General features: G+C 45.2%; 1 protein-coding gene across 4 annotated transcripts; it reads left to right on the forward strand.

Moving 5' to 3' along the window:
* Positions 1-19,450: 19,450 nt before the first annotated feature.
* SLC22A2 (solute carrier family 22 member 2) lies at positions 19,451-52,218 on the forward strand. Of its 4 annotated transcripts, none has more exons than XR_006542252.2 (11): positions 19,451-20,282; positions 22,303-22,406; positions 27,547-27,701; positions 29,967-30,135; positions 32,314-32,428; positions 33,968-34,074; positions 36,089-36,303; positions 37,118-37,226; positions 37,452-37,868; positions 38,159-38,271; positions 42,092-42,110. XR_006542252.2 is itself a non-coding variant. In XM_006051241.4 (11 exons), exons 1-11 carry the CDS (start codon positions 19,887-19,889, stop codon positions 50,634-50,636), a joined length of 1,650 nt encoding a protein of 549 aa, XP_006051303.2. In that variant the 5' UTR covers positions 19,455-19,886; the 3' UTR covers positions 50,637-52,218. The 4 variants fall into 4 exon arrangements, 3 of the variants coding, with proteins under 3 accessions (XP_006051306.2, XP_006051308.2, XP_006051303.2); XM_006051241.4 differs by lacking the exon at positions 37,452-37,868 and adding an exon at positions 50,570-52,218 and having other exon boundaries at positions 19,455-20,282; positions 42,092-42,191; XM_006051244.4 differs by lacking the exons at positions 37,452-37,868; positions 38,159-38,271 and adding an exon at positions 50,570-52,218 and having other exon boundaries at positions 19,452-20,282; positions 42,092-42,191.
* Positions 52,219-70,245: the final 18,027 nt, after the last annotated feature.

A 70,245-nucleotide genomic window follows, 5' to 3' on the forward strand; every position in this document is an offset into this window, starting at 1 on the left:
ATGCACTGTAGCCCCCCAGGCTCCTCTGTCCATGGGATTTTCCAGGCAAGAATACTGCAGTGGGTTGCTATTCCCTTCTCCAGGGGATCTTCCCAACCCAGGGATCAAACCCTGGTCTCCTGCATTGCAGGCGGATTCTTTACTGTCTGAGCCACCAGGGAAGCCCCTTAACTTGCAAACTTGCTTCAAAATTCCTTTCAAAAAGTTGAAACTCTGAACCTGTTTTAAAAAGGCAGTTAATGGAGATATTTTGAGTTTAAAAATAAAACGACTTCATTTGCTACTTGATTAATTGTCTCCTTAAAAATTGGCAGCAGACAAACAAATCTGTGGACAATAGCAGGGTGCCCTCTGCTCCTGGGCGGCCTCCAACATCGGCTCCAGCCTTCCCCAGACCCCCTTCCTGGAGACTCCAGCAGGGCCTCTGCCTCAGCCCCCCAGTGTGCAGGTTGACCAACATCCAACGGCCGGTGAAAGTTTACACACTCAGTGAGGAGCAGCCGTGGGACAGCCAGGGCACCAGGCATGTCAGCCAGCTACACTGAGTGGCTGAAGGGCATGTCCCTGCTAGTCAGGGCCTGACGAAACATGGTCCACAGGAGGAAGGAATGGCAAATACTTCAGTATTCTTTCCTTGAGAAACCCATGTACGAAAAGGCAAAAAGATATGACACCGAAAGATGAACCCCTCACGTCAGTGAGGTCTCCAATGTGCCGCTGGGGAAGGGCAGAGAAATAGCTCCAGAAAGAATGAAGAGGCGGAGCCAAAGCAGAAATGGCACCCAGTGCGGATGTGACTGGTAGTGAAGGTAAAGTCCGATGCTGTAAAGGACAATATTGCTAGGAACCTGGAATGTTAGGTTTTGCTAGGAACCTGGAATGTTAGGTCCATGAATCAAGGCAAATTGGATGTGATCAAACTGGAGATGGCAAGAGTGAACATCGACATTTTAGGAATCAGTGAACTAAAATGGACAGGAACAGGCAAATTTAATTCAGATGACCATTATATCTACTACTGTGGCCAAGAACCCTTAGAAGGAATGGAGTAGCCCTCATAGTCAACAAAAGAGTCTGAAATGCAATACTTGGGTGCAGTCTCAAAAACAACAGAATGATCTCTGTTCGTTTCCAAGGCAAATCATTTAACATCACCATAATCCAAAGCTATGCCCCAACCACTAACGCCAAAGAAAAGTTGAACGGTCTATGAAGACCTACAAGACCTCCTAGAATTAACACCAAAAAAGATGTCCTTTTCATCATAGGGGACTGGAATATAAAAGTAGGAACTCAAGAGATACCTGAAGTAACAGGCAAGTTTGGCCTTGTAGTACAGAATGAAGCAGGGCAAAGGCTAACAGAGTTTTGCCAAGAGAATGCACCGGTCATAGCAAACATGCTCTTCCAACAGTACAGTAGATGACCCTACACATGGACATCACCAGATGGTCAACACTGAAATCAGATTGATTATATTCTTTGCAGACAAATATAAAGAAGCTTTATATAGTCAGCAAAACAAGACCAGGAGCTGACTGTGATTCAGATCATCAGCTTCTAATTGCAAAATTCAGGCTCAGATTGAAGAAAGTAGAGAAAACCATTAGGCCACCCAGATATGACCTAAAGCAAATCCCTTACGATTATACAGTGGAGGTAATGAATAAATTCAAGGGACTAGATCTGGTAGATAGAGTGCCTGAAGAACTACGGATAGAGGTTCGTGACATTGTACAGGACGAGGTGGTTAAAACCATCCCGAAGAAAAAGAAATGCAAGGAGGCAAAGTGGTTGTCTGAGGAGGCCTTACAAATAATTGAGAAAAGAAGAGGGGAAAGGCAAAGGAGAAAGGCATACCCAACCGAATGCAGAGTTCCAGAGAATAGCAAGGAAAGATAAGAAAAGCTTCTTAAGTAAACAGTGCAAAGAAATAGAGGAAAAGAATAGAATGGGAAAGACTAGAGATCTCTTCAAGAAAATTAGAGATACCAAGGGAACATTTCATGCAAAGATGGGCTCGATAAAGGACAGAAATGGTATGGACCTAACAGGAGCAGAAGACACTGAGAAGAGGTGGCAACAATACACAGAACTGTACAAAAAAAGGTCTTAAACCTGGATAACCATGATGGTGTGATCACTCACCTAGAGCCAGATGTCCTGGAATGTGAAGTTAAGTGGGCCTTAGGAAGCATCACTACAAACAAAGCTAGTGGAGGTGATTGAATTTCAGCTGAGCTATTTCTAATCCTAAAAGATGATGCTGTGAAAGTGCTGCACTCAACATGCCAGCAAATTTGGAAAACTCAGCAGTGGCCACAGGACTAGAAAAGGTCAATTTTCATCCCAATTCCAAAGAATGTTCAAACTACTGCATAATTGCGCTCATTTCACATGCTAGCAAAGTAATGCTCAAAGTCACTGCTGCTGCTGCTGCTAAGTCGCTTCAGTCGTGTCTGACTCTATGCGACCCCATAGACGGCAGCCCACCAGGCTCCCCCGTCCCTGGGATTCTCCAGGCAAGAACCCTGGAGTGGGTTGCCATTTCCTTCTCCAATGCATGAAAGCAAAGTCACTAGGCTTCAACAATACGTGAACCTACAACTTCCAGATGTACAAGCTGGATTTTGAAAAAGCAGAGGAACTAGAGATCAAATTGCCAACATTCACTGGATCATAGAAAAAGCAAGAGAATTAAAAAAAAAAATCTAATTCTGCTTCATTCACTACACGAGTGTATGGATCACAACAAACTTGAAAATTCTTAAAGAGATGGGAATACCAGACCACCTTACCTGTCTCCTGAGAAAACTGTATCCAGGTCAAGAAGCAACAGTTAGAACTGGACATGGAACAATGGACTGGTTCAAAATTAGGAAAGGAGGACGTCAAGGCAGTACTTTGTCACCCTGCTTATTTAATTCATGTGTAGAGTACATCATTGGAAATGCCAGGCTGGGTGAAGCACAAACTAGAATCAAGATTGTCTGGAGAAATATCAACAATCTCAGATATGCAGATGATACCACATTAATGGCAGAAAGTGAAGAGGAGCTAAAGAGCCTCTTGATGAGGGTGAAAGAGGAGAGTGAAAAAGCTGGCTTAAAACTCAACATTGAAAAACTAAGATCATGGCATCCAGTCCCATCACTTCATGTCAAATAGATGGGGAAACAGTGGAAACGGTGACAGATTTCATTTTCTTGGGCTCCAAAATCAGATGTTAAATGCCCCCATGAAATTAAAAGATGCTTGCTCCTTGGAAGAAAAGCCATGACAAACCTAGACAGCATATTAAAAACCAGAGACGTCACTTAGCCAACAAAGATCTGTATCGTCAAAGCTATAGGTTTTCCAGTAGTCATATACGGATGTGAGAGTTGTACCATAAAGAAGGCTGAGCACTGAAGAACTGATGCTTTCGAACTGTGGAGAAGACTCTTGAGAGTCCCTTGGACAGCAAAGAGATTAAACCAGTCAATCCTGAGGGAAATCAACCCTGAATATTCATTGGAAAGACAGATGCTGAAGCTCCAATACTTTGGCCACCTGATGCAACTCATTGGAAAAGACCCTGATGCTGGGAAAGATGGAGGGCAAGAGGAGAAAGGAAGGACAGAAGATGAGATGGTTGGATGGCATCACCAACTCAATGGACATGAGATAGAGCAAACTCAGGGAGATAGTGAAGGACTGGGAACCCTGGCATGGGGCAGTCCATGGGGTCACAGAAAGTCAGACACAACTTAGTGACTAAGCAACAACAAAGAAATCTAAGGAAAAAAATTGCTAGAGAAAAAATTTGAAAACAAGCATCTTTTTTCTGATTAATAACAGGGAGAGTCTGGCCTTAGCTGCAGCTAAAATGGATCCAGTTTGGGCAAAAACATTGCTTTCCAGGGAATATACTTGGATAAGATCTGTGTTTGTATAATTTCATGTTAATTCATTCATGGCTTCTGGTGCCCATGTAAAACTGATAAGCAGAGCTATAGGGAAAAATAGGTTGGACCATCTCTGGTCCTGACAAGAGTAGCTAAGAGAGGCAGCATTGGGGTGAGCAAGCAGTCTTCGAGGGAGAAGCTGTCTAAGCAGCAGAGAGCTTGGTCAAGGGCTACAGAGCTACTGATCGCCATGTAGGCAGAGCTGGAGGGGGCTCTCTGTAAGGTGTGGAAGGAAAAGAGGTACGGGAGCAAACTGTGCCAGTAAAGAATGAGTAAGAGATGATGAGCTTTGCTGTCCACCTGCCCCTCCCCCAGCCCCCAAGCTACTCGTTGCTATTGTTATTTAGTCACTAAGTCCTGTCCAACTCTTTGCGACCCCAGGGACTGTAGCCCGCCAGGCTCCTCTGTCCATGGGATTTCCCAGGCAGGAATACTGGAGTGGGTTGCCATTTCCTTCTCCATGGGATCTTCCTGATCCTGGGATGGAACCCGGGTCTCCTGCATTGGCAGGCGGATTCTTCACCACTGAACCATCAAGGAAGCCCATGAGCTACTTACCCCAACTTATGAAACTGTCAGAGGATAAATGGACTCCAGATCTTCAGACCCGCCTGGGTCAGTGCTCTGTTGCACTGCCATATCCGATGCTGTGCTGTTTGAATAGGGACCAGGAAAGAGTCCTTGCCCATCTGGACTTAATCACAGCATGGGTGAGTTCACAATGCAGAAGATGTATTAATGGTAATTCAGGGGAAAGAGATCAGCGGTCTGCCGGGCCTCTAGACATCCTGACCCTGAAGAACTGACCTGATTTTTTTTCCTACCCCCAGTTTCCAATTTGACTGGATATTTCTAGGTTCTGCACAAAGCCAGGTTAAAATTCGTCATCTGGTACCATGACGTCATCTGGTCCCAGTACGGAAACATAGCTGCCGGCCCTGACTGGCAGGGTGGTAGCGTAAGTAGGTAGGGGTGCCGAGCGCTTGGGTGGCGTCAGCAGCATTCCTGAGCCATCTCTCAGAGCTGCGGGCATTTCAACAGCGAGCACAAAGCAGCACCTGCTGTGGCCGCTGGCACCGGCTGTCGGCAAGGATTTGCCCCCTCAGATGGCCAGCAGTGAATTTCGTCACCGGCACACTGACATGAATTGGAGATGGGCTTGCATGTCACTGGCTGTTCGCTGGCTCGGGTGGTCTTTTCCAACCGCAGGCTGCTAGACTTCAAAGACAACAGCTCTGCAGGGTCAGAATCTAAGTCAGGCTTGTGTCACTAGATGTCCAGTGACCCCGAGCAACCTGTGAGCAAGGGAGCATCTCACTAACCAGGAAGGGCCGGGTCACGGTGGTACAGCCCCCAGGGAAGGGCACTCTGCAGCCTGGTTTCTCTCACCCTCCAGCGTTTCTTACATAGTGAATAAAAGGCCAAGAACAGGACCGCAGGGTTTCAAAGTGTGAGTTATCGGGTTTTTTTCTCCAGGTGTTAGAATATACTGACCAGAAGGAAAGATCCCAGATAAAACCAGATGTTTTCATGGAGTGAGCTTTAACTTTGCATATATCACCCCCAGTTATCAGATGAACAAAAGCTGTGGACGGATTTATTCACCATTTGGCAAGTGTTCCGTCACCCAATGACCGGTACCGTGGAAAAGAACCAAGGGCACAATCCTCTGGGCCTGGCTCAAGGCATTTATTTTTTTCACAACCGAAGGAGATGGAGAGAGAAACCGATACTTTCTCAAAAAAAAAAAGAAAATGTGAGCTTGGAAGGAACTTTGAAATTTCACAAAAGTCCTGGTTCTGAAGTATTATGTTGGAGACAACTCGAAGAGTACAAGCTTGCCAAGCCCGAGTTTGTCAATAGAAGCTACATTATGTTGAGGGTCTGAGCCCGGGCCTCTGTTGCAAATCAGACTGAGCAGTTTAATACTAGCCTGGAGGCTGTATTGCAGTTTCTGGGAAAAGTGCCTGAGAAGAGGTGGCAGGAGACCAGGGATGCTCTTGCAGGAACAGCCTCTAATTACCTGTGTTGGGTGACATGGTTCATTCTCTGGGCCTCCACTTCTCATCTCTGAGAGAAAGGATGTGGACCATGAGTTCTCATCCAGGACATTTAGCAACATCTGGGTCATTTGGTCATGACTTGGAGTGGGGGTTGTGTTAGTGGCATCTAGTGAGTAGAGACCAGGGATGCTGCTAAGTGAGAAACCTGGTTTCAGCTAGATCAGACTAGATTTCCAACAAGGTAATATATAGGTCAGGGCTTCCCTGGTGACTCAGTGGTATAGAATCCACCATTCGCCATCTGCAATTGCAGGAGACTTGGATTAGATCCCTGGGTCAAGAAGACCCCTAGAGGAGGGCATGGCAACCCACTCCAGTATTCTTGCCTGGAGAATCCTGTGGACAGAGGAGCCTGGTGGGCTACAGTCCATGGGGTTGCAAAGAGTCCTCAGACACGACTTAGTGACTAAACAATACACAGCTCAAGCATCGTATGGGTCTATAGACAGTTCACTTTTTTTTTTTCCCATTTCAGATCCCTTATTTTCAAATTGCCCCAGATTATTTATCTTCAATATAAGCAATAATTTTCATATATTACAAACAATATGTGGATTAATAGAGTTTTTTAATTAAAAAAAAATAGAATAAAGCCGCCTAAATAATTGGAAACAGCCTCCTAACACATATATATGATGGCAGTTGCCAGTGATTCCAAGTCTTCTGGGGTATAATCTACATCCCAGTAGTAAAATTAATCTTTTGAGAAACTGCCTTAGTAGCTGTTTGGATGATGTTTGCTGAATAAATGATTCATCAAACAATGTCTTTGGTGTTGAAAGAAAAATGAAGCTTGTGAAAGTCGTAGACTGTGGGAACTAGTGAGGCGCGGGCTTCCATGTGTGATTGTGATTGCTGGGTCCATGAGCAGCTTTTTAAAATAAAACAAAGCCAAAAGCCTTTTCCCTAGAAAGTGCTCTACCACATCCATCTTTTCCAATAGAGTCTTTCTTTAGAAGAACATGCATTTTCTTTGGTGACTCTCACCCTCCCCTTAAAGCCAGAGTCAGATGCCCCCACTTGGTGCTTGTATAGAATCCTATGCAGTGTTGAACTTCTTGTATTTTAATATAAATGTTTCATTTGTCTGTCTGGCCTTCTGGACTCCAAGTTCCCTGAAGTAAAGGTCTGAGTCTTGTTCTTATCTCATCCTCAGCACCTAGTCATGTAGGTATACAGTTCAGTCCAGTCTCTCAGTCGTGTCCGACTCTTTGCGACCCCATGAATCACAGCATGCCAGGCGTCCCTGTCCATCACCAACTCCCGGAGTTCACTCAAACATATCCATTGAGTTGGTGATGCCATCCAGCCATCTCATCCTCTGTCGTCCCCTTCTCCTCCTGCCCCCAATCCCTCCCAGCATCAGAGTCTTTCCAATGAGTCAACTCTTCGCATGAGGTGGCCAGAGTCCTGGAGTTTCAGCTTCAGCATCATTCCTTCCAAAGAAATCCCAGGGCTGATCTCCTTCAGAATGGACTGGTTGGATCTCCTTGCAGTCCAAGGGACTCTCAAGAGTCTTCTCCAACACCACAGTTCAAAACCATCAATTCTTCAGCGCTCAGCCTTCTTCACAGTCCAACTCTCACTGCATACATGACCACTAGAAAAACCATAGCCTTGACTAGACAGACCTTTGTTGGCAAAGTAATGTCTCTGCCTTTGAATATGTTATCTAGGTTGGTCATAATTTGCCTTCCAAGGAGTAAGCATCTTTTAATTTCATGGCTGCAATCACCATCTGCAGTGATTTTGGAGCCCCGGAAAATAAAGTCTGACACTGTTTCCACTGTTTCCCCATCTATTTCCCATGCAATGATGGGACCGGATGCCATGATCTTCGTTTTCTGAATGTTGAGCTTTAAGCCAATTTTTTCACTCTCCACTTTCACTTTCATCAAGAGGCTTTTTAGTTCCTCTTCACTTTCTGCCATAAGGGTGGTGTCATCTGCATATCTGAGGTTATTGATATTTCTCCTGGCAATCTTGATTCCAGCTTGTGCTTCTTCCAGCCCAGCATTTCTCATGATGTACTCTGCATATCAGTTAAATAAGCAGGGTGACAATATACAGCCTTGACGTACTCCTTTTCCTATTTGGAACCAGTCTGTTGTTCCATGTCCAGTTCTAACTGTTGCTTCCTGACCTGCATATAGGTTTCTCAAGAGGCAGGTCAGGTGGTCTGGTATTCCCATCTCTTGAGGAATTTTCCACAGTTTATTGTGATCCACACAAAGGCTTTGGCATAGTCAATAAAGCAGAAATAGATGTTTTTCTGGAACTCTCTTGCTTTTTCAATGATCCAGCAGATGTTGGCAATTTGATCTCTGGTTCCTCTGCCTTTTCTAAATTCAGCTTGAACATCTGGAAGTTCACAGTTCTCGTATTGCTGAAGCCTGGCTTGGAGAATTTTGAGCATTATTTTACTTTTCAACAGTATGCAAAGGTATACAGTAGGCACATCATAAATATTAGTTGATGCTGGTCAGTATGGCAGACTTACAGATCTCGTCTGCCACGCTCTTCACATGGGAAAATGCTGGAGAGAACCGTTGTTGGATGGAGAGCCAAGCTCCAAAGCAAGAAAAGGATCTCCCTAGAGGCTAGAGTCATAGAAGAAACTCGAAATCAGAGAGGAGGTTCTTGAGTTTCGACATGAGTGCAAAGAGAGGGCCTTGGCACTGCAGTCTAACACTAAAAAAGCACAGAAGTCATGGATTCAAGCCCTGTAGGTGATGAGCAGCTGACACTGAGTTCTTCAAATCAAGATAAGGGTTGGAAAACTGACTTCCAGAAACACATACACAAAAAAGAAATCCAAAAGATATTTTTGTTTATTTACTTTTAACCTTTTTTTTTTAATTGAAGTATAGTTGCTTTACAATGTTGTGTTAATTTCAGGTTTATAGCAAAGTGAATTAGTTATACATATATACGCATATATACATATATCCATTTAAGAGATATTTTTAAATGAGTAGGTTTTAAAAGTTTGAAGTATGGCAAGGAAGTATTTGAATGTGTGGTGTAAGAATACAAAATTACTCTGAGGAAAAAATAAACAAACAAGGAGATTGAAAAAGCACCAAATAGAAATTTAGCCATTAAAGTAAAATACTATAGACAAATCGCTGTCACTTGCTAGATGCCATTGATTATAAGATACACCCTGATACCAGAGGTTAAAATAGAGGAAAAATGTGTATATTAGAATCTATAAAAAAAAATTGCTTGTTTGAATGACTGAAGTAGGAAGGAGTCATCTCCCATGACCTCAGAGTTTCTAACTTGATTAAAAGAATGATGGTATCTATTATAAATACAGAATACAAGAGAAAGAATAAGATTAATAGAGGAAAGGATTCCTCCTCACATTTGTGTAACTTGTGTGGCAGAAGCAAGAAGAATCTTGCAAGAAGGGGGAATAAACCAGCTATCTAGTCTGAGACCTAGAGTCTATTCCTGAAGTCATCCACATTTTAACACTCTTGTTACTAGGCCACTTGGTCTCTGAGGCTAAACACATCTCCAGATTTCTCAGTTACTGTATGATCCTTGAATTAATCCTTGAATTGCTTATATTTCTTACTACTGTGCACATACTAGATGCTTCAGAACAGTTTGATTTTAGGAGAATCTTCACTTGATCCCATCATTGAGATGGCCATTTTCATTTCCTCAACTTTTTTTCTGTGTTGTTGGATTGTCTCATTTGGAGATATTTAACATATTATCTGGGCTTTCCTGGTGACTCAGATGATAAAGAATCCACCTCCAATGTGGGCAATCTGAGTTCGATCTCTGGGTTGGGAAGATCCCCTGGAGGAGGGCATAGCAACCCACTCCAGTATTCTTGCCTGGAGAATCCCTATGGACAGAAAAGCCTGGCAGGCTATAGTCCATGGGCTCACAAAGAGTCAGACATGACTGAGTGACTCAGCACAGCACAGCACATAGACAAATTAAACTGCAGGGTAAGTGAAAAGTGAAAGTGAAGTCACTCAGTTGTGTCTGACTCTTTGCGATCCCATGGTCTGTAGCCTACCAGGCTTCTCTGTCCATGGGATTTTCCAGGCAAGAGTACTGGAGTGGGTTGCCATTTCCTTCTCCAGGGCATCTTCCCGACCCGGGGACCTAACAGTCTCCCGTATTGTGGGCAGACGCTTTTACCGTCTGAGCCATCAGGGAAGTCAGCAGAGGACCAATGCATATGGGAATATAACATAAGCCTCAACACAGAGAAAGAGAGAGACAGAAAATAGGCAGAAGTTGAAAGAAATGGAGGAAGGAATGAAAAACCCCAACTTCTTTATGAGAATTCCACTTGAGAGAGAGTCAAGAGAATGGACTAGAAATATATTTGATGGGAAAATAGAGAATTTTCTAGAAGAATTCCTACCAGACATCTCCCCTCACATTGACAGAACTGTTCCTCTCTGATCCGCCAGGTAAGCCTGATTGCTGATGTCACTGTTACTGCTATCTCAGAGACCCAGTCTGGGAGATTCCAGAAGAGAGTTTCCCACAGGCAAATTCTTTCTGCTCTTGAGACCACACCCCCAAACATGATACCATGTCTTATCATCCCATCACATTGCTATGTCTCCAATCATATCTGGTTTGGTTTCTTTTCAGAGAGTAGTTAAAGCTTTTTCTGACAGATCACTAGCTTATGAGAGATGGAACTTACAAACAGTAATGACCAGTTTGGGTATAAAGATAGAACTTCTCCAGCCATCAGTCCAGAAAGGCAAACAATAGCCTTCAGCAATCGCTTTGCCAATAAAGGTCCATATATTCAAAGCTATGGTTTTTCCAGTAGTCATGTATGGATGTGAGAGTTGGACCATAAAGAAGCCTGAGGGCCAAAGAATTCACATTTTCGAATTGTGAAGCTGAGGAAGACTCTTGAGAGTTCCTTGGACAGCAAGGAGATCAAACAAGTCAATTCTAAAGGAAATCAACCCTGAATATTCATTAGAAGGACTGATGCTGAAGCTGGAGCTCCAATACTTTGGCCATCTGATGTGAAGAGTTGACTCACTTGAAAAGACCCTGATGCTGGTAAAGATTGAAGGCAGAAGAAGGGAGTGACAGAGGATGAGATGGTTGGATGGCATCATCAACTCAATGGACATGAGTTTGAGCAAACTCTGGCAGATGGTGAAGGACAGGGAAGTCTGTCATGCTGCAGTCCATGGGGTCGCAAAGAGTTGGACACGAATGAGAGACTAAACAACAATTGAACCAAAATGGCCAGGACTTGATTAATAAGTGACAGCATCTCTAATTTTTGCCCTGGCTTCCAATTTAGGATCCACCATAGAAAACAAGGGACTTCCCTTGTGGCTCAGCTGATAAAGAATCTGCCTGCAATAAGGGAGACCTGGGTTCGATCCCTTGGAGAAGGGAAAAGCTACCCACTCCAGTATTCTGGCCTGGAGAATTCCATGGACTATAGTCCATGGGGTTGTACAGAGTTGGAAACAACTGAGCGACTTTCACTTCTATAGAAAACAAAATATGCACCCAAAACCAGTCACGGGGATGCTCTGCTTCCGGTCAGCCGCCTCCAGCTTCCCCACGCCCCCAGCCTCCGTCAGGACACACCTGGAGCCATGCCTTTCTCCACTAAAAAGCCCCCCAGCACTCCTCTGCCTACCCTGGAGTCTCTGCCGGAATGCAAGTGGTAGTGGCTGACTCCGTTGCTACAGCAAGCTCTGAATAGAGAGCCTTTGCTTCTCCTCACCTGGGCTTCCCAGGGGGTGCACTGGTAAAGAATCTGCCTGATGATGCAGGAGATGTGGGTTTGATCCCTGGGTTGGCAAGATTCCCTGAAGGAGGAAATGGCAACCCACTCCAGCATTCTTGCCCGGGAAATCCCATAGACTGCGAAGCCTGGCAGGCTACAGTCCAGGGGGCTGCAAAGATTTGGACAGGACTGAGCGACTGAGCACGCACATACACTTGTCCTCAATTGCATCATTTTTGTTCATTTCCACACTTGCTTATTTTAGCTTTTACAAAAATGAAATTTTTCCTTCTAAAACTGAATTATTTCACCCTCTAAAATTAATATGAAGAAAATATGTGAATTTTTAAATTTAATTCTTGGTTATAGACAATTTTTTTCACACTGCGTTCTTTTCTTGCTTGCCCTGGGTACATAAATTTGGCTTGTAGGTCCACCAACTTACTTCTAGTCCTATGAAAACCATGACCTGCTTGTTATTTTTATTCCTGAATCAGAGAAACCTAAATTCTGAGACTCCATCTTAAGGAAATCTCAGCTATAAACAAGGCGTCTTGATCACTTGCCATCATCTCTCGTTTCAACCAGAAGTTGACAGACCTTTCCTTCAACTTCCAAATGAAGTTGTCTTTCTAGCAAGGTGAAAAATTTTTAGAGGAATTAATTCTATTGGTCATATGCTAGACATTTTTTCTCTTTATTAAATGAGTGGTAATACAAAGAGATGAAAAGCTAGTAGCTGACCCAGGAACCACACACCTCACACAGCCCAGCTCGGCTCTACCTGTATTAAAGTGGAAGTCTGAGAGAAAGACAGGAGAGTTTACATGTATTTTTGCTGTGACTCGTTGGAAAAGACCCTGATGCAGGGAAAGATTGAAGGCAAAAGGAGAGGGGGGCAGAAGAGGATGAAGTGGTTAGACAGCATCACCGACTCAATGGACGTGAACTTGAGCAAACTCTGGGAGATGGTGAAGGACAGAGGAGCCTGGGGTCCTACAGTCCACGGGGTCACACAGAGTCGGACAAGACTTAGCGACTGAACAAAAACACGCTATGATGATACAGCTGTATTAATAGCACACTAAGCATTACGAGGGTCTTTCTCTGTGCATGGCACAGAGGACTTTGGATTTACCACTAGCAAATCACTGAGTCCTTAAACTATGACGTTAAAGGCTCCCTAAAGGTTTAGTCTGCTCCCTATAGATGGAGACGTCTAGGTGGTGTCAGCCTGAGCTCCCCTCTCCCCGCCCCCCGAACCAATGTAAAACTCCTTATCACCATTGCACCTAATAAATTTAGTGTCTGTTGAAGATTAATGCCCAGATTCAAAAAATCATTATAAAGTAATTGATTTTTTAAGATACATGCATTTTAACCCATTTCAGTTATTTTTCTTTTTGTTTCGGTTATTCTTTTTGGTGCCCAAATTGTCCTGTTTTAGGCCAATATGGGAGCACTTTGGGGGCCTCTTTGCCCTTTCAGCATGACCAGCACTCTGTATTTTCTGATCTGGCAGGATATTCCAGTGCCTCATCTGAATTTACTCCCCCAGATCTGGAATCAGTGGTCTTTCTCCCAAGGAGACGCCCCTCCATTTTAAATGCTGCACCCCGGCCCTGAGCTGAAGTCCCAGAAAAGTTAAGGTGTCCTGGCCCTTTCTCTTTAACCAGAACTCTTTGAACCTTGGGCATGACATTTTCAGCGGCAAAGTGTAGCTTTGCTGTGAACTACAAGCTCTGTTCCTGACACCTTTTTTTTTTTAATTGGCTTGGGATTAATTGATATTCGCATGATTTATTCCCTCTGAGCCTGGCACACACATCTGTGTAGAAATCCCTGCCTAAGAATCAGATGAAGAGGATTAACAGGCAGCCTTGTCCTCAGTGCTCTGGATAAACAGTCGGAAGAAATAATAACTTGGTGGGGTGAGGAGGAAATTGATCACTAATCCAACCCTTAAGAAAAAAAAAAGCAAAAGCCAAGAATAATGGAAATGAAAATCTTAAAGATTCCTCTCTTCTCATTCTCCAGGGGCACCCAGGTTAACATTAAAGGGTATCCCTTCTGGCCAGACCAGACTCACGCTGTCTTTGAAGAGAGCAGTCCATTCTTAGCTGACTCACTCCGGGGGTTTAGTTAAGTGCCCACAAAAGTTCGATCATATCTGGACATTAGGAAGGTGTGTGTTTTGGCAAACAACACTGCGTGAAGGCTGAGCTGCCTGATCACTCTCTTATCAGGCCTGTCTGAGCCTCAGGTTCAGCCTGACACAGAAGCCAAAGGCCAAAACCGAATTCTCTGCACTATTTACATAACAAATAATACAGCTTTGAAAACAAGTGGTGTCCATGAGAAAGACTGTGAGATTAACTGTCCGGGTGTTTTGAAAATCACGTTTCCCTGCAGCTCTTTAAAGGAAGCCCGAGAAGTCAGCCAGCTGCCTTGCGGTTTGCTGTCAGGCAGGAGTCTTGCAGTTTAACACTCAAGGTCCAGGCTTTGTGTAGCCCCCAGAGCTGCACCCCCAACCCGATCCTAGGTGTGGAAGCTGAACTAAGAGGAAGAGAAGGCGCCGTAGGCAGGAGGGACCCCCGAAACCTCAGTCATCTCCTCGTTCCTGCCCTTCCTAAGAAGGCATCCTGATCTGATGGCCAGTCTGAGCCCACCTTCCTGGAGTTGAAGGGAATAAGCACAGAGCATTATTTTGTGGGGGAAACAGACCCAATAAAGATAAACAAAGTCAGAGATTTCCTCAACACAGGAAGCCCAAGGAGAGGACCCGTCAGCCCTCCCTTGGTAGGAGGGTTGACGGAGGAGTTGTCCACCTGGTGGGGTCAGCCCGCCCCTGCTTGAGCAGGCAGCACCCAGCTCTCCAGCACCCGAGGGACCCCACTCAGAGTGGTGTGCCAGGCCCTGGACTCCGCAAGTTAAAGGGAGAGAGAAATCAGAGCTCACATTAGGGCCATTCCCGGTAGTGAGGAGAATAGATCTCCTGCTACCAGGGATTGGGGATGTTTACTCTGGAAAAGAGAATAATCTGAGGTCAAAGAAAGCCTTCTTCCAATACGGGAAGTTCTGCATAAGAAAGTTTTAACCTAACCTATCTGACCCCAAAGGAAAGAACAATGTCAAAGCATGTGGAAGGTTCTGGAAGATGACTCCTGATGCTGGATGAGAAAGATCTTTCCAGCAGTTGTTAAGGCCTAAACGCATGGTGGGCTTACCTGTACATGAAGGGAACCGGGCAGGACAAACATTTCTGAGGAACTGACATATCAGACGGTGCTGTTCCGATGTCTGCTCAGGTCCTTCTTTCCAGAGGGCCTGAAAGGGAAAGTGTTAGTTGCTCAGTCATGTCCGACTCTTTGCGACTTCATGGACTGTAGCCTACCAGGGCCCTCTGTCCATGGGATTCTCCAGGCAAGAATACGGGAATGGGTGGCTGTTCCCTTCTCCAGGGGATCTTCCAGACCCAGGGATCGAACCCGGGGCTCCTGAATTGCAGGTGGATTCTGTATCGGCTGAGCCACCAGGGAAGCCCCCTGGGTCAGGGTTGGTCTCCTACCGCTTTGGCCCATGTCTGCAGGTGGGCAGCCAGGCAATGAAGAAGGACAAGGCGCGTTCAGGACGGAGAGGGGATGGTGGGGAGGGGGAAGGCGGAAGGGAGGGGTGAGCACATCTTGTGGGTGAGGCTGATGGCCAAGGCCACGGCACTGGGGGGTCCCGAGTGATCCTGCTCATGAGCTCTCTGGCTCAGGCATAGTCACCAGCCTGCAAGTTAGGAACCAGCCCAGAGATACGGGTGCTCGAGGGCAAGGATGGGCACGGTCTGGAAGTGTGGACTCCCCTTCCGGTCCTGCCTGGTCTGGTGCCATCATTACCCCTGTGACCTGCCTGGAGAACACACAGCCCTCATCATCCCAAGATGACCTGCTGCCAATCTTCCTGGTCTCGGGTGGGTTCCAACTTACCTAGGGGGCACCACTGGCCGGAGGCCACATCACCCTTTTTCTCTCTACCAGGGGTCTACTGCCTACACTCTGGCTTGTCCCTGGGTAGGACTCACACTTCTAGGTGCCCACTGGTGCTCTGGTGGGGAGAGCTCAGAAGTCAGCCTGGGCGCCCCTGGCCTTCCTGAGTGCTGTCAGAACACAGCATCTGGGGACAGTGTTTATTTACATTTCAAAAGAACCTGATAAAAGATCAAGAAATACTTCCGACTCAATACAATGAATCATCCAATTATACAGATTAAGTGATCCTTCAGCATGGGATCGTATTAGCCTCGTGCCCCACACCTGGGTATGTAGGCACCCCCAGAAAGGAAGTGGTGGGGGCCCAAGAGACTCAGGCAGCAAGCGGAGAGTTACCCCATCGTCCTGTTCCCTCCCGCATTGTGTCTCTCCTGCTCAGGGCCCATGTGACTTTGCTGTAGGGTCCGTCTGTCACCCTAGAGGATGGGTTTTATGGTGGCCATGCTGTGGGCTTTGCTCCTGTGCCTGTCCTTCAGTGGAAAAGTGTCACATGGCCAAGCTGTAAGTGATCTGAGGTCTTGCCTTCTCCTTATCTGCCCATGTACTGTAAGTAATTCACAGCGAGTTTCAACATCTTTTCTCCGAGGCAAGGAACATTCTTCTGGCCTCTCACTTGGTGCCCTCTGGCTCATGGCGTGATCTGGTCTCTTGAAGTGGACTGTGTCAAACAGTCAAATCCAGGGTGCAGGGGTTTGTAAGAGGCAGTCAGGACCACCTCTGGCTCTCTGGGAGTGGAGTTGAGTTTTAGGATCTTGGTCACTTTTGAATTCACCCATTCTCATGTCACTGGGCTTCCCTTGAGGCTTAGCTGGTAAAGAATCCGCCTTCAATGTGGGAGACCTGGGTTCGATCCCTGGTATGGGAAGATCCCCTGGAGAAGGGAAAGGCTACCCACTTCAGTATTCTGGCCTGGAGAATTCCATGGCTGTATAGTCCATGGGGTTGCAAAGAGTCAGACACGACTGAGTGACTTTCACTTCACTTCACTTTATGTCACTTCCAGCAAATGACAGAAGGCAGGGGAGATGTGGGGACATCCTTGCTTTGGGTCTGATTCATCCTTAATTGACTGGCTGACATTTAGGAAGTCTGTAAACTGCTCTGACCCTCAGTGTCTTCTTTGTTAAATCAGGGGCACTCACGTCCACCCTGTGGAAATGATCTCCTTATTATAGGAAAGACTCGGCTCCTCAGAGGCTGCCTGGAGCAGAGCACAGGCTCAGCAGACTGAGTGTCCTTCTTTCCTCCCTTCCTCCCCATCACGCTCTCTGCCACCTGACAGTCCTCCTCTGGTTTCCGCCATCGGCACCTGGGGTGAGAGAAGAGGCTGGACGTGGAGGAGTTATACCAAAGCCCCAGCTGGCCCTGTTGGACTCCTGAGAGGAACCATAGGCCTCTCCGGTCTCCCTGAGTCACTCTCAGCAATGCACAAACCTCGATTGTAGGATGGAGGGGTCCCCTCAGGGAAGTGGAGTCTTGTTCTGATGGTTCTAGAGGCGAGAACCAGGTTAGCAGGTAAAGAGCATGTGGACAGGCATAGCAAAGATGGATCTGCCCATCAATAGCAAGTGTCGGGCAGTGAAGGTGGCAGCCTCCAAGGTCCGCTGGCTGTGCATTGAAGATCCTGTTGAGAGATCCACAAGTTTAACATTGGTGAGACGAGGTGACCACTGGTCCCTGCTAGCTGTTCTCAGCCGGGCAACCACGTCCAGGGTGCTCAGCATCCTTGTTCAGAGGACAAGATCACACTGCAGAACTGCAGACAGCAACTCTTAAAGCGGTACTTCATCTTACAGAGTTCTGGGGCTATTTAAGAGACAATGTGATTTGGGGCTAGCAGAAGACTGATTATATATAAGACACTTAAAAGAAAAGAAGGAGATGTCCACTGTGGTCATGATAAAGCTCCAACTTACTCCCAGGACTCTAGAGAGAGCAGGCCTGTGTTGGGGCTTCGCATGGTGCTGGCTTGGGACCACTGGTGTTTCTGGCTTGTTGCTTCTCCAGCACCGGTCTGGGCTTATGTCACTTTCTGGGCCCAGAGGTGCCCTCTGGGTCTGCCTTCTCTCCAGTGTACAGCAACTCCTGGTGATTGTTTTACACAAATTCTCCAAGGGCTTTTGTTGTGCTCAGTAGGAAGAAAAAGTCCATCTACTGCATTTTCCTGGAAATGGAAGTTCAAGCCATGTTTTTCTTGCTCAATATCACCTTATCTTTTTGCTGGTTGGTATTATTTTTCTGCTGTTTATGTTATTCATGGTTTTCTCATCTTTATTTGAAAAATCCCTTTGCCTTTGGAGATCTCCTGAGCAAGGAACTAGAACTCGTCTCCAGATTCAGGCAACTGGTTGAGGCCTCATCTCCCTGGAAATCCTTCCCATCATCTATTATTCAAGGCGGATGCAAGATGAGTCGTGGCCTCACAGGGCTGATGCTTTTAGGTCATGACAATTTATTCCCTCAGAAGCTGAGACCCTTGCTCACCATGGTCCAGTCTTGGCCTTGGCCACTTCGGGTACAGCCAGCAACTCAATTCAAGTCTCACTTCTTCTGGTCTCTTTTCTCCTTTGAATGGGCTTCCCTGGTGGCTCAGTGATAAAGAATCCACCCGCCAATGCAGAAGACATGGGTTCCATCCCTGGGTCAGGAAAATCCCCTGGAGGAGGAAATGGCACCCCACTCCAGTACTCTTGCCTGGAAAAGTCCATGGACAGAGGAGGCTGGCAGGCTACAGTCCATGGGGTCGCAAAAGAGTCGGACAAGATTGAGTGACTGAGCACATCAAATAGTCAGTGGGTAGAACTGCATGGATGAGCTTTGTGCCAGAAACACTGCACCAGTTCTTGGTTCTAGAGTCTGAATCCACTCACTCAAATGGCAGTCAGTGATGGCAGGAGCCCCCCCCCCAGCCGGTCACCATCAAGCAGAGCCCCTCCAGGAGCCTAACAGGACCCAGAGGAGGTAGACAGGGACCCCACAGGCACCCAGGTTCTTGCTTTGTTAAAAGAAATAAGATGTTTGCAGCTGCTTTGGGGAGAAGGACTTCTATGAGTCACTACTTTTAGACCCATGCTGTTCTAGCCACAGGAAAACAGACCCTAACAGAAAAAGAAGAAGAAAGTAAACAAGATTAGATTTCTGGTGTTCTAATAGGTAGATATATCAAGAAGCCACCTTCCTAAAGTGGCAGCCGCCCACCTCAGTGAGGATCCTTCCATCCTCACCCGGGAAAGATGTCTGCCCGCTTCCCTTGCCCTTGGATGCAGCCAGCGCCATCCTAAAGAGTACCCTCCACACCAATCACAGGCAGAAATAACAAATAAGACAAAAAGGCAGCAGAACAAGACCACACCTGCCTGCGTCTCCACTTGACCTACGTGTGGAGAGGACATGTTATTCTTTCCTCACAACCGGGTCAGGCAGTTGCAGGGTTCAAAGGCAGGAATGTAAAATTGTCCTTCTTGAAGGAGCAGGATGGGGAAATCTGGAAAAATCAACACAAGGCAACCCCAGCAGGTGCCGAGTCACAGGCTGCGGTTGGTAGCGGGAGTCCAGCGATTGAGTTCTCGAACCCCCCAGATCCAGACAAGAACTCTGGCGGGAGACTGTGACTCACACCACACCCGGGGAGCACGGCCAAAATCCAGTTCGTTTCCCTACAACACCTTAGCGAAAAGGTCGGCTGTGTGGGTGAGATATGAATCTATTAATTTCCTGGATGCTCGGTTTACTAAGAGAAAGATTAACAGGGCTGTGATACGTGAAAGCTCTCGGATTTCTCCCCGTGGGGGACATAGGAAGGATTGTGGGGCCGGGTGAGGGAGCTACCCACACACACGGGAGGGATGCGACAGTAAACACAGGGTCTCCCCCGGTGATTCTTCCGGGGAGCAGCAGGGTTCAGGGGCCAGGGAAGCGCCTGGCTGGGAGCTGGTTCCACCAGCAGAGGTCTGGAGCAGAGGCTTGTCCCCTTTCTAAAGTACACTCACCCTTTGACTTTTGGTCGGGGTTTTGCTGAGCTGGCTGCAGCCTCGCTCAGCGACGACCGAGCAGCACAGGAAAGAACCTCGGGATCTCTCTGCCCGGAATCATGCCGACGGTGGACGACATCCTAGAGCACATCGGGGAATTCAACTTTTTCCAGAAACAAACGTTCTTCCTCCTCTGCCTGATCTCGGCCGCCTTCACCCCCATCTACGTGGGCATCGTCTTCCTGGGCTTCACCCCGGACCACCGCTGCCGGAGCCCGGGGGTGGCGGAGCTGAGCCTGCGATGCGGCTGGAGCCTGGCGGAGGAGCTCAACTACACGGTGCCGGGCCTGGGGCCCGAGGGCCAGTGCCTCCGCTACGAGGTGGACTGGAACCAGAGCACCCTCGGCTGCCTGGACCCGCTGGCCAGCCTGGCTACCAACGGCAGCCCCCTGCCCCTGGGCCCCTGCGAGCAGGGCTGGGTGTACGACACAACCGGCTCCTCCATCGTGACCGAGGTAGGTGACCCTGGGACTCAAAGAGATGGAGAAAACAAACAGCGCAGCTTTCCTTAAGGAAGAACCCGGGGAAGCCCAGAGGTGGAGTCAAAGGATCTCATAAAATCCTAGTTTCCAACCGAAACATGCCGCCTCTTGCTTGTCTAGAGTGTGAGTTACTTGAAACTTCAAATTATGGCAATAATTATTCTAGTGTATGCAAGTCTCAGTATAAGAAATAAACAAAAACATATCAGAATTCCTGGAAATAATGCCAGGAAAGGGGAAATTTCCAAGCCTCAGGCTGAATTTCTGGAAGCTGTACCCTCCATCTGCGATCATATGAATGGACAGACATGCGACAGCTCATAGAACTCACCTGATTGGTGCCTTACTGTGATACAATGTACTTTTCTCTCAATGGTTAACTTTCTTCTCTTTAGTTTGCTCAAAGTATATATGTCAAACCATTTGGGGGTGGAGCTTTTGCTACGGTACTATAGTTTATTAAAAACCACACTTGACATTCCTACACTTGCCCTTCCTGGTGGCTCAGAGGGTAAAGAATCTGCCTGCAGTGCAGGAGACCTGGGTTTGAGCCCTGGGTTAGGAAGATCCCCTGGAGAAGGAAATGGCAACCCAGTCCAGTATTCTCGCTTAGAGAATTCCATGGACAGAGGAGACTGGCAGGCTACAGTCCATGGAGTTGCAAAAAGTCGGACACAACTGAGCACTAACACACACACACAGTTGACATACATCTGATTGTGAGGCCTCTTTTCCATAAAAAGGAAAAAAATGGAGGCTTGCTGTTTAAAAAATTTTTATTGGAGTAGAGCCAATTTATAATATTGTGTTAGTGTGCAGCAAAGTAAATCACTTATACATATATATACTTTCACTCTTTAGATTTTTTTCCCACATAGACTATTGCTTAATATTGAATAGAGTTCCCTGTGCTCTGTAGTAGGTTCCTGTTAGTTATCTATTTTATATACAATAGTGACACATGATTTTATTGGAGGCAAAGCAAAATAAGGGGACAAGATTATTCTACAAAGAAAGCCAGGTGCTAGGCTTAACTTAAAAGGACCACTTGGACGATGTGAAGATACTCTGTCTGAACAGACATTTAGGTAGAAGAGCCTTTTCTAAGGATCTAAAGTGGTCTGACAGTTATATGAAACGTGAAGGATTGAAGATTTAACACCGTACAATTTTTAAGAGGCCTTACAACTTGGCTCATCTCACTCAGTCATACAGAGATGAGGAAACTGAGGTCCAGGGCAGAGAAAAATTTTGCCCCAGACAGTGAGAAGGCCTTCCCAGGTGGCTCAGTGGTAAAGACGCTGCCTCCCAATGAAGGAGACACAGGGGATATGGGTTCAATCCCTAGGTAAGGAAGATCCCTTGGAGGAGGGAATGGCAACCCACTCCAGTATTCTTGCCTGGGAAATCCCACGGACAGAAGAGCCTGGTGGGCTACAGTCCACAAGATTGCAAAGAGCTGGACATGACTGAGCCACTGAGCACGCAACACACATACAGAGAGAGAAAGTTAGTTTTAAGCCCTAGAAACCGGATCTCCCAAACTCCGGGCTGGCACTGGCGACTCCTACAACGCTGCCTCTTGTTCCAAATGAGAGCAAAGGCCACAGGCCTGAGCAAGATGCTAATTCCCCTACGCTAAAGAGACACCAAACTGCCCGGCTTCCTTGAGGCAGCACTTGTAATGTGTCCACACACCTATTGCCTCTGTGCATTAAAATTAGAAACAGGAACGGTTCGTGCACAAGTAATTACCTAATTTCAGCTGATTTAGCCAAAATCGAGTTTAGCCTGATGACATACCACCAGGTAGAAAGCTAAACAGGCTGCGGGTCAAATCTTCAGGTTGTGTAAAGAAAATTAACACAAGCAAGGAAAGAGTTGGGTTATTGTCATCCGGCTACTCAGTGCAATACAAGGAGTCCCCTGAGTCACATCTAACAGGACTTGTTTTCTTTCTCTCCCAACTCGGGACCCCTGCGGCCCCTCGCAGTTTAACCTAGTGTGTGCCGACTCCTGGATGCTGGACCTGTTTCAGTCGGCGGTGAATGTAGGATTTTTTATCGGTTCTATGAGTATCGGCTACATAGCAGACAGGTAGGTGTGCCACAGAAGTGGCGGAATTGAAACCGTCGGAGGAGAGCACCCGCCCCCACTTGAATGCCCTCCTGCCCCACAGCACACCAGCCACGCTTCCCTGGATGGTCACGACAGTCTTAGAGTTCTCCTGCTGCTCCGATAGCATGACCGCTGTCTGTATTTTCTCATTCTTGGGGCTCATTGAAGGATGTTTCATCATCGGGTAGCAGTGTTTCCTTGTGGGCTGTCCAGAAGCTGAGGGTGAGACGGGAGAGATGACAGATGAACGATGACTGGATCCCTTTCATAATCCCGATTCTTCCTTTGGCTTCCTGCCATCCCCCTGGTCATCCACCTTCGGGGCCTCTTCCCTCTTCCCTCTCAAGTCCCAGAGCCGGGTAGAATCTCACTATTGTTCTTACCTGAGCCCAGGGGGGTGCAGGATTCCTGAATCGGGGCCCCAGAGTCAGATGTAATTGTTGAGTTGGCCAGAAAGTTCCTTTGTGTTTTCCCTTATGATCTTACAGAAAACTTTGAATGAACCTTTTGGTTAAGCCAATATATGTGTGGAAGGTACAATATAACACTGAAAGGGAAGCAGGGTCTCCACACTGACAGAGGTAAATATTCGATTCCATAATGTCACGTCCCAAGAGATAAATGAAGGGAGACTTCTCCAGGTGGGACGCATGGCTGGTGGTCCTCTCACTTGGGTCTGAATCTTCAGGAGCTTGGTTTCAGCGGCTCGTACCAATCCAGCTCTTCCTGGGTCTCTTATTTATCCATCGTTTTGTAATCCCACATTCACTGTGCTGAAAGTTGCTCATAATGTGCATCTTTACTCATTGATCTAATTGATCAATGATCAATTAGACATTATTAGGAGTCCCCTAAAGAGAAAGGAAAAGGAGGGCTTCCCTGGTGGCTCAGGCAGTAGAGAATCTACCTGCAATGTAGAAGACCCAGGTTCGATCCCTGGGTCAGGAAGATCCCCTAGAGAAGGGCATGTCAACCCACTCCAGTATTCTTGCCTGGAGAATCCCATGGACAGAGGAGCCTGGTGGGCTACAGTCTATGGGGTCACAAAGAGTTGGACGCAACTGAGCGACTAACAAAGGGAGAGGAACGAAAAATTGGCTCTGTACTTGGTGAGCACCTTAGCTAATTTGGCCATCAGAGCTATAATGTCAACTGTTTACTGGGTGTGTTTTGTACACCAGGCAGTGTGAGCAACATTTTAAACAGTATCATCCTCTTAAATTGTTAGTCCGCTAGTGAGAGAGTGCTGCATAACTGAGCAATGACTATATAGTCTCATAATTTATTATAAACTACACATGTTTAATTCTGAAATAAATGGTAAATATGCCTGCTGCCTTCTCCAACTCTATCTTTGGTACAGATAAACCCACACCTGTCAGTTTAATATGAAACGTAGGTGGAACATTTTGTCTGATGATACTGCGTAGTCTGTCTGGATTAAAGCTGGCAAATGTGTTAAAGATGAATCAGGCTGGCTGAGTCAGTCACACCTCAGGGGCATCTGAACGTTCACGGCCAGGACTCCCTGTGGCCACAGGCAGGAGGGGAGTGCCAGAGAGGGCGCTAGGTCTGAGGCAGCCGCGGGCCTCATGCCTCTTCTGAAACTGCCTGTGCACCTTCTTCCAGAGGCTCTTCTTGGGACTCTGTGTGGCGAAGAGGCTGGTTGCAAGCGGAGGGCATTTGCTTTCATTAATATTGCCACTGAACTGAGGGCGGTGGTTTGGAGATGACCCTTTAAGAAGGAAGAAGCACCCTAACGAGGGCAGTCCAGAGTCCACCCTGCTCCAGCGTGTGGCTCTTTGGGTCCTTGGCCCCTGGCTCCCTCTCCACTCCCGCCTGCACTGGAGAGAGCAGACTCTAACACTCAACTCGCCAGCACAGAAGTGAACAAACAGGTGACTGAGCTTCACAGTTGGTTAAATAAATGAGTTAATTATTCCCGTCCCACTCAGAGAGTAGGAAACGGGTTATAATCCTCTCCTGACAGTGCATTCCTGACTTACAATCCCCAGGCAATTATCCACCTTCTCAAATGACCTCATCATTTTGTTCCTTTTGTTGAAATCTCCAGTGTAAAGCTAATGAGTCATCATTCTTCCCCCCCGAAAGCTGTGCACATCCCTTTATTTCTTTTTCTTAAACTGTCTGAAGTCTGGTTGGTTATTACCCCTTTCTCCTCTGCTGTGTGCAGATAAGGGTATGGAATGAGGTGATCGCCAGAGGGGTCCAATGAGAACGCTTTATTTTTGCACACTCAACATCTGTTTCTGCACAACTCTCAGGTTTTATACAATTGGACAAGAATCTCATGGGAACCCATTTGATGCTACAGATTAAACAAAATAGATTGCGATAAGGAATTTTAAAAATATGACCTGACAGCTGAAGGGGTGAGGAGTCTTTTAAGAGCTGCAGTGTCTTTTAGAAGAAAGCCAGGAACACCAAGCCAGACTTCTGAGGGTCAGCTTTGCAACCCTCCGGTGGGAGGGAGGGAGGAAATATGCTAGAGACTTTGGAAATGAGTCTTTTGTAAGGTGTCCCATTTGTTTCATCATCCAAACCGCCTAAAGAATGATTGTGAGAATCACCTGACATAAAAAAGTAATCGATCAGCGACTCCAGGGTTTTTACTCCAATGATCAGTCATTTAATGTCAGGCTTGTAAATGTTTTATTTTATTTTTTTATTTTTGACGATGGGATCTTAGTCCCCTGACCAGGGATCAAACCCATGCCTCTTGCTTGGATGGAAGGCAGAGTCTTAACCACTAGATTATCAGAGAAGTCCCATCAGGCTTATGAATGTTTAACAACTGACTCTCTAAAGGAGAAAGGCCTGACTTGTAGAGTTTGCTGATCTCCATGCTATCGATGCTCCCATGGTGGTCCATTTCAAGCTACCAAAGTGAGGTCATGGAACACAGAGTTGGAGAAATATGCACCGTCCTATGGCATTTCCACCATACAAATATAACAACAAGATGTAAAAGACCTCATGAGCATAGATAAATACTCAAACGTAGTAAAATAATTAGAAAGAGATGGTTTGCATATTTATTACACTAGCTTTTAACGCAATTTACTTTAGAGTAAGTGTATACTTTCATTTTTCATAATGGTGCATTTAACACTCAGCTCACAAATTTTCTGAAAGTCTATCAGTCAGTTCTCAAGAGTCACCACTACGCCGTTCAAATTTCAAAATGGAACCAGATCCAAACAGAATCAGAGTCCCAGTGGGTTGCAGTCAAGCTCACCCAACTTTGCAGAATCTTCCAAAACAAGCTGCCCCTACCTCCTATGTGCCAGTCATGGTACGTCATGGTGTGCTATATCTCAGTAGGATCCTAACGGCCTTGAAGAGGAGAGTTATTGCCCACAGTTTGCACAGGAGGACACTGAGGCTCAGTGAAATGAAAGCACACTTCCCAAATGCTAACGTGCATGTCAACCACCTGGGGGGGTTGTTAGAATTACGATTCTGATCCAGTGGGTCTGGAGTGGGCCTGAGGATCTGCCTTTCAAACCACCCGCTGGCGATACTCATATCCCCAGGCCACAGTCGGAGTGGCAAGTAGCTAAAGGATTTACGAAGCCAGCGGTACAGGAGTCCACCCACTCCCTTTGATTTTCTCTCTTTCTTTCATTTAACCACTTAAGTGGTTCTGTTGTAGGAGGGCAGGAAGGTGGGGATGTCTCAAACCAGTCTCCCGAACCTCCAGAATTTCTTCCAGCCCTGCCTTACTGTTTTAATCATCTTGTGTCCGTCTTTGAAATTGTCCCCTAGTGAACTGCATTAGTAGATTCGAGTTTCTGAAGGTTCCCACGCTCTGAGTGTCAAATGGTGAATGCCCCCTCTCATCAGCCATGGGATTTTGTCACCTAGGGGAGCACGATTGGGGTGCTTTGTGGTCACCCGAGTCAACTTTGGAAGTTGAAGAAATCTCCTTTGAACACGTGCTTATAAATTCTTTGAGGATAAGTGAAGGGGGCTGGGTAGGAGAACGTGGAAAGAAAGGCTAAAACGTTGTGTTGAGTTGTGACTTTGGAAGGCTATGGATAAAAGGCTAAGGGGGTATACGTTTACAGTGGGGAACAGTTGACTGAGAATTCAAAAATGATGTAGTCAACACAGAGTTTTAAGAAGTTTGGCAATTTACATCAATTCCCAGTGGGACTGCTTGATCTTTAAGTTTCAGATTTAAAGCATTAATAATACCCATAAGACAGCTCACAGGATAAGGCTCAGAATATTATCTATAGCCCTTGAGAAAGAGCTAAAGGTCTTGACTGTGCTTAATGATGACATTATTATTTAGTCTCCTTTGGCTGCTGTCCTTTGTTTCCGCATTTCTCACTTCTCTGATTGAACTCATTCTTTGACTAAAGTTTTCTGCAGACAGGAGGCAGGCAGAGGGCATGGTGGTGTGGGGTGGGGGCAGGAAGCATACGGTCCTGTTCTGTTTCTGTAAAAGACAAGGTTAAGCCCAGGTTCCACGTTTTCCTCTACTCTGTACTGAGACACTCCCAGGTCCTTAAAGCAATGAAACCTAAGTTCCATAATAAAATGTACAGGAGCTCTCCTGCTAGGGGACTCCATGACAAAGGCCTAAGGGACGGGAACACATGAGGTGAGGGCATAAACAACCATTTCCATGGAGACACACAAATACCACGAAGTCCAAAGGCAGTGTTGAAAATGGATACAGAAATTCACTGAACACTGAGTTTTGTTTTTTCTAAAGCAAAAGCTTCTGGGTGGGCAGTTGAGTCTGTTCATGGAGAGGCCCAGCTCATGTGATGATGGAAGGCTTAGATAGGCCCTTGGGGCATTCAGGACCGGGGGGCTCGAAGAATCTCCCCTCCCTGAGTACCCTCCACAGTGTGGGGCTGAGAGTTTCTGCAGCCCAGAAAGGGTCTTGCTGTTTACATATTGTGCCAACGGAACAGACCCAAAGTCAGGGATTCTCTTGGAGGGAGTCAGTCTGTACCTCTTAAATTTCCATCCTTCAGAGTTGACCCCCACTTTGGTTAGAGTTCCATAGCTTGTGTGAATTTTCTACAACCTTCGTGAATCTAATCTGATGCCATTCCCTCTCTTCGTTTTCTCTTCACAGGTTTGGCCGTAAGCTCTGCCTCTTGATTACAATCCTCATAAATGCTTCATCTGGAGTGCTCATGGCCATCTCCCCAAACTACACATGGATGCTAATTTTTCGCTTGATCCAAGGACTGGTCAGCAAAGCAGGCTGGTTAATAGGCTACATCCTGAGTAAGAACACTTGTGATTCTAGCTGTGGAACAAAGGTTGGCTGGCAAAATAATCAGTCTGGTGGGGGAAGCTACACAGAAAAGTGGACTCAGCTTCAAGACAATGTTGAAAGATTTTTCTTTCTGTATCAAAAGAATTTCTAAAATCTTTTCACTAGACTCATTCTACATTCCTCCTAGAAAGAAAACAATGCAACAGGAATGCCATCCAAATTCTTATATAATGCTTTAGGAATTTTTGTTTTCTGTACCCTAGGGTGTTCCATAAAGAGAAAATCGAGCCTACCAGGCTCTTCTGATTGTTGTTCTGTCACTAAGTCACGTCTGACTCTTTGCGACCCCATGGGCTCCAGCACACCAGGCTTCCCTGTCCTTTACTATCTCCCAGAGCTTGCTCAAACTCATGTCCATTGAGTTGGTGATGCCATCCAACCATCTCATCCTCCGTCATCCCCTTCTCCTCTTGTCCTCAATCTTCCCCAGCATCAGGGTCTTTTCCATCAAGTTGGCTCTTCAAATCAGGTGGCCAAAGAAGTAGAACTTCTGCTTTGGTCCTTCTGATGGATATTCAGAGTTGATTTCCTTTAGGATTGACTGGTGTGAACCCCATGAACTTTAGTACCACGCTCTACAGAGAGAATATTCAATGGGAAACATGCTAGATTTATAAGAGACTTTATTAGTTTGAGTACATCCACTCTAGCAAACTACAGTTATCCTCAAAGTATATGCAAGGAAACAGAGGATGCAAGTACTGTGGTCAATCTCGGGCCCTCAGCAAGCCACTTGTGGGACCAGGAATATCATTTACATCCTACTCATTAGGAGCCAGAGCTATGCTTAAGCTCCATGGATCATAGGAGAATATTTGCATTATAACAGCGGGGCATCTTTAAAGTGATATTAAGAAGACTTACCACCACACTTAGATCTTGGAAATTCACTTCATCATTGCTTTTCTTTTGGGCACATTCAGGTAGCATCCACACAAAGGGAAACGGACTCTGAAATTTAAATAATAATAATAAATCTCTCATTTCACGCAAGAGAACTAGAATATCTGTGCTTAAAAACTGGCCCAGGAGAGGGGCCAATAAATCTGGGTGATCCTATGAGATGAGGAGGAAATGGCGCCTTTAACACTTTTATGTCCCTGTCATGATAGTCCCCTGATCTATGTGAGGACAACAAAGAGATGAATGCATGCGGTTATTTGATGAGAAACTTGGTGTCTGAAGACATGACATCGAAATAACGTAGCATTTGAATGTAGATTTTGGCCTCTTCTCAGTAATTTCTCCTCCAGTCCCTCCATTGTCCTTATGGTGCTCTTGCCATGTGCCCTTTTTCTACTTTTCTACTTGCTACCCCAAGACCTCATCCATGACCCCAACCACTTTGAAAGACAGATGTTTCCATTTATTAAGTATGTACACAATTTCATCTCTCTTTGTAAGTACTTTTGGATAGTTCACAGTACTTCATAGAAATAATTTCAGAGAACATTTCTATTTGGTTTATAAATAGCTGAAATCTTTAACATGATAACCAAACATTTAAAGCAAAACTCTGTGGTTCATGGAATATCTGGCATGTCAATTTTAGAATGTCTGTGATATAAAAATGACTATTTCCTAAATCCATGTACCATGGACTTCATACATCTGTCATGGTATATGGCATAGGATAAGGCAATAATTATACCACGTGCAGTGTTATGCCTTTAAACCAGCTCTTGGAGAATAAAAAACCTGATTCATAGTGTTTTCCAATTTCTAAGTTGTGAATACTCACACCATGACTGATTTTAAGATACCAATGGGTTAAAAATCAGCTTGCAAAATTCCTAAAAATTTAAAATTTAGTTCTTGCCAGTCAGTACTAGCTGACTTTGGTCAACTTGAAAACCCACCCCTTAGGTTTTCAAGCCATTTGCACACATTAACAGGATGGCCAAGAAAATGTTTAACTCATGTAAGAGGACATGAGCTATTATACTGAGCTATTCATTTATGTGAAAATCATCTATGCTCTAAATTCAATGCTTACTCCATGTAATGTGGGATTATGAGATTTTATATTAACACAATAGCAATAATCATAACAGAATAGGTCCCAAAGGACATTTAAATGTTTTCTAAGAGCTGTATAGAAAATTCTGGAGCTTGGACCACGTTTTCAAGGTTGGCATTCTAGTTGTCCTATCGTTGGATCACCAGCTTCCTGTCGTACTGACTGGTGCTGACCCTTTGGGTTCTCGCCACAGTTACAGAATTTGTCGGGCTGAGACACCGGAGGACGGTGGGGATTTTCTACCAAGTGGCCTTCACGATTGGACTCCTCGTGCTTGCTGGGGTGGCCTATGCGCTTCCACACTGGAGGTGGCTTCAGTTCACCGTGACTCTGCCCAACTTCTGCTTCTTGCTGTATTACTGGTAAGTCCACGTGGAACAAAAAGGAAAGAAACTGAAATACTACATTTAGCTAAAAAGGCTGTCTTCCCCAATGCACACCATCCATCCAGCCTAAGATGGCCTTCACTCTTCTGTTTCATGGGAAACCCAGCTTCAGGGCTGAAAATGACAAGTTTCCACCTGTCTCCCCCTCTGGAATTCAAATGTTCTTTCACTTTGAACAAAGAGCTTTATGACTTGGATCTCACATTTTCACATTATTTATGTGGTTTTTAAAATTAGCTTCTAGTGGCCGTAATGCCCTTTGAAGAGACTGACAATATTACCGTTCTTATTCTGCCTCTCCTCAGAAGAAACTTCAAGATGGAGAAGGTGAAGGGTGACGCTGTTGTCAACACTGGCCTGCCAGGTCTGGAGCAGACATCCCCAATCAATCACAGCAGTTTTTATCCCAGATTAGGCCAATGTGGCACCCCAGTCAGACCATACCAATCAATCCGAGTTACCAGAGCAAGTGAAATGTCAGTCATTCCTGCCCAAGGGAAACATGGAAATAGCAGAAGCTCTCAAAAACTCCTAATGTGAGATTACCTGAGATAAAATAAGAAGGGTGCTGGATTATCAACCAAATCTCCTTTGCAAAAACCCACTTATTTAGTTCCTGGACATAGCTACCTGTTCTTCCCATAGGTGCCTTGTCCAAGGATTTAACATCTAAACCCTTTCTAGGAAGCCTGTTTCTCCTCCAAAAGCCAGTAACATTCTGAGGGTGATTCTTAGCTCCTTCCCTCTATCCTTTCTACCTGCTTTCTATCTCTGAATCCACCCCCTTTTTTTTCCTGTTAGGAACTCATTAAAAAAAACTCATTTTTTCTCATTAGGAACTCATGATTTATTGCCTGGCTTTCTGGACAGATTCATAACTGGTCTCTTTGGCATCAGCTTCCCCATCCTCTAGTCCATGCTTCACATTGCATTGAAAAAATCCAGGTCTAGCTCATTCCTCTTCGGCTTAAATATTTTTCATCAGTCTTATTCTCTTCAGAATAAAGACCTAATGCTTTAGCATGACAGGAAAGGGCCAGCTATCATCCAAGTTCTGACCATCTCTGAAGCACTTCTTGCCACTTTTACTCAATTGAGTCCCATTTAGTTTTCTTACAATTCCACAAGCCCCACAATAGAACTGCTTGTTCAAAAGATCACTCAAGATGAAGAGTAGAAAACAGGTGTTTGGGCTGTTTTGTTTTCTTCAGATAAATATTCAGAAGTGGGATTTCTGGATAATACAGTAGTTCTATTTCTAATATTTTTTTAAGGAATCTCTATACCGTTCTCCATGGTGGCTGCACCAATGTATATCCCCACCAATAGTTCACCAGGATTCCCTTTTCTCCATATCCTCACCAGTACTTGCTATTTCTTGTCTTTTTGATAACAGCCACTCTGACAGGTTGAGGTGATATCTCAATTGTGGTTTTGATTTGCTTTTCCCTGGTGATTAGTGATGTTGAGCATCTTTTCATGTCCTCAGTGGCTATCTGTATATCTTCTTTGGAAAAATGTCCATTCCAATGCTCTGTTCATTTTTGTTTATTTTTAAAACTAAAAAATGATTTGGCCGTGCTGCATCTTTGAGGCCATGAGTGGGCTTTCTCTAGTTGGAATGAGTGGCAGCTACTCTCTAGCGGTCGCACTCGGGCTTCTCTTTGTGGTGGTGACTTCTCTCGTTATAGAGCACGGGCTCTAGAGTGCAGCCTCAGTCGTTGTGGTGCACGGGCTTAGTTGCTCCAAGGCATGTGGAATCTTCCCAGACCAGGGATCGAACCCTTGTCCCCTGCATTGGCAGGAGGATTCTTAACCACTGGGGCCATCAGGGAAGTCCCACTCTGCTCATTTTTAAATCAAATTGTTTGGATTTTTGCTATCAGGTCGAATGAGCTCTTTATATATTTTGGATATCAACCCCTTATTCAATATACAGCTAGCAAGTATTCTCTCCCGTTCAGCTGTCTATTTTGTTGATGGTTTCCTTTACTGCGCAGTCTCCACACAATTTTACTTCCTCTGTAGATACAACCAAACCTCTCTATGTAAGGCCCCTCCCAGAAATTGGCTTGTGACCACTGAGCAGGTGGAGGGCCAAGTAGGATTTTCCCCTCTACTTAACAGCATTGATAACATTTTTCTGTGCCCCAGGTGTGTACCTGAGTCTCCTCGATGGCTGATCTCCCAGAACAAAAATGATAAAGCCATGAAGATCATTAAGCATATTGCAAAGAAAAATGGAAAACCCTTGCCCGGATCTCTCCAGGTGAGCCAGCGGCTGAAGTGGCAAAGCAGGGAACTGCGAAGAGGAGGGAAAAGCATGCATTGTCTCCGTGGGGAGCCGCAGAAGCGGCCCAACTCCCAGGCACAGCAGGGTACTTCTGTTGTACTAAGATTTGTGGTTCCCAGCAGAATATTTTACACAGATGGAAAACATCAAAGGAAACCCAAAGTCATTTGAAAGTCAGACGAGGAGCTTCTATCTTGTTCATCTCTTGACTGTGTTGGCCCTCAGCCCCAGTACAGAGGGAAGAATCTTCAAACACAAATAATTCCTTAGAATTTTTTAAATTTTAGATAAAAAGTATCCCAAAATATTTTAAACGCCCCCCTGCCTTCTTGAATAGAACAAATCAAAGTGTCCATTTTCTGTCACTTAGCATTTCACCTTTAGTAGGCCTCATCACCTTTAATTTAAAACTTTTCACCTGACAGGGCCTGGTAAAGAGAAAATCAAGCTTACTAGGAATTTATATTGACATAATAGCAAGTAATTTCTGATGAGGCTCTAAGATGGGTGACCTGTACAAATCTGAGATTGACCTGACATTCACAGTGAGGGCCTCAGAGGCCTTTTTTCTTCACTTCCTTTCTGGGTGGTTAGAGTACCTATTTTTTTTTTCTGCATAAACAGCTGGCATAGCACTGATTCTTAGAATTCAGATCCTCTTGGAAACTGGCCAGGGAATAAAGCCCACGTGGGTCACTGTCTCCCGCCATGGTCAGAGTTCACGTGAGGACGCTAAGTCCAGTCATTGCTGGTTCCCTGGAGGCTTCTTCCAACACCAACTTGTCCGGTCCAGCATCGACTGTGTCCTTCTAAAGTGGGCTTCTCAATTCACCGGGGGAACCTGTGAACATGCATTTCCCTCTGGCTGGGCTGGGGCCAGAGATTTTTCGCTCTTTATTATTTTAATATTTTATTTTATTTATTTGTTTGGCTGCACCAGGTCTTAGTTGAGACATGCGGGATCTTCGATCTTCATTGCAGCATATGCGATTTGGCATGCGGGACCTGGTTCCCTGACCAGGGACCGAACCCAGGCCCCCTGCACTGAAGTCTTAGCCACTGAACCACCAGAGAAGTCCCCAAAGACCTTTCATTCTAACAAGCCCCAGGTGATGCCAATGCTGGTCTGAGTGCCAGGGTGCCCGAGCAGTCTCCTATTGGGCCGTACTCGGGTCCCGGTGTGCAGAGAGGGTGTGTCAATGTGCTCAGCCCTCAGGGTCCCTGGAGGACCTCAGTTTTACCCCACCACATTTTGCCAGCAACATCCCATAATATATATGCATGAGTTACCCCGCTGCTCTGTATCCCAGTTCCTCTTCTGTGAGATGTAGTGAAAACCATAAAATCTAACTTGTAGGGTGGTTATATTGATTAAACGAGTTAATGTATGTGAAGGGCTTAGCTAGCGCTGGGCACTTTAAAGCATCTAGCAAGTCTAAGGTATTATGTCCCCTGGGTGACCCTGGGATGCCCTCATGGAATATACAAAACCGTTGCTATTGTTTCTATTCCCAGAGCCTCAGACCTGATGAGGAAGTTGGTGAGAAGCTGAATCCTTCATTTCTTGACTTGGTCAGAACCCCTCAGATAAGGAAACACACCTTGATCTTGATGTACAACTGGTAAGGATTATTTTCCACTTTAAAATCTCTCCAAATTCTTTTCATCTCCATCATCCACATAGAGGAGGGACCAAGAGGACCTTCTAAACGTAGCCTAGGTCCAGTCAGCATCAGTGGTGGATTGCAAGTGGGCTCATTTATATTTTTGTCAGGCAGATGTTGAAATCAGCTTACAGACCCAACACATAGACCACTACATTCTCAACCTGGGCTTTACCTTAAGAATCACCTGGGAGTTTATAAAATACCAAGGCCAGACTCTTCTCCCACAAAGACATGGATTTAATTGTCAAGGCTAGGAACCAGGAACCAGTAGTTTTAAAATCTTCCAAGTGATTCTAATGTCAAACTGAGACAATTGGTGTAGATTTTTTTAAATTGAAGTATGATTGATTTACAGTATGTTAGTTTCAGGTATACAGCACAGCGATTCATATATATATATACATATATATATATATATTTATATATGATTCAAATTCTCTTCCCTTATAGAAGTAGTAGAAGTAGAAGTGTTAGCCACTCAGTTGTGTCTGACTCTTTGTGATCCCGTGGACTGCAGCCTGCCAGGCTCCTCTGGCAGGAGTCCATGAGAAGGAGAGGAGTCCATGAGAAGGAGAGGAGTCCATGAGAATTCTCCAGGCAAGAATACTGAAGTGGGCCGCCATTCCCTTCTCCAGGGGATCTTCCTGACTCAGGGATTGAAACTGGGTCTCCTGCATTGGCAGATAGATCAGATTCTTTACCATCTGAGTCACCAGGGAAGCCCTTACAGCTTGTTACTAAATATTGATAGAGTCCCTGGTGCTATACAGTAGGTCCTTGTTACATAGGTTAATTGATATGAGTGTAGATCTCTACTGCAAGGCCTTTTCTTTTCCACCCAGAGAAAATGTAAATAAATAAACTCTCAAACAAGACTAGACAGGTATAACCACTGACTCCACATCCAGTAGCAAGTCTGAGCATCCTCACTGCCTGCAGGCTGCTCCAGAGCCCTGGGCCGTGGGTTCCGCACCAGCCTCTGCACCACGCAGCACGCTTTCCCTTCACTCAGTGACATCACTGGGATGACACAGAGCAGCCAAATGATGCTTCACAGTCACTGACAGAAGGCGACGTCCCTGGTGGTCCACACTCCCTCTGCAGGGAGCATGGGATCGATCCCTGGTCGAGGAACTAAGATCCTGAGTGTCCTGCATGCCACATGGGACAGCTAAACAATAAAAGACTATCCACAGTCACTGACAAAAGCAAAGCTTACCAGGAGTTAATTTAGCAGCCTTCACAATATTGCATGCAAAATGCATCGGGGAAACCTGGCCTCATTATCCACATATTTTCCATTGCAGACATTGAACGCTTTCGGTCAACAAAACCAGAAACATCATCTAAGTCTTGTCCGTGAATGGATAAACAACAGGGACCTACCATATAGCGCAGGGAACTAGATTCAGTATCCTGTGATCAACCATAATGGAAAAGAATATTAAAAAAGAAAGCATATATGTATATAACCAGCCACTTTGCTGTACAGCAGAGACCGGCACAACACCGTAAATCAACTATTCTTCAATTTTAAAAATTCATTAATTTTTAAAATGTTGTCTGTATCATGTCAAAAGATAAATCATCAAAAGTGGGGCTGTATCCATTTGGGAATTTGGTTTCCACTTGGTCTCCTGTGTTCCTAATGTTTGGATTAAGTAGTCATTAGAAGACCAGAAAGAGAAAAGATTAACAACCACTAATAACCTGAAACAGTTCTACTAAATAAATCCTTCCAGTAAGACATTGCTTCTCGCCTTTCAATTTTGCCAGGGAATGTTAGCCTAATTCTTTCCCTTTCCAGACTCTGAGGTTACAGCCAGTCACTGTAATGGGTCAGATGGTATAAAAGCAGTGGAATGGAGGGAAAGCAATAATAAGATGACAAAGAAAGGTGTCCTACAGTCAAGCTTTCGGTGACTTGCTCACAGTGCTTGTCTTGATCTGAGCTCTCCTCTTTGCTCAGGTTCACGAGCTCTGTTCTCTACCAGGGCCTCATCATGCACATGGGCCTTGCGGGGAGCAACATCTACCTGGACTTCTTCTACTCTGCCCTGGTCGAGTTCCCTGCTGCCTTTCTCATCATCCTCACCATTGACCGCATAGGTCGCCGTTATCCATGGGCCGTATCAAATATGGTGGCGGGGGCAGCCTGTCTAGTCTCAGTTTTTATCCCTGAGGGTAAGTGCCCGGCCAAGCTGGGGTCTTGTCTGCCAAGGCCCTGAGAAGGGGCCAGGGGCAGGGATTTGGGGCAGGGGGACGGTGCGGGAAGCACAGCCCTTTGATAGGAAGACCATGTTTTTCAGTGTGGAAGTCTATTTGGAAAGAATGAATGAAATATCTGGGACTTTTCTGAGTGAATGCATATGGCAACTCTGCCTAAGAGCCATGGCACCCCATGATGGCCTGATGTGGTATAATCACATCCACTGGTTCTCTGAGTTGGGCTTCCCTGGTAGCTCAGAGGGTAAAGCGTCTGCCTGTGATGCAGGAGACCTGGGTTCAATCCCTGGGTCGGAAAGCTCCCCTGGAGAAGGACATGGCAACCCACTCCAGTACTCCTGTCTGGAAAATCCTACGGACGGAGGAGCCTGATAGGCTACAGTCCATGGGGTTGCAAAGAGTTGGTTCTCTGATGTAATACAACAAGAGAAGCTAGGAGGACCCACACCTTGGGCCATCCAGCTGGGCCAGCACTGAGAGCAGGCTATTTCTTCTGGGTCACTTCTGTAGATGAAAGTAGGTGGAACTTTGGAAGCGGGTGTCATTCTGGTGTCATTAACGACTGAGGTCTAAAGTGAGGAGTGTGTTAGAACCATGAGGCTAACACAAGCAGACGCGGGGGATTTTGCAGAACTGTCCTGAGTCTGCAGAAGCACCAACGGTCCTGTTCCAGGGGATGCACTGTCTCCTTGCCCCTCCCCTCTGCCGCCGAGCCCCGTTGGGCGACCCGGGAGCCTGAGCAGCACGTGTCAGCCGTGTGTTTTCCCCTCAGATCTACACTGGCTAAGAGTTACGGCTGCTTGCCTGGGTCGGATGGGGATCACAATGGCCTATGAGATGGTCTGCCTGGTCAACGCGGAACTGTACCCCACGTTCATCAGGTGTGTACGTTCCCCTCAGCGTGGGGAGTGCGGCTGGGACACTTGTTTACTGGTGAGAATGACCACAGGTGCCAACAGAGGACAACTCACCTTTTTTAAGAAATTTATTTTATTGATGTACAGTTGATTTACAGTGGCATGTCAATTTCTACTGTACAGCAAAATGATTCAGTTATACATATGTACATTCTTTTACGTATTCTTCTCCATTATGATTTATCACAGGATATCGAGTCTAGTTCCCTGTGCTATGCAGTAGGATCTTGTGGTTGATCCATCCTGCATAGAATAGTGCCTCTGCTAACCCTGAACCCCCAATCCAAGCCTCTCACGCCTTCCATGCTCCTTGGCAACCACGAGTCTATTATCTGCGTCTGTGAGACTGTTTCTGTTTTGAGATAAGTTCATTTGTGTCATATTTTAGATTCCACATGTAGGTGACATCATACGGTATTTGTCTTTCTCTTTCTGACTTCCCGCACTTGGTATCTCTAGGGAAGGCACCTTCCTTTTCAAGAGGATGGAACCATTTCAAGGCAGTAGGCAGGTCACACCTCACACTCCCGGGCTGGGGTGAAACTCAGGAACCACGTGGGGAGAACAGGAGCCATTGCACGGAGAGGGATGACCGAATGGCCACAGGTGGGAGAACAGCCCATGCAGGATGGCAGAGCAGAGCGAGGGCAGACGGGGATGAAAGTACGAATCCAAAATTGGCCCCGCCCCCAGTTAGACATCTTCGAGAAAGTTAGTATAAAACAAGTACAGCAGAACACGAATGGAATTATGTATCGTTTCCGTGCATCGACAGTACCGTGAAGACTTTCAGCTCGCACCCGTTTTGATGATTGGGGGAGGTATTTAAGACGGGCTTGGGAGATAACTACGGTCCTGTGATAAGCAGAAGGAAACACGGGTGTCCCGCGTTTCAGGAACCTCGGGGTCCTCGTCTGCTCCTCCATGTGTGACATCGGGGGCATCCTCACCCCCTTCCTGGTCTACAGGCTCACCGACATCTGGCACGAGCTCCCCCTGGTGGTTTTCGGTAAGAAATCCTCATTGATGTCCGAAGGAAAACCTGTCTTTTAGGGGTCTCCCTGTTTCTACCTCCAAACTAGTGCTCTCCTTGCAAGTCACTACCAAATGTGACTAGTAATTGGTACTACTATTAGTGTGGTAACTCTAGTGTTACTAACAGCATTAGCAGCCGCTAACACTCGTCCGGGAACGCACGAGGACTCACGCCCGTAGAGATGCAAAGTCCAGGGCGAGTGAGGTGGGGGTTTCCTTGAAGAAGACCCTCTCCCCTCACTGATATCTGCCTCTTTGTCCAGGAACTCATTCTTTCTATCTCCTCTAGGCCCAGACATTGGAAAATCCAAACTCTTTTTACTTCCTTACTTCAGAAGAAGCAGTTAAAATTTTGCCAAGGGCAATTTCAACACCCAGGGGGAACAAAGACCAAGACTGAGACAATGCAGACTTCCCTGGCCGTCCAGTGGTTAAGACTCCGCGCTCAGAATACAGGGAGCCCAGGTTCGATCCCTGATCAGGGAACTAGATCCCACATGCTGCAACTGTAAGATCCTGCATGCTGCAATGAAGGCCCAGTGCAGCCAAATAAGTACATTTTTTAAAAAAGAAAGAAAACGGGTTAGCATGACAGGAACACCTGTGGGGGTGCTGGCGCCCTGTCCTCAGGTTCCTCAGCGATTAGACAGAAGCAGCAGGGGCACAGTCCTGCCCGCTGAACCTGAAGGAGGTATGGGTGCTGAGTCCACCCCTCCCGACCAGCCACAGAAGAGAATGGGAGGGATTAACCTAATCATCACCACGTCCTGAACCCTAAGTCTGCAGACTGAGAGGGGCTGGGATCCTGGGAGGTTCCATTCACCCAGTATCCACTGCCTCTTCCCCCAGTGGCAGACAGAGGGACAGGTGCCCTCCTGGGCATCCCAGCAGACACAGCTCCAGATCCACACATGTAACTTCACCTTCTCAATGTGTCAGCCCTGGGGTCTCCATGCACCCACTCCTGTCTTCTTTAAGACTCCTTCTGAGTCTTTGTTTTAATTTGACAGAAATGGAACGCTTTCCCCACGGGCATACAAGACCCAGTCTGGGGGAGGAAGGGAAAGACCGTCTCAGACGACAGCAGGGGAACAGCAAATGGCTTTCCCCCAATCCTGCGTGTTGTCACACCCACGTGTCTCTTTCCCCCAATCCTGCGTGTTGTCACACCCACGTGTCTCTGCTCGTTCCTTCTGCTCGAGGGACTTTTGAGGGCAGAAGTTTCCACTGCTGTAGATCTATCAGCAAAAACTCCAAAGCTTTGAGAGAACTCACCCCCGAAAGAGACCTGACGAATGTTTCCATGTTCCAACTTAATAACAACAAGATGGCCAAGTTGATAGAACATGAGGTCTCTATCCTGAGGTAGGCAGAGTGGCTGGGAGCCCCGGGCCCAGACTCCTTCCTCCCCCAGCACTGGCCAAGGGGCCTGACCCCAGTACCCCCTTTCCATCTTGGGAGCACGTTCTGGTTTCTTCCTTACACTCCAACCTCAGCCACTCCCCTAGGTTGGCAGTGAGTGGTCCGTGGGTCTGAGGGATATTTCTGGGTAGAAAATAGATACTCCTTAGTATCTATTTTGTTTCTCTTAGTACCATTTAACAACAACAACAACAACAAAATATGCAAAGTCCAGACCCAGAGGAACTCCCCAGACCTAGACCCTCTTTTGGGCCCTGCCTGTCCATCAAAAAGATAAAGGATTTTAATTGCATTTCAAATTTGAAGTAAGCAAAGTGTTAGTGGCTCAGCCGTGTCCATCTCGTTGTCACCCCATGAACTATATATAGCCCGCCAGGCTGCTCTGTCCAGAGGATTCTCCAGGTGAGAATACTGGAATGGGTAGCCATTCCTTTCTCCAGGACATCTTCCTGACCCAGGGATCGAACCCGCGTCTCTTGCGTCTCCTGCATTGGCAGGCAGGTTCTTTATCACTAGAACCACCTGGGAAGAAGACAATTACTGATTTTATATTGCTGGTAGTTTCCTTCTCTCACCAGCTTTTAAAAGCTAGGAGGAAGCAAAACGAGCAGTTTTACACTTTTTCTTTCTCTTTTCACACAATGCTGCTGCTGCTGCTAAGTCGCTTCAGTCGTGTCTGACTCTGTGCGATCCCAGAGACGGCAGCCCACCAGGCTCCCTCGTCCCTGGGATTCTCCAGGCAAGAACACTGGAGTGGTTTGCCATTTCCCTCTCCAATGCATGATAATAGTGTGCAAATTGTGCTCTAGTAATATCCAGAAATGGTCATCTAGAAGCTTGAAAACCAACACACGAATACATTGGAAAAGTTCATGCCATGGGCCAGGCACTTTTCTAAGCACCTAACAAATATGAACTCATTTCAGCCCCATAACAAGCATTTGAGGTGGAGACATCATCCCACATTCTGCAGAGGTGCCTGGAGTATCGGGAGATCATAGAACTTCTCGGAGCTCTAAGACCAGTGCTCGGGGAGTCAGCACTTGGGGTGTCAGCAACCCTGGTGCCCAGAGCTACAGCCGGTGCCCTGAACCACTGTGCACTGGAGGCCTGTATTTCTATTTCAGTTTTAAGGGTGCAGAAAATGGAGTCCAGCAGGCATTTTTTTGAAACCCCCAAATAGTAAAAAAACCCATATCCTACTTCTTGCATTCTATGACAGAAAATATATAAAGATGTACCCTGGTTCGATTCCTGGGTTGGGAAGAACCCCTGGAGAAGGGATAGGCTACCCAGGCCAGTATTCATGGGCTTCCCTGGTGGCTCAGATGGTAAAGAATCTGCCTGCAATGAGGAAGACCTGGGTTCAATCCCTGGTTTGGGAAGATCCCCTGGAGGAGGGCATGGCCACCCACTCCAGGATTCTTGCCTGGAGAATCCGGTGGACAGAAGAGCCTGGTGAGCTATAGTCTATGGGATCACAAAGAGTTGGACACAACTGAATGACTAAGCACAGCACAGCACGTGTGTGTGTGTGTGTGTGTGTGTGTGTACATGTATATATATATTTTATGTATATATATGTATTTGTGTGTGTATATATATTCTTTTTATGTATATTTAAGTATATATATGTATAGATATATATTGTCTTTTTATATCTATACACACATACATACATCTATATACATTTAAAGTCTATATATAGATATACATAAAAAATACATGCATATATATATAAAGATACTATATATATACATAAAAAGACTATATATAAATGTATACATTTAAAAAGCTATATATATTAAAAAGAATATATATATGTGAATCACTTTGCTGTATGCCTGAAATCAACCCAATGTTGTAGATCAACTATACTTCAGTAAAATAAAAAATAAAAAGCAACAATAAATAGAAATAAAATAAAAAGCCTGGCTATACCATTTAATGCTGTTATGAAGTAATATGTGATTCATTACTTTTATTTGCTGGTAACAATCCAAGTTTCTAACTCATTTTCATTACTAAGTGCTTTATATTGGCAGGGCTATATTCTTTCTTTTCTTAGCATTGTTTTTTTTCAGAGTTATTTTCTAACTCTAAAGTATCTTAATATCATGGCAATGTTCTCTAGCCTAGAATAACTTTGACTCAAAATGTGAAGTATTTCATTTCCCTATAAGGAATTGTAATTCAGCGGAATTTGGAACGGGCTAAATATTTATGATGGGGAACAGGGCAGTCTGAGATGGCAAAGGAATCTGTAAGTATAGGAAATCATCAAAAAATTTTTTTAAGAAACAAGGGGAGCTCTAATTACAGAAGCAGCATGCATCAACCCTGAATGTGATCTTTGTCTGTTTGGCTTTCAGCTGTGGTTGGCCTGATTGCTGGAGGACTGGTGCTGTTGCTCCCAGAAACCAAAGGGAAGACTTTGCCTGAGACCATTGAAGAAGCTGAGAACATGCAGAGGTAGGGAGTTGCGATTTCTTCATGAACTATTCCATACATGTTTGGGGAAAACGCTGTAGCCGGCTGGAAAGAAAGATGACGGTGAATCTGTCCCTCCCACCATACACTGAGATCAATTCAAATGAAAGCAAAGATTAAAATGTACCAACAAAGAAACAGTGAAAGAGAATGAAGATATTATAGGAGAAGCCCTTTACCCTTTCACAGTGAGGAAGACTTAAAATTTGACCAAAAATATCCAGGACCCATTAGGAAAAAAAAGTTCACCTTTAAATAAAAATTTAAAACTGTGTTGAAAAACTTCCATAAGCTAAAAAAGATAAGCAAACTTAGAGAAAATGTCTACTCCTCCATAAAGGGCTAATTTTCCCAATGTATAAAGAGTACTAACAAATTCATAAGAAAAATCACTCAGTAGGAAAAAATGGACAAAGGGCTTGAATACATAATTTAGTGAAAAGAAGGAAAAAACAGCTCTAAAATATATTAATATGCCCAATCTCCTTCATAGTAAGAGAATTGCAAAGTTACCCTGCACTATTATACCCTGGGATTGTCAAAGATCAAACTGCTTGAAAATATCCAGTGGACCCTCCAACAGCACAGGAGTGAGGGGTGTCAACCTCCTATGCAATCAAAATCCACTTACTTTCAATTCCCCCAAAACTTAACCGCTAATAGGTAAGTAAGTAAGTAAGTGTTAGTCACCCAGTCGTGCCCGACTCTTTGCAACCCCATGGACTGCAGCCCACCAGGCTCTTCTGTCCATGAGATTTTCCAGGCAAGAATACTGGAGTGGGTTGCCATTTCCTTCTCCAGAGGATCTTCCCGACCCAGGGATCAAACCCAGGTTTCCTGCACTGCAGGCAGATTCTTTACCAACTGAGCTATAAGGGAAGCCCCAACTGCTAATAATCAGAAGCTTATGAATCACATAGGGCAGTTCAGATATATTTCATATGTTGTATGTATCATATAGTGTGTTCCTACAGTAATCTATAGAAAAGAAAATGTTATTAAGAAAATCATAAGGAAAATAAAATACATTTACAGTACTATACCGTGTTTTTCAGGCTTCTTAGGTGGCACTAGTGGTAAAGAACCTGCCTGCCAATGCAGGAGACATGAGAGGTGCAGGTTCGATCCCCGGGTCTGGAAGATCCCCTGGAGGAGGGCATAGCAACCCACTCCGATATGCTTGCCTGGAGAATCCCATGGACAGAGGAGCCTGGCAGGCTACAGTCCATAGGGTCACACAGAGTCAGATACGACTGAAGCAGCTTAGCACTCACACACCTTGTTTATCAATACTGTAAATTTATAAATTTACATCATCTGTTTATAAGACAAATCATCTATCAGCACCTACATGAACATTTTCCTATATGATACAAACCACTGTAGGACTTCTCTGATGGCTCAGTGGTAAAGAATTGGCCTGCCAATGCAGGAAACATGGCTTCAATCCCTGATCCGGGAAGATCCCACAGGCCACAGGCCACTAAGCCCATGCACCACAACTATTGAGCCTGTGCTCTAGAGCCTGGGGACCACAACTTCTGAGCCCACGTGCCACAAATACTGAAGCCTGCACGCCCTAGAGCCCGTGCTCCCCAATGAGAGAAGTCACCGCAATGAGAAGCCTGCATGCCGCAATGAAGAGTAGTCCCTGCTCGCCAAAACTAGAGCAAAGCCCATGCAGCAGTGAAGACCCAGCACAGCCAAAACTAAATAAATAAAATTAAAAAGGAAACACGGTAGATTTTACGTGTATTAATAACAAGTGACATCAAAAATGAAAAGATAATATAAAAAAGAAATCCATATTTATTTACAGATATAGTGATTCATGGGCTTCCCAGGTGGCTCAGTGGTTAAAAAAAAAAAAAAAAATCCACCTGCCAATGCAGGAGACACAGGTGTGATCCCTGGGTGGGGAAGATCCCCTGGAGGAGGAAACGGCAGTATTTCCTCCAGTATTCTTGCCGGGGAATTCCTATCGACAGAGGAGCCGGGCAGGGTTGCGAGTCAGACACGACTTAGCGACTGAATCTCGGCCACCATCATTGATTCAGGCACTGACTCTGAAGCAATGTCTGTGTGGTTGGTTTATGGCTGCCGACTGTAACTGACTGATGCTATGGCCCTCCACTGCTCACAGCAGCCTAGCCTATACACGAATGAACGCACTGATATGACATTTCTGTGCCATACAGTATTACAGTCATATTCATGATACAGCATTGGAAACATTTGTTACATTTTTTTAAAAAAACCACTTACCTGTGATGGTAGGCAGGTTCCCCAGTACGATCAAGAGAGGCATAATGTAAGATAATGTAATTCTTTGAAAGCAAAATTATAAAACAATAAGAAAATGAATACATTATTAATTTTGCATTAAATATCACTCACCTGATGCCTATGTAGGGAGAGACTAAAGTCTGTGCGTGCATGCGTGCTCAGTCGCCTCAGTCATGTCTGACTCCTTGCAACCCTATAGACTGTATCTCTCCAGACTCCTCTGTCCATGTGATTCTTCAGGCAGGAATACTGGAGTGGGTTGCCATGCACTCCTCCAGGGCATCTTCCCGACCTAGGGATCGAACCAGCATCTCCTCCATCTCCTGCCCTGCAGGGGAATTCTTTACTACGGAGCCACCAGGGAAGCCCAGACTAATGCATGCATATACTTTATGCATTCATGATGTACTTAACTTTTTCTTAGTTTTTTCAAAATTTCTAGGCTACATGTTTCATCTGAGAGTTTTTCAAATTGTCACAAATTGCCAAAAATTTTTCAACTTTTTTATAGAAAAAAATCCACATGTAAGTGGACACATGCAGTTCAAACTTGTGTTATTCAAGGATCAACTGTACTTACTGTGTTGGTAAAAGATGTGGGGAGACAGGCAGTGTCCTTAAAACATTTCTGATGGGCAGTATGACATAATATCAAAATTGTATATGTGTGTACTTTTGTATACAGCAATTCCATACTTATAGAAATTTATGTGTGTAAAATGGTGTTTGTATAGGATTATTCATTAAGGCAATTTTTATGCATCAAAAGAGTGAGAACAACATAAATGTCAATCAATCGGGAGACAGTTAGGTGAATTATGGTATGTCATTCAGTAAAATACTCCATGGTCATTAAAAAGAATGAAGCAAAAAAATAAATAAATAAAAAATAAATAAAAAGAATGAAGCACCTTGATATATATATATACTGATATGTAAATTCTCCCAGATGTATTATTAATGGGGAAAAAAAGCAAAACATAAAAAGGTATATAATCATTTGTGCACAAAGAGCAAAATACATGTATAGGAAACTTAAATATATATTAAACATATATATAAATTATATATACAATTTATCTTTGGAAGAACATGCATAACATTGATCATCTATGGAATTAGATGGCTATGGGATGTAAGTGGAAGGGAGACTCTTCAGTGCATGCTTTTTGCACTCTCTGAACACATACAATTCTATTTTAAAAGTAACCTTAAAAAATCAAAAATAGAGACTTCCCTTTCAGTTGGTACAGTGGATAAGAATCCGCCTGCCACAAGGGACACAAGTTCGATCCCTGGTCCAGGAGGAGTCCACTCACCACAGAGCAACTAAGCCTGTGGGCCGTAGCTACTGAAGATGCACACTCTAGGGCCAATGAGCCACAACTACGGAGCCCGTGTCCCACAACTACGGAAGCCCCCAGGCCCAAGAGCCAGGAAACCGCAACCACCGAAGCCTGCATGGAGCACCTACTGAAGCCCATGGGCCTAGAGCCTGTGCGCCACAAGAGAAGCCACCTCAGTGAGAAGCCCCATGTACCGCAACTAGAGAGCTGCCGTTGCTGGCCGCAAGTAGAGAAAGCCCAAGCACAGCAACAAAGACCCAGTGCAATCAAAAATAAATAGATAAAACAATTTTTTAAAAATCTACATACAGAGAAACATATATGACACACTCCCCCATGAATCTGTTTATGTGACATGCTTAGCTATAACCGTTTGTTTTATCCGTAGTCCATTTTCGGCCCATTGGTGCCATGAATTGAGCTGAATTGTACCCATGCTACAAACCCTTCACACTTCACATATTCAGTACTTGGGCAAAGGTCACAGCAGAAGAGTCACAGTGGTCTGAGGCTTTTCCTAGAACTTGGAAGAGGCTTTGAATTCAGCCAGAGGTCATACCCTAGCAGTTTATGGGACACCGGAGTCTCAAGAGCTTTGCCTGGCCCACATAATTTTTTTAAGTGGGAAATTCCACATAAACTGAATTTCCAGAATCTGTTTTTTTTTTTTTTTTTTTAAATCAGAGAATTGGGTAACACTGAGCAGGCAGTTTCCTCCTGTTGACAGCTTGGAGGAGCTGAGTGGTGACAGGTCTGTTCTTTGAAGGGCATGCCTGGGGAGCCAGCCACAGGCCTGCCTTCCCACGCTTGGTGCCTAGGACACTTCTGTTTTCCGTCTGGTGAGTGTGGACCTTTGAGTTTGAGAGCCTTGATCTTGATCAACCAACCCCCACAGACCTTGTCCAGTGCATCTTCCCGTGCACATGAGTGCTGCTGCTCCTGGAGGACCGAAATTCTACATCATTTATGGTCGTGTCCCTAGAGCTAAGCATAGTCCCTGAACACAAAGAGCAGGCGCTCGCCAAATATTTGTGGAATAAATGCAGAGCTCCTTCCACAGCACCCCTATGTGGGGTGGCCCTAGGTTTTCCCCTGCCAGTTCCAGTGTCGGCAAGGCAGCAACATGTGATGGCGAGGAACAGGCCTGGTCTGATGCCAGAACCCAGCCTCTGTGCACTGACTCTGAATTCAATCTCAGAGTTTTGGGGTAAAGTTGAAAAGAATAGCTTTTTTTGCAGGTGCCAAGCAAAGAGTCCAGGGCAGCTAGTGCTTAAAAGACCCAACCTTCCTGAAGATTTTCAAGGAAAAGTTTATAAAACAAGGTGAGGGAAGGGGGTTATGGGGTGTGTGACCATCTCATGGACATTCTTCTGACTGGTTGGTGGTGAGGTACTTGGGAGTCAGCATCATCAACTTTCTGGTTTCAACCAGTATGGGGTCTAGAGTTTTTGGGCAGCATAGGTAGTTTCTTCCATCTGGTGGGGTTTCAGTATCTGCAAAACAGCTCAAAGGACACGGCTCGGAATATTATCTATATTCCTTGAAGAGGAACTAAAGGTCCTTGACTTTATTTAACGGTTAGAGTATTATTTTGTCTTGGTTGGCTGGTTTTTTTTTTTTTTTCTGCATTTTCTCACTTCTCTGATTGAATGTATTCTTTGACTAAAGTTTTTATACAGACAAAGGCAAGTGGAGGTCATGGGTGGGTGTCTATTCTGGAAAGGCTTCATAGGGTCCTGCTGGGCTATGGGTCCTCATATTTCCTATCATGTTATCTTCACTCCACTAGGGCTCAATTTTTCATCTGTCAATGGAAAAAGAGTTCCTATTCATTGAATTTTTTGTAATGATTAAATGGGACTTCCCTGATGGCTCAGCAGGTAAAAAAAATTCTACCTGCAACACAGGAGATGTGGGTTTGATCCCTGGGTAGGGAAGATCCCCTAGAGAAGGAAATGGCAACCCACTCCAGCATTCTTGCCTGGGAAATCACATGGACAGAGGAGCCTGGTGGGCGGATAATGCATGTAAAGTGCCTGGCTGTTAGTAAATGTTCAATAACCACCAAGACTATTCATAGAAGTTTTCACAGCTGTTTTACAAAACAATAAAATATGTACCCAGATGGCTTATTGGAAATCAAATTTTTAAATATATGCTGAATGGTTTTGAGACAGGGAAGTGCAGCTCAGTGATACACCAATATGCCTATACTTGAAAGAATTTTCCATTTTTATCAGACTGGTTCAAAGTAGGCTAAAGAGATATTGCGCAATATTATTCCTATTGTTATTTTACATTCTTGCTAACTATGCCATCTGCAAATACATCTATGAAGATTTGCACTTTTCTGTCCTCTGTACTGTGTAACCCAGTTCACCTTTAAAAGACAGAAGAGAGATGAGTAGGGTTCAGAGTGTGACAGGAGGAGCATGTGAGAAGATGGAGACTGAAGCCGAGTCGGGTGGAGGCTCCCATTCAGAGAAAGATGAGGAGGGGCCAGCTGGCAGGAGGCAGAGGCGCCCAGGAGAGGGGGCAGCCGTAGCTGGCACCTGGGGTCAGGCACGCTTCTCGCTAGGTGTGGACAGAGTGTCCCAGGCACTGAGTGAGCACGGGCAAGACCAGGGAGGACAGGAGCCCCACCACCACTCAAGTTATTCAGTCCCTGAGTCCATCCTAGGTACACAGAGCCTTCTGACTTACTAACATACACCTATTTCACCCCTTCAGCCTGTTTCCTTTCCTGTAAAATTGAGCCGCAATAGCTTACATGTCCTGAGAGCTTTCGTCTAGTGCTCTGCAAGCCCTTCTCCTGTATCACCTCATTTAATCCTCGCAACAACCATAGGCAGTAGGTAGTATCATTAACCCCATTTGAAGACAGAATAAAAAAGAGAGATTTGCCCAAAGTCAGTAAGTAACAAAGCCAAGGTTTTAATCCTGGCAGCCCCAAAGCCAGGGTTCATGGACACACCTCGCCCCGGAGGGCTGAGCTCACGAGAGGGATGAGGCATGCAAAGTGCCCTGTGCAGGGCTGCCTTCAGTTGTCAGCAACCTGGCTGTTCCTGCTGCTGTTGCTACTGCTATTGTTGTTGCTGCTTTTGCTGCTATTGTTGTTGTTGCAGCAACAATAGTTTTTGCTGCTGCTGTTGTTGCTCTTACTCTTTCTGCTGCTGTTACTGCTGCTGTTGTTACCATTGCTGCTGTTGCTATTGCTGTTGCTGTTGTTGTTGCTGTTCCTGCTGCTGTTGCTGTAGTTGTTGCTGTTGTTGCTTCTGTTTCTGCTGCTGCTGCTATTGTTGCTGCTGTTGCTGTTGCTGCTGGTGGTGCTGTTGTTGATGTTGCTGCTATTGCTGTTGTTCCTGTTCCTGTTGCTGTTGTTACTGGTGTTGATGCTGTTGCTGTTGTTGCTGTTACTGCTGCTGGTGTTGTTGGTGCTGTTGCTGCTGCTGTTGCTGTTGTTTCTCCTGCTGCTGTTGTTGTCACTGTTGCTGTTGTTGCTTCTGTTGCTGTTCTTGCTGCTGCTGTTTTTGTTGCTGCCATTGCTGTTTTTGCTGCTACTGTTGCTGCTGTTGCTGTTTTTGCTGCTGCTGTTGCTGCTGTTGCTGTTTTTGCTGCTGCTGCTGCTATTGCTGTTGCTGTTTTTGCTGCTGCTGCTGCTATTGCTGTTGCTGCTGGTGGTGGTGTTGCTGCTGTTGTTGTTGCTCCTGTTGCTGTTACTGCTGTTGCTGATGCTTTTGTTGCTGCTATTGCTGTTGTTGCTGCTGTTGTTCCTGTTGTTACTGCTGCTGCTGCTGCTGTTGTTGCTGCTGCTGTTGCTGTTGTTGCTGCTGCTGTTGCTGTTGTTGTTGCTGCTGCTGTTGCTGTTGCTGTTGTTGCTGCTGCTGTTGCTGTACTTGCTGCTGTTGCTGCTGCAACTATCGTTTTTGTTGTTGCCACTGTTGACAAGGAGGCCCTTGGAGCTTGGTTGTTGAGCTTGGGCCCCTGCATCTGGAGTCTGAGAGGACTCCAGAACCACCTGGATTACGGCGAGCTTCTGCTCCTCTCTGTTTCTCAGATGGATCCAGAGACTGAGGCAAGACTAAGCCCCTCCAAGTGGGGGGCATTCTATGAGGAATTGGGGGACCCAGGAGCAGCCCCAACCTGGATTTCAGTATTATAAACACAAGCATGCCAAGAGGGTGTGGCTGGGAACAGCAAAGTGAAGAAAGCAGCATTTTTACATGAATATCAGCAAGATCCTCATATTCATAAAGACAAGATGACTAAGAAAAGTTGCAATTTGAAAAAATTTTTAAATTAATTTTTATTTGCTCCTTACTTTTACTGAAAAGTCAATAATCTTTGGTAAAAATGGTTTCTCAAGTCCTATTTGCAGAAGAGATGATAACAGTGTCTATATTTTGCATTCATCTAAGGGATAGAAAATTAATTTCAGATGTTTAGCGTGTTCTCTATTACAGAGAGGAGTGAGACACCTTGAATAAAGAATGTGGGCCAGTCCCACTCCTGGGAGAGCATTTTAGGAGTGACTTCATCCACAATAGCTGCTCACGATGCTCTTTCCATTTTCTTTTTGAGCATCACCACAAGGAACACTTGGCAAGACTGATCCTGGACAAAGCTTATACTCATTTGTTGCTCCATTTTTCTATTATCCACTTTATCTTGATTTTCAGTTCCTCATAATCTCTTTCTCCTCTCTCCTTTTTTGTTTTATTATTGCAGGTCAGGAAAAAACAAAGAAAAGATGATTTACATTGAAGTCAAGAAACTAGACCCTCCACTAAATTAAGAAGAGAGAGCTGCTCTAGTTTGCTTTGACAATAACAAGGCAAGAATCGAACATTTCTGCTCTCACCACAAAGCCTATACTTGTCAACCTTACTTCTGTTTGGACACTATTAACCTTGATCTATAACCAAATGGAATCTGTTGTACTGCTGTATGCAAATCTGCCTCTAGGATGAGGTCTTAGAGGTTCAAGCAAATCTTCACTTGCTTAAACACTTCCAATGACCTCATCTTACATAGGTACCTTCAGAGGGGATGCCAGTACTCCTCTGGACCAGATATTTCCAGAGTAGGTTCTAGAATATCTCAAGGGAGAAGCAAAAAGTCTGTCTACGAAAGAAATAGCTTACACATAAAAAAAATGTCAAGATTTTATCATTTAAGTCAGCAGAAATCTGGCTACAAGTTTAGGAATGAATCGTAAAGATACAAGGCCCAGGAGGATGAAACATAATAATGAGTCAGGTAAGATTTACTGATCTGAGTGCTCTGACCCAAGATTCTAGATTTAATGTGCTGGCTGGAACCTCTAGCATCAGCTCCAACAGTTAGCAGAACAACAACATGAGAAAAATTATGAGTATATTTCCATAATTTGAAATAAGGAGGACTACTTAGGCAAAAGCATAATCCAAGAGACATAAAGTGAATGACTGACTGATTGATGTGACAACACAAGACAAGGCTAAATTAAATGAGGCTAGCTGTTTAACACACCCCAAAAGTAAATTTAATGAATGAGTGACAGATTTGGGGAAATATTTGCCACATATAAAATATTAAAGGGCAAATACCCAAAATAAATAAAAAGCTACTAAAAGTCAATAAAGAAATGATAATCCTTTACACAGACCATAGGAAAAAAATGGTTCAAGAATACAAAGTTATTTATAGAAATAGCTTTAAAATATGGTTAGGTTTTATATATATATATAAAGGTATGTATCCTCACTGCTGGGAAATAATAATGAAATATTTTTTACTCTTCAGATTAATTAATAAAATTAATTTAGAAAATTGAAAATATCAAGTATGGATGAGGATATGAAAGAACGTTCACGCATTGCTGGCATGCATGAGTTGATTGGTTTAGTCTTTAGAAAGCAGTTTGGCAGTGTCCGTGCACATATTAGAAATGTGCACATCTGGACCCAACAATTTCACCACTCAGTATCTATTTTTGAGAAACACTAAAGTGTATACAGATTCATCTCGGAGGTATTCACCGCATCATTTGTTGATGAGAGCAAAAATTGGAAATAACCAAAGTCCTTGTATGTGAGGAATGCTTAAATAAGCTATGGTATATCAACTCATCAGTGGAAAAAGAGTGAAAATGACATATAGCTACTCCATATAAAGACCTTCATGGTGGAGGGCTAAGGTGAGTTTTGGAATAAGGATGTGGAAATAATAGGATGCGCATCTAACTAATGATCTAGGGGGAGAGGAATGGGACTGGCAGGGCACAGGAACGATGAGAAAGGTTTTGCTTTTTCTGCAAGTCTTGCATTTTTATTTTTTCACGTGTCGATCTGCGGCATGCTCATGCTGTTTTTAAAAATAAATGATTAACTGGGAAATAGTTTGATGGTTTCTTTAAAAACTAAACATGTACTTACAATATCACTCAGCAATTGCCCTCCTGGGTATTTATACCAGAGAAAGGAAAACATGCATCCACACGAAATACCATACACAATTGCTCATGGCAGTTTTCGTCTCTAATTAAACAAAATCTGGAAATAATCAAAATGTTCCTCATACCAAGGAACACTCCTCAGCAAGAAAAAGGAACAAATCAACAAGACACACACAACTTGAATGGATCTCAAGGGTGCTAGGCTGAGTGATAAAGGCCAGTCTCCAAAGGTCAGTCATGAAAGGAAAAACTCCTGAGATGGAAAACAGATCAGTAATTATGGTAGTGGTTACATAAATACATAAATCTACTCATGTGATAAAGTGACATGGGTCTATACTCACATAAAGCACCAATGTCAGTTTCCCGGTTTTGATATTTTCTATAATTATATGAGATGGAACCATTGGGGAACACCAGGTGAAGGGGACCCAGAATCTCTCTGGATTGCCTTTGTAAATTCCCATGAATCTAGTTATTTCAAAATAAAAGATTAAAAACAATATTTTCAAAATGAAATGCTATGGGGACCCAGAAGAGGCCACTTCTCTGTAACAATGTTTCTTAAAGTTAATGGTCAAAATGTATTTGACCTCCAAAGGAAGCTATGTTCCTCTGTCCAGAAAACTGCATATCCAAAATTTGCATATACTTTCACAGGCTTTTACCAATCCCTCACTCAGTTAAGAACTCTTGCTGTTGACACAAGTTTCAGTCCATAAACCAAATCCAGCATGCTGCCTGTTTTTAAATAAAGTTTTATTGACACACAGCCACATGCATTGACTTCTATTTTGTCTAAGGCAACTTTGCAGCCACCGCAGCAGAGTAAGTGGCTGCTGCAAAGATTCTCTGATGTACAAACCTTAAAATATTCGCTATGTAGCCCTTTATGGGGTTTACCTGATAGCTCAGCTGGTAAAGAATCCACCTGCAATGTAGGAGACCCCAGTTCAATTCCTGGGTCCGGAAGATCCCCTGGAGAAGGGATAGGCTGCCCACATCAGTATTCATGGGCTTTCCTGGTGGCTCAGGTGGTAAAGAATCTGTCTGCAATGCGGGAGACCTGGGTTCGATCCCTGGGTTGGGAAGATCCCCTGGAGGAGGGCATGGCAACCCACTCCAGTATTCTTGCCTGGAGAATCCCCCTGGACAGAGGAACCTGGTGGGCTACAGTTCATGGGGTTGCAAAGAGTCAGACATGACTGATTAAGCACAGCACAGCAGCCCTTTATGGAAAAAGCTTGCTGACCCCTGGGTAGAATCCCACCTCTGTAAACTGAAAGAAATGATGGAACTTAAAAAAACAATAAAAGCACAGAGAAGGCAATACTGTTAACATTATAAAGTCTGCGTTCCTTCTGTGTGCCTGGAACGCAGCACCCGTTGTGTAGGCAAACAGGCGAGAAGTCAGGCAAGAAGGTGGCAGTTTGGAAAGAAGAAGCACTCAATTACCCCAGCACACTTGTGCACACGGCCCCTTGTGGCTTCCTCCCTGTGCCCTGAGGTGGGCTGGGCTGCCCAGCGGCCTCGGGGCGTGTTCTGGGTGCGGTGATTCCCGAAAGCCCCAGCACTCTTGAGGAAAAGAACTAGGTGGGCCGTGCAGATTGGGGTGGCCACGTAAACTGGGAGGGGCGACTTGGGAGGGGAAGAGTCAGGGACCACTCTATCTACTTTGTAAGATGTGCTCAGTAAAAGCCCCATTATCTAACAAGTCCCACTCATCAAAGACTATTATTTTCATTTAACCTAAAACAAAAAGAATGTATTTTTATTTCTTCAGTGAAAGAGGAACGTCTTTTCTCTAAGAATATGTCTCCTGTTAGGAGTTCTTCGGCTTTTTCTGGCGTAAGCCACGTTCCTGATGCATTGTTGATCATTTGCAATTTGAGTCTCTTTAAAGTAGAACCAAAACTCAAAACACTTTGAAACAACCTGGATTCAAAATTCCAGATTTTTACCATACTTTTTTCCTTTAATATTTGACTTGTCCACATTTACATGACATTTTTAGTGACTCACTCTATTGAATATTGAGAAAGCATTTAATTCAGGGGTCCCCAACCCCCAGGCTACAGACTGTAGCCTGTTAGAAACTGGGATGCACAGCAGGAGGTGAGGATTAGGCAGGCAAAACCAAAACTATCATCCCACCCAGGCCAGTGGCAATACTGTCTTCCATGAAACCAGTCACTGGTGCCCAACGTAGGGAACTGCTGATTTAACTTACTTTAATTGTGTATTAAAAATGCATTTTTACCTTTCTATTTCATCAGATTACATGATGTCATCAAATTAGGTAATCACAATATAGAGTTCAAAGAGAAAAAACAGATTTAGGAGCAAATCTAACTGATCCCTGGTCCTCCTGTAACTCAACTAAGAGACACAGATGGGTATCACATTAGAACGTGGCCACCTAGCCGAGCTGAGGGCTCGCCAGCTGGTTTGCTACCCATTGCAAGTCTGTGTGCCCGAAAACACAGCAAAGCCAAGCAAACCTAAATGTCAGAGTTTGGAGCCGAGAAAGGTTTATTGCAACCCCCAGAATCATGCCAGGAGAATGTGTGTCTCATGCCCCCAAAACCCATCAACTCCCTGAAGGAGTTCAGCAAAGCATTTTTAAAGATGGGGGTGGGAAGGATGGCAGGGTTTGTGATCAGTTCCTACATCATTTCTGACTGGCTGATGGGAAGACGACATGGCCATGTCACAGCGGTAAACCTGAGCAATCCTTAGGCTCCAGTAGGTCTGGGGGTTACAGTGCTCAGCATCATCAAGCAGTTAATTTCTTCCCTTTGGTGGTAGCATCCGAAAAACTCAGGAAATAAGCATGAAATACCATGATCTGGGTGCTTCAGGGAGGAGCTACAGCAGAGGATATGGGGGAGGGGTCTGCCCCAGGAAGGTCCCACAGGGTTCTGATCTGTTACAGTTTCACAGAGAGAAAGTGTGCCCATCGGGGTTCCCCAGAAAAAACAGAACCAATGCACGATGTACATATACACATATGTGAAAGGAAACTTTGGCTTACATTGATTGTAAGAAGTCCCATGATCTACTGTCTACAAGCCAGAGACCCAGGGAAACCAGCTGTAAAGACCAGGGGCGCATGATGCGGTAACTCCCGGTCCCAGGGCAGAAGACAGATGCCCCGCTCATAGCAGCAGGAAGGGAGGATGGCAGGCAGGAACAACACTCCCTCCTCTCCTTCTCGTTCTGCTCAGTCCATGGATTGGACGATGCCCACCCAGGTTGTTGGCGGCAGGGGGCATCCACTTTTGCTGAGTCCACCGCTTCGCTTCCAATGCCGATCTCATCCTGAAACACCCTCACAGACACACTCAGGCATCCTGCTTCATCAGGACACAGGATTCACATTCATGGGGGTGGGGGGCGCTCTGCAAACCAGTTCACTGGAGGCTGGTCTCAAGAGCTCCTTCTAAGCCCAATGCCGCTATGGTAAACAAAACATAGAACTCCCCTTGTTTCTCTCATGCAAGCTTGACAAATAGGACAATACGTCTAAAACACCAGGACCCTGATCAAACCCCAAGAGTAAAGCTGTCTTCCCTTTTCCCCGTTTGGCAGGTCTTAGCACAGTATCCTCGGTTAACCAGAACTCTGAAGCTGTGAACTTGGGTGACCCCCATGAAAGTTCTGAAATCAAAACTGACTTGGCAAAGACTTCTCTCCCAAAACAGTCTGACTATGCTTACACCATCAGGCAACCGGGTCTCGGGCTCAGGTTCACTTTCAGATGTCTCCAGCAACGATTCCTCTAAGGCAGGAAGATGTGGAGTGAGAGGGGACCACGTCCGTCACTCTCTGGCTGCTGTAATTTGGGGGTCTGTGTGATTTCCATGTGCCCTCAATCTGCATTTCCCTGCTGAGAGCCCAGCGCATCTTGTCTCAGGAGTGCTTGCCCTCAAGCATAAGGCACCCAAGGACACCACCTCAATCATGACTGGGCCTGGCAAAATTGAGCCGTCTGTGTTCCAGGTTCCCTTGTCCCTGCCTATCCTCCTCCCCACGCCCACCCTCCCTGGCCACACCAGGGCCCTTTGACACCAATGGCTCAGCAGGTAAAGAATCTGCCTGCAATCCAGGAGACACAGGGTCAATCCCCGGATCAGGAAGATCCCCTGGAGGAAGAAACCCGCTCCAGTAGTCTTGCCTGAAAAATTCCATGGACAGAGCAGCCTAGAGGGCTACAATCCATGGGGTTGTAGCCAACAAAAGAGTTGGATACAACTGAGCGACTAAGCAAGCAAGCCAATTTCCCCTGTGGCCCCTCATCAAAAAAGATCCATTCCATGCCCCAGAATCTTAGGGCTCAGCTGGGGAGCGACCTGTGGGGCAGAGGGTGTTAATTCTGGGAAGCAGTTCTGCTGGGTTGTGGGAACTAGCAGTCTGCATCCCAGAGTTCAATCACTTCAGTGCTTAGATGCCCAGAAACTCCTAAAAACAATGACTCAGAACAACTAGTGCTGGCTTGGATTCCCAGGTCAGAGACTCTATCCCAGAACACTCTTCCCGGCTTCAGACATCTCTATTTAGACATGCTGAGGGTTCCTGTGGGCCTCCCAGGTGGCGCTAGTGATAAAGAACCCGCCTGCCAATGCAGGAGACATAAGAGACGCAGGTCTGAACCCTGCATCGGGAAGATCCCCTGGAGGAGGACATAGCAAACCACTCCAGTGTTCTCACCTGGAGAGTCCCATGGACAGAGGAGCCTGGCGGGCTACAGTCCATAGGGTCGCATAGTCAGACGCAACTGAAGCTGCTTAGCATGAGGGTTCCGGTAACCAGCATATCTCACTGCGATTTTACTGCCAATGACAAAAAAGTTAATCATCTTCAGATTTTGAAAAAAGGAAGAACTCTGTAGAGGTCCATATTCATATCTTTCTTGCACATTTTCTAAGCCATCTGTCATCCCCAGGAAATCTTGTGGAATGTTACAGATATTTTACCCCCAGAACAGATGTTCGGTGAGGATTTTCCCGTCAGGCAGAAATACTAAGGTCAGAAACCACAGAGGCAGTAGAGGCCACCCAGTGCCTGAGCCCTCAGAGCTCTCAACCCTGCAGGGGCCCAGCTCAAACACAACAAACTGGAACTGTAACCAGGACCCTGTCTGGGGTGTCCCTCATCACTGGAGAAACAACCTCAGACTACTAACCATGGTACGAAGTGCGAGGGTCTCCTCTACTCGGGAGTGCTGTTCACCAGGACAAGATGAACAAGATGGGTGTGGGCTTTGACACCGCAGGCGGGTGGGGGAATACCCTAGAGATGACAGCGCGATGTGGAGCCAGGCTGGGGACCAAGAGGGAAGTGCCAGATCCCCAAAGTCAAGCTGGTCTTGCTTCTTGAGTGGGGACAGCTCTCCCTGGGGAGCCAACACTTAGTACAGTTCTAGGAGTTCACAGACAAAGGAGAATACCTGGAGGACAATTTGGAGTTTGGAGACAATACCCCGAAAGGCTGAGGTTCAGTGTGTGCAGGAGGTGGAGAGGCAGGCAGAGTGGCCAGGGCTGCCCAACCTTGACCTTGTGGGCAGAGAGCTGGGCAGGGAGAGATGGGATGGGCAGCAGGAGGCACGGAGCCACGAGAAGCGGACAGATGAGAGAGATTAAGGGAGAAAAGAAAAAGGATGACCATTAGCTGTGGAGCCAGAGGCTAAAGGGGCATTTAAGAAGAGCATAGCAATGACATTTATCCCATAACAAACACAGTAGACACTAACTTCACAAGCTCGACAGCCTGGGGACAATTCCAGGACCAGGTTCAGAGGTCCTGAGGCCATCGGTGTCTAGAGCATCACACAGGAATTTTTGTCCACAAGGCAACCAGAAATCACAAAAACAGATTCAAGTATTCTCAAGTACTGTTTCAGAAAGAAAGAAAAAAGACATTTTAGGAACACTTTCATCCAAAATGGTTCAAAGAGAAATAACATTAAGACTGAGAGGAAGGGTAGTTTTACATTTTATTCTTCATAACTTTGGCATTTCCTCAATTTTCTGCAATGCATGTATTAAAAAAAAAAACATGTGTTAGGCAGGATATGGTGCCTATAAAAATACGTGTGATAGATGGGTCACTGTTAAAGATTTCCTTTCTGAATTCATTCCTGGTCTAGCCTCCATCACACCAAAGGTAACAACTATTCCAGACTTTGTCTCTCCGATTTCCTTGTTTTGAGTGTACAACACACACACAGACCACACACACATACAAATGTGTGTATGCATCCTGTTAAAAAACAAAAATTCCACTGAGTACATTTTAAAGATCTAACTGACTTTACTGAACAATTCAGGCATCGGGCAGCATCCCACGCATTGTGTGGAAGGAAGCCTCAAAGGGTGACAGAAAGGGAAATTTTCTAAAGACAGGAAGGATGTGAGAGAGTGCATGTATGCTCATTGGCTAAGTCGTGTACAGCTCTTTTGCAAGCTCATGGACTGTAGCCCGCCAGGCTCCTATGTCCATGAGATTCTCCAGGCAACAACACTGGAGTGGGTTGCCATTTCCTTCTCCAGGGGATCTTCCCAACCCAGGGATGGAACCCAGGTCTCCTGCATTGGCAGGTGGATTCTTTACCACTGAGCCATCTAGGAAGCCCCAAAGGCAGGACAAGGAAGTCATAAACGTGGAAACAAAATTGTTTCAGATTCAGATCATCTTTCTTCGGGGGAAAAGGGGTCTTCCAGGCACCACCTCACCTTCCTTTGGGGGATGGAGAAGGTGCTGACCAGAAAGTATCTGACCGACAGGTTAAGGCTGTATTTCTGGGGGAGTCTGAGCTTCAGTTAAGTTAGGTATTAAGCCCTGATTTGGTGGCCTGATGTAGTACAAGTGAATCCTTTTGGGGCCTGTGGTCTTATTTTAATGCTATCAACTTATTTTTAATATATTTTGTAAATGTTACTGAAATACAGTTAATTTCAGTCTCTATTTTCATCTTTGTTTTATATTTTTATTACTTTTTGCTTTTATCTTCATCTTCACTTTTCTTACTTTGGGTTTATCCTGCGGTTCTTTTTCTAATTCCCTATCCCGAATGACCATTTAGACTCTGAGCCTCAGCCGTCACAGATATCTAGCACGTTGGCCGATTCTGATCTGAGAGGCTGTTCCATACATCCCCGCATCCCTGCCCCAGGCTTCCTATCTCCTGGTGGGACCTTCAACTGGGAGAAAGTCCCAAAGCTCCACCCCCTCTCTCAGGCTCTGTTTAAGCCCCTTATCACACAAACGGCACAGCAATGTTTTCCCACAGCCATGGGTTGTTTTCTTCTCAGAGACATGCTGAGTTGGGAGGCCAGGAAAACGTCTATTCCTGGGTCTTCAAAGGAGAGCAGCCCCTGATGCTGTCCGGGGACTCCTCCGTAGCCATGCCTGGCTGTCTGTTAGAAGTGACCGCCCAGGGTCAGACACTGATGCATCACTGCCTCAGCTCAAACACATCTTAAAATCACGGTTTTCTCTCTTCCAAAGGCAAGAGACTGCTAAGTGTGGTGGGCGTGGTAATGAAGTTAACGGGAGGACAAAGGGGGAATTCTAAAGAAGAGATTCCCTCTCCCTTCTTCCAAGTGTTGGCTCCAGAGAACTTGGCCAAGTTCATCTAGTGAGCCATTCTTTCTAAAGCATCCAGAGAAGGGAGGATTCGTTAAGAGCAAATGTCTGGAATGAAAGGAAGTCCCATGAAACCGATTAAACAGGGTTCTCCAATAGATCAAACTAGGCAAAGGTGAATAGACAGCAGAAGACGAAGAGGGAAGACAGAGTCAGAGAGAAGTGAGGAAGGCCTTGAGAGACAGGTTTGACTTGTCTTTCCTGCTGCCACTTTGTGTCTGCAACTGCTGAGGCAAGAGGCAGAGGGGGTCAGGGCTGACCCGGCATCAAGATGGATTGCTCTGTTTACTAGCTATGCGACACACATGTACAGACTTCTGCTGCAAGTATCAAATTGTCCTCCAGAAGGTGTTAGAAATTAATTGCGCCGACACACCAGAGGAGAGCCTGCTTTTTCATGCCGTCATCCCCCCAACAGCTTCTCTCTCACTCACTCGCTCACCCTCTCACACCCGAACACATACGCACCACCGCCGCACAGTCTTGCCGAGTGGATCCGCCAAAGATCACACCGCAAGGCTGTTTCACCCATGCTTCTTTGAGCGGTGAGGCTGAACGTGTTTTCAAATTTCTTGGCAATTTTCTTTTTGCTGTGACATGACTATTTTTGCCCTTTGCCCATTTTCTCTCTGAAATCGTCTGCTTTTCCTTATTAACAGGTAAGAGCCTTTTGTATATTAGGAATAATAACACTTTGGCATAGAATCTTCAGTTTGTGTCTTGGAGTTGGCCTCTGGCCTTTTAGGGGTTTTGGGTGGGTGGGGGAAATTTTTCACATATAGAATTCTTTTTTACCAAAGAGAAAAACAAAATGGGCTGCCTCCCTACTCGAGAGGTACCTTAGGTGCGATTGAAATGGAGGTCTCTGTCTTGACCCAGTAACTCTGGGAGTCACCACACCTTTGCCGTGAAGGGAGGGCTCCCCTCCCCACTTCCTCTTTCCACACTCCCAGGACCCCCCCCAACCCCACCCCCATTCCATCCTGAACAAAGCACTCCTCTGCTGTCTGGGACTCAGGGGAAGTCCGAAGCTGCTTCTGGTGAATGGTAAGGTTCTTTCTTCATCATGAAAGAACTCAAAAAGGAAGCAGGGAGTTTAAGAAAGTTACGTGAGAGTTTATTTCAGCAAGAATATGCTCTGAGAGGGAGAGCGGTGAGCAGGGGAGGAGCTGCTGCCCCGGGTTTCTTTAGCAAGCTGGTTCCGAGGGGCTACAAATGAAGGGGTGTATTCACTGGGAAAGGAAGGGTTTGGGGGTCACCTGCCCTGATTTTCGGGGCTTCCTGGTGGCTCAGACAGTAAAGATTCTGCCTGCACTGCAGGAGCCCTGGGTTTAATCCCTGAGTTGGAAAGATCTCCTAGAAAAGGGAATGGGTACCCATTCCAGTACTCTTGCCCAGTGTCCATGGATGGAGGAGCCTGGCTGGCCACAGTCCATGGGGTCATAAAGTGTCAGACACAACTGAGCGACTAACACTTTCACTTTCAGATGAGTTTACTTCTGGATGACCAACAGGTTTCAATTTAAAATGACCAAACTGGACTTTTCTGGTGATCCAGTGGTTAAGAGTTCACCTTAAGAGGGGACATGAGTTTGATCCCTGATCTGGGAAGATTTCACATGCTGAGTAGCAACTAAGCCTGAGTCTCATAGCTACTGAAGCCCTCACACCTAGAGCCCAAGCTCCGCAACATGAGAAACCACCGAAATAGAAGCCATGCACTGTGACTAGAGAAAGCCCAAGAGCAGCAACGAAGACCCAGCAGAGCCAGAAATAAATAAAATAAAATGAATTTTTAAAAAGAATAAGAGAAAGACACACTATTGAGAGGGTTAACAGTCAGGAAGGCTAGGGGTCCCCAAGAGGCACGAGGAAATGAACTGCAAGTGGCAGGCATTTCTTTCTTCTTTTCTCTTATTCCTGCATTGCCATGATGGCACCTGGTTCCACCTGAACTTAATTTTTCTCAAACCTTGAGCTAACCAGTGCAGTTTTCTTATGGAAATGTTTTTCTTAAGCCATGTTAATGAAACTATGTATTTGCTTTGGAAGTGATCAGTGCAAAGAAATAGAGGAAAACAATAGACTGGGAAAGACTAGAGATCTCTTCAAGAAAATTAGAGATACCAAGGGAACATTTCATGCAAAGATGAGCACAACAAAGGACAGAAACATTATGGACCTAACAGAAGCAGAAGACATTAAGAAGAGGTGGCAAGGATACCTAGAAGAACTATACAAAAAAGATCTTAATGACCCAGATAACCATGATGATGTGATCACTCACCTAGAGCCAGACATCCTGGACTGCAAAGTCAAGTGGGTCTTAGGAATCATCACTACGAACAAAGCTAATGGAGGTGATAGAATTCCAATTGAGCTATTTCAAATCCTGAAAGATGATGCTGTGAAAGTGCTGCACTCAATATGCCAGCAAATTTTGAAAACTCAGCAGTGGCCACAGGATTGGAAAAGGTCAGTTTTCATTCCAATCCCAAAGAAAGGCAATGCCAAAGAACGCTCAAACTACCACACAATTGCACTCATCTCACACGCTAGTAAAGTAATGCTCAAAATTCTCCAAGCCAGGCTTCAGCAATACATGAACCATGAATTCCAGATGTTCAAGCTGGTTTTAGAAAAGGTAGAGGAACCAGAGATCAAATTGCCAACATTCGCTGGATCATGGAAAAAGCAAGAGAGTTCCAGAAAAACATCTATTTCTGCTTTATTGACTATGCCAACACCTTTGACTGTGTGGATCACAATAAACTGTAGAAAATTCTGAAAGAGATGGGCATACCAGACCACTTGACCTGCCTCTTGAGAAACCTGTATGCGGGTCAGGAAGCAACAGTTAGAACTGAACATGGAACAACAGACTGGTTCCAAATAGGAAAAGGAGTACATCAAGGCTGTATATTGTGACCCTACTTATTTAACTTATATGCAGAGTACATCATGAGACATGTTGGGCTGGAAGAAGCACAATCTGGAATCTTGTGGGAGAAATATCAGTAACCTCAGATATGCAGATGACACCACCCTTATGGCAGAAAGCTAAGAAGAACATAAGAGCCTCTTGATGAAAGTGAAAGAGGAGAGTGAAAAAGTTGGCTTAAACCTCAACATTCAGAAAACTAAGATCACAGCATCCGTTCCCATCATTTCATGCCAAATAGATGGGGAAACTATGGAAACAGTGTCAGACTTTATTTTTCTGGGCTCCAAAATCACTGCAGATGGTGACTGCAGCCATGAAATTACAAGACGCTTAAGGAAAGTTATGACCAACCTAGACAGCATGTTAAAAAACAGAGACATTACTTTGCCAACAAAAGTCCATCTAGTGAAGGCTATGGTTTTTCCAGTAGTCATGTATGGATGTGAGAGTTGGACTGTGAAGAAAGCTGAGCACTGAAGAATTGATGCTTTTGAACTGTGGTGTTGGAGAAGACTCTTGAGAGTCCCTTGGACTGTAAGGAGATCCAACCAGTCCATTCTAAAGGAGATCAGTCCTGGGTGTTCATTGGAAGGACTGATGTTGAAGCTGAAACTCCAATACTTTGGCCACCTGATGTGAAGAGTTGACTCATTTGAAAAAACCCTGATGCTGGGAAAGATTGAGGGTACGAGGAGAAGGGGACGACAGAGGATGAGATGGCTGGATGACATCACTAACTCAATGGACATGAGTTTGGGTAAACTCTGGGAGTTGGTGATGGACAGGGAGGCCTGGCGTGCTGCAGTCAGGTTGCAAAGAGTTGGACATGACTGAGCGACTGAACCGAACTGAAAAATGACTCAATCCTTATGGCAGAAAGCAAAGAACTAAAGAGCCTTTTGGTGAAAGTGAAAGAGGAGATTGAAAAATTTGGCTTAAAAATCAACATTCAAAAACTAAAACCATGTCATCCAGTCTCATCACTTCATGGCAAATAGATGGGGAAACAATGGAAACAGTGACAGACTTAATTTTCTTGGGCTCTAAAATCACTGCAGATGGTGACTGCAGCCATGAAATTAAAAGATATTTGCTCCTTGGAAGAAAAACTATGACCAACCTAGACAGCATATTAAAAAGCTGAGACATTACTTTGCCTACAAATGTCTGTCTAGTCAAAGCTATGGTTTTTCCAGTAGTCATATATAGGTGAGAGTGTTGGACCATAAAGAAAGCTGAGCTCTGAAGAATTGATATTTTTGAACTATGATGTTGGAGAAGACTCTTGAGAGCCCCTTGGACTGCAAGGAGATCCAACCAGTCAATCTAAAGGAAATCAGTCCTGAATTTTCATTGGAAGGACTGATGATGAAGCTGAAGCTCCAATACTCTGGCCATTTGATGCGAAAAACTGACTCACTGGAAAAGATCCTGGGAAAGATTGAAGGCAGGAAGAGAAGGGGATGACAGAGGATGAGTTGGTTGGATGGCATCACTGACTTGATGGACATGAGTTTGAGTAAGCTCCAGGTGTGGATAATGGACAGGGAGACCTGGTGTGCTACAGTCCATGGGGTCGCAAAAAGTCAGACACAACTGAGTGACTGAACTGAACTGAACTGAACTGATTTGCTTTGGAGTCTGCTCTTCTTCAATCTGTTCTGCTTAAAACTAATCTATTTCCCAAACCTTGCGCTGATCATGTCTCAGCAAACCAGTACGTTTTACTCTTGGAAATGTTTTCTCAAACAATGTTAATGAAACTGTATTTGCTTGGAAATCTGCCTTTCTTCAAGAGTCATGTGATTGTTTTATGGCTGGAGATGACTCTCCTTGTGCCATTCTATCTCAAAACGCACGTTGTGGGAGAGGGCCTGGTGTGACCCTTTCAGTCTTGAGGTGTTTCTTTTATCTGATTAGCAGCTTGCTAACTGATATGAAAGGGGGCACTCTTTCTGTCCCCTTCTGATGTCTATGTCAGAAGCTTTATCTATCTCTTTTTATACTTTAATAAAACTCTGCACCCAAAAGCTCCGAGTGATTAAGCCTAATTTCTGGCTCCAGATGGAGTTCCTCTCCTCTGGGGGCTACGAATCCTGCTGTCATTCACGGCTCTCAGCCACAAACTTTCACTATGATCATTGTTCAGAAGAATTAATATTAAAAAGTGAATATCACTGATGAACATAGATGCAAAAATCCTTAACAAAATTCTAGCAATCAGAATCCAACAACACATTAAAAAGATCATACACCATGACCAAGTGGGCTTTATCCCAGGGATGCAAGGATTCTTCAATATCTGCAAATCAATGTAATAAAAAATGAAATAAAACAATCAAATCATAGACATTATATATTTTAAGCATGCTTTCTTTCCTTCTATATCTGTTTCTTATTTATGGTTGTTAACCTTGGTGTTAATCTAACTTTGAGTAGCAAACTCATATTATTTGTGTTGAACAATGAACAGAATGCCTTATAAACTTTATTAGGAATGGATGTGTGCTTTTCATCGGCGCAATTCCTGTGTGTTCCTTTTAATTATTATCGTGGACTTGTGACTCTTTTTATAGTCTCAGCTTGTTTCAATAGACTATAATTACTATAATTTGATGATGTCGAAACTGTCCCTGCTGGGCAGTGAGGAGCCCTCCGTACTGTAGACATCTTTGTCTTTTGAACACGACCTTAATCATCTCTGACAGTCTTTGTTGTTTGGCAAAAACATTTCCTCCCACTTTTGAAGTCTGGATTTTCCTTGTCTCTAGGTCTAGCCACAGCAGCTCTTCCTGGGATCTTAATCTCTTTTAGACAAACTGTATAGGAGACCAAAATCTGGGTGCCTTGAGTACACGTGAGATGGGCCGATGGGTTTTGACAGCAGCAGAGAGGCCTCAGAGGGAGCCTCAGCTCTGAGTGAAATTACAAATATTTTGAAGACAACTAGTCAAAAGTTCAAATTTGGACTGAGACCAAGATTAGGCCACAAAAGCTTGCCGTTCACAGATCAATTAGCAAATGTTTAAAGAACACTTACTTTTTTTTGCCTTTCAAATGTTATATGGATTTTTTTTTTAGAGATTTCATTTTTGGTGCAATGAATTACCCTGATTTTTCCTTGTGATTCTTTGGGGTGTTTTTTTCTTTTTTAATTTATTTTTAATTGAAGGATAATTGCTTTACAATATTGCATTGGTTTTTAATGATGAGCAATTCTAGATTTTATCACTAATATTAATGTCTGGGACTATGATAACAAAGCAGATAAAAACCAAACTTTCTCTGAACAGATAGAGAGAGGTCAGGAGTTTGGAGCTGGACAGTAAGTTGCAAAGGGTGGATCATGGGCACCGGTGTCTGGAATTGGAGGGGACATCAGCACTTGGAGGAGAAGTCACAGAGATGGAGGCTGAAGGGCCTGAAATCCTCCCAGGAAGGGGAGGAACATTTTAGTACAATGAGAGGGTCCCTGAAGCATAGACGTGCTACCAGAAGGAGGACTCCTTCCAGGGCTTGAGAGTGAGCTCTCACAGGCCGATAAAACAAAGACTTTATTGGAAAGGGGCGCCTGAGTAGAGAGCAGGAGGGCAAGGGAAGCCAGGAGGACCGCTCCACTATGTGGCTCACAGCCTCAGGTTTTATGGTGATAGGATTAGTTTCCGGGTTGTCTCTAGCCAATCGTTCTGACTCAGGGTCCTTCCTGGTGGCACCAAGATGGATTCCAGAGAGGTGGATTCTGGGAGGTTGGTAGGACATTTGGACTGGTGTCTCCTTTGGACCCTGCCCGAATTCTTCCCGTTGGTGGTTGCTTGTTAGTTCCACTTTCCTCACCAGGACCTCCTGTTTAAGATAACTCATGTAAGTGCTTTACTATGGTGCCTGGCCAGGGTGGGCAGTTTCAGTTAGTGGTTTCCTTAACAGATGGACACTGGGGTTTCTTTGAACAAGGCTAACTGAATGACCAGGTGTGATCCTCTAAAAGTCCAGACCCTCCTTCCAGGATTACGTGGAAACAAAACTAGAATCAGACTTAAAGAAAGGCCCATGTATCACCAAGTTCTCATCTCAGCTGTTCGTTAGCTCTTGAAATACCCCATGATACCCGCCTGGAGCCAGGAGAGACTCCACGTGACATCAGCAGTCAGGGTGGTGAAAAGCAGGTGGTGTGAACCTCCCGGGCCACTTGGCAACTGTCATCCTTTCTGTTCTCAGGCTGCTGGGGGGGAAACGGTGGAGCGTGTTGCGGTTGGGACGAGAGGAGGCATACGACAGACCTCACCCTGCCATTGTCATAACTGAGAATGAGCTGAAGGACACACCGCCGTCTTTTGTGTCTGTGCTTCTCTCTTGGCAAGTTAAGGAGGTGGTGGGTGGGACATGGGAACTGCCTGACCTCTGCAGGGCTCACGTGCTCAGATGTGCCCTATACTCCACATCTTTGTTCTAACTTTCTTCCCTTCTTCTAAAGACGCCCTTTGTCCCTCCATTTTTAACCTAGAAGGCAGATTTGAGCTTCCAGTTTTACAAGTTACAGGTTAGCCAGCTCTTTGTTTTCTTATCACCTTCCCAACTCACCTTTCATTCCCCAAAGGACCTAGGGAGGTATATCTGCTAAAGAAAAGGCCACGTGGTTCCTGGGATCTACAAGGTCACTTCCCAAGGGGACAGCAGCCTCCCTCCACATCCCTCAAAGGGCAGAAGGTCAGAACACATTTGTTTGCATTTGACAGCTAAGTATAGTTCCTAGTGGGCTTCCCTGGTGGCTCAGTGGAAAAGAATCTGCCCACCAATGCAGGAGTCACAGGTTCAATCCCTGGGTGAGGAAGATCCCCTGGAGGAGGAAATGGCAACCCACTTCAGTATTCTTGCCTGGAGAATCTCATGGACAGAGAAGCCTGGTGGGCTACAGTCCTTAGGGTCACAAAAGAGTCAGACAAGACTTAGGGATTAAATAAGAACAACAATGAAGTACCTAGTGGGAGGGGAGTTATTTAGCTAAGACAGAGCAAAAATTTTAACTGAGATGTTTGGAAAATGTCAGTTCAGTTCAGTTGGTCAGTCGTGTCCGACTCTTTGCAACCCCATGGACTGCAGCACACCAGGCCTCCCTGTCCATCACCCACACCTGGAGCTTACTTAAACTCATTTCCATCAAGTTGGTGATGCCATCCAATCATCTCATCCTCTGTCATCCCCTTCTCCTCCTGCCTTCAATCTTTCCCAGCATCAGGGTCTTTGCCAGTGACTTAGTTCTTCACATCAGGTGGCCAAAGTATTGGAATTTCAGCTTCATCATCAGTCCTTCCAATGAATATTCAGGACTGATTTCCTTTAGGATTGACTGGTTGGATCTCCTTGCAGTCCAAGGGGCTCTCAAGAGTCTTCTCCAAACCCACAGTTGAAAACCATTAATTCAGAGAGCTTTCTTTATGGTCCAACTCTCACACCCATTCATGACTACTGGAAGAACCACAGCTTTGACTAGACGGACCTTTGTTGGCAAAGTGATGTCTCTGCTTTTTAATATGCTGTCTAGATTTGTCACAGCTTTTCTTCCAAGGAGCAAGCATCTTTTAATTTCATGACTGCAGTCAGCATCTGCAGTGATTTTAGAGCCCAAGAAAATAAAGTCTGTCACTATTTCCATTGTTTCCCCATCTATCTGCCATGAAGTGATGGGACCAAATGCCACAATCTTAGTTTTCTGAATGTTGAGTTTTAAGCCTGCTTTTTCACTCTCCTATTTCACCTTCATCAAGAAGCTCTTTTCTTTGCTTTCTCCCATAAGGGTGGTATATTCTGCATATCTGAGGCTACTGATATTTCTCCCTGAAATCTTCATTCCAGCTTGTGCTTCATCCAGTCCAGCATGTTGCATGATGTATTCTGCATATAAATTAAATAACCAAGGTGACAATATACAGCCTTGATGTACTCCTTTCCCAGATTGGAACCAGTCTGTTGTTCCATGGCCGGTTCTAACTGTTACTTCTTGACCTGCATACAGATTTTTTAGGAGGCAGGTAAGATGGTTTGGTATTCCCATCTCTTTAAGAATTTTCCAGTTTGTTATGATCTGCATAGTCAAAGGCTTTGGCGTAGTCAGTAAAGCAGAAGTAGATGTTTTTATGGAATTCTCTTGCTTTTTCTATGATCCAGCAAATGTTGGCAATTTGATCTCTGGTTCCTCTGCCATTTCTAAATCCAGCTTGAACATCTGGAAGTTCTCAGTTCACATACTGTTGAATCCTCGCTTGGAGAATTTTGGAAAATGTACCTGCTAAGAAATTTTACATGCAGTCTTGTATGTTTGGGGTGATTTTCATATGTAACATAATATGCCATGTGAAATGTGTGAGAAAGAGAGAGAGAACAAAGTGAATTGGTAAGATGAGACAAACAGAATTTGGATCAGCAAGAAAAATGTGTTTAGCTCACAAAATGCTTGATAGGGCAGGACTAGATTGTGGACTGTCCAGGAGGGAAAGCCTGGCCACTCCAAGGATAGTCAGGCCATGCAGAGAGAATGTGGCAAAACAGGATGGGGAAGGAGAGTCAACAACAACAACAAAAACACTGTCATCTGATTTCCAGTGAAGGCGACCAAATTCTAGGAACTGTAGTGGTTGAATAAATTCTCTTGCTCAATGCATCACTGTACAGTCATGACAAAGAATCAGACCCATGTGGCTGTAATGGAAGAAAATTAACTTGCAGACCAATGTCTATGGCATCACTTCACGAGTTCTCAGGCCACGAAATTCAAATGTGTGAGAAATGCAGTCTTGGGTTTCTCAGACTTAGTTTTTATCTGAAGTCCTCATTCTTCCAGGAAGTGTCCTCCCCGCTGTGCCCTGTCCCCTGCAGTGGGGCCTGGCTCCACCCCCAGCAGAGGGTGTAGGTACAATGGGTGTGGCCCAGCAGCCACCTGGGTCCTGGGGAGCCCTGTCCAGGAGAGCAAGGAGATGGTGGCACCGGAACCAGTCCCCAAGCCATCAACTAGCACCAGACAGACAGCCTCGAATTTCTTCAATGTGAGCAAGAACTCTTATCTTGTTTAAGCTTCAGATGTTTGGGAGATTTCAGTTACAGGCAAATTTAAACCACTGCATTAGACTAACGCACCCCCAGGGAAGTCTACCAATGTCTCGAAATATCAGATTTTGGACCTTCACCCGCAGAGAGGAGACATGGGGGGTGGAAATAGGACACGTTTCCCTTAGCAACCAGCGCAGGGACTGCAGTGTCGGATGGCTCAGTGGTTTCTCCAGCTGGAGCTCAAAGGTTCCCTGGGCCATGCAGATGTGGGGACCAGGCGGACTGGAGCTGGGACGAGGCCATAAAATCAGCAGATGGTGGAGGAGGCATGGGAGT

Source organism: Bubalus bubalis, chromosome 10, assembly GCF_019923935.1.
Source record: "Bubalus bubalis isolate 160015118507 breed Murrah chromosome 10, NDDB_SH_1, whole genome shotgun sequence".
Taxonomy (NCBI): Eukaryota; Metazoa; Chordata; class Mammalia; order Artiodactyla; family Bovidae; genus Bubalus; species Bubalus bubalis.

Coding starts and splice junctions, on each gene's coding strand:
- SLC22A2 (XM_006051241.4), top strand. CDS start 19,887: ATGCCGACGGTGGACGACATCCTAGAGCACATCGGGGAATTCAACTTT. Junction 34,075..36,088: donor TTGATCTTGATGTACAACTG/GTAAGGATTATT, acceptor CTCTTTGCTCAG/GTTCACGAGCTCTGTTCTCT. Junction 37,227..38,158: donor CTGTACCCCACGTTCATCAG/GTGTGTACGTTC, acceptor CCCGCGTTTCAG/GAACCTCGGGGTCCTCGTCT.